The 65,485-nt window shown below is 42.1% G+C and overlaps 2 protein-coding genes across 3 annotated transcripts; one reads left to right on the plus strand and one right to left on the minus strand.

The window, feature by feature from the left end:
- Positions 1–6,858: 6,858 nt before the first annotated feature.
- On the minus strand, positions 6,859–31,226 carry wnt9a (wingless-type MMTV integration site family, member 9A). Of its 2 annotated transcripts, none has more exons than XM_037082744.1 (4): positions 31,039–31,226; positions 15,892–16,151; positions 15,125–15,387; positions 6,859–11,979 (listed from the first exon to the last, which is right to left on the minus strand). In XM_037082744.1, exons 1-4 carry the CDS (start codon positions 31,128–31,130, stop codon positions 11,491–11,493), a joined length of 1,104 nt encoding a protein of 367 aa, XP_036938639.1. In that variant the 5' UTR covers positions 31,131–31,226; the 3' UTR covers positions 6,859–11,490. The 2 variants fall into 2 exon arrangements, with proteins under 2 accessions (XP_036938639.1, XP_036938641.1); XM_037082746.1 differs by lacking the exon at positions 31,039–31,226 and adding an exon at positions 30,446–30,540.
- Positions 31,227–43,056: 11,830 nt separating this feature from the next.
- Positions 43,057–58,872, plus strand: wnt3a (wingless-type MMTV integration site family, member 3A). The gene is made up of 4 exons (XM_037082748.1): positions 43,057–43,485; positions 48,368–48,609; positions 55,257–55,522; positions 55,617–58,872. Exons 1-4 carry the CDS (start codon positions 43,415–43,417, stop codon positions 56,094–56,096), a joined length of 1,059 nt encoding a protein of 352 aa, XP_036938643.1. The 5' UTR covers positions 43,057–43,414; the 3' UTR covers positions 56,097–58,872.
- Positions 58,873–65,485: the final 6,613 nt, after the last annotated feature.

Genomic DNA, 65,485 nt, shown 5'->3' on the forward strand with positions numbered 1-65,485 from the left:
TAGGAGCTGTATTCATATCCATGTGACATAGCCTCTACAACATCTTGTTATCTTGCCACTTTGTACAGTTTTATTTTTAGTTCCCTGGAGGATTTTTTAATAATTCAGAAGGCACACCTGGACTTGTCTAAGGGCACACCAGTGTGCCTCACCACACCATTTGGGATCCACTGGGTTGTAGAATGCAAGATTACAGAGTACCTACAGAGGTTACAAGTGTTGGTACATCACAGCTCACATGTGTCTTCTCAAAAATCAAGCTACATCAAGGCTACAAAGTGCACAGAGAAACTTCTTGGAGACATTAATCCCATTTATCTGTAATTTCCTAATCGTTTCCTCGAAAGAGTAAATGTAATTTAGTAATAATGGCTGGGAAAAACTGACTTAAGTCTGATTTGTTATTGGAAACTTAAGTCTCTGTGCAGTACATGTTGAATTATATGCGTCCCTTTGGACAAATCAGCTGCTGTTAAAAAATCACGCTAGCAGTTCATTGTAATAAATGAATCTGAAGTTTACAAATTGAGCACTGTCGAGGATTACTCTGTAATTTTCCAGTCCCAAATTGCAGCGTTCTTTCCAAACTCCGCTTGAAAATGATCAGGAAATTACAGACCCCTAAAAAGAAGTGGCGTCGTGTTCTTCCTGCATGTTTCTGATGATGGTTGTCAATGGAGAAGGAAGCATCAAGTATGTCAAAGTAATTCTCTTGTTTTCATTAACTCGAGACGCATTCTGTGATCCAGCAGAGTGATTTTCATTAAAAGTGATACTCGCTGCAAATTGAATGAAAAGTTATTAACAGGATTACTTCTGCTATTATTAAAGGCCATAGTCTCCTGTTTGGCAAGGCAGACTTGTGCTGAAAGAATGAAAACACAGCACCTTTGTGACCTTGGTGACCTGAAAATTTAAAACATAAACGTCTTGTTTTGCAGCAGTGCTATCAGTGAGCTGAATTCGACACTGAGCAACTGATACATTGACTCAAGGGTATAAATCCAGCTTTAGAAATAAATAATAAAAACACAAAGTTCTGTTTTTCATGTCCCTTATGTCACAAACATTCTACCTTCTGTGAGCAACAGGTTTATTTTCTCTCCTGACCAAACCCGGGTCTCACATCGGGTGTGTCGTGTTTGGCGGTGGTTTGTTGCAGCATCACCCGTCCATCCTTTTCCCCCCATCTCCTCTCATTCGACATTCTCCGGGTCAGAGGCGCCTGGTCTAGCCGCGGTGCCATGTATCCTAATCACATAAGCACACGGGCTAATCCTGAGGACAGCTGGGGAATCTTTACTGCACAATTGAAGCATGAGCTGGACAGCAGCTTCATAGCCCATCTCTGTGAACCCCCTCGCTTTCATCAGCCTGCCATTGTAACCCCCACTCCCACACACAGTCACCGCAACTACAACTAATTTCCCCGCCGTCACCCCACACACAGACACAAACGAGTGGTCGTAGGTCAGCGCAGCTGCTGATAGAAACTTCCAGGTCCTCCTCCATTCACAGTTGTACAACTTTCCCTTATGCGCTTATATAACATCAACATTTCGGGAGAAAACAAAACCCACAATTTGTCCCAGTAGTTAATATTTCATACATCCCTGATGCACAAAACAGGTGGTGACCTGGTTGAAGCAAATTTCTCTTTCACAATTGTAAAAGGCTGTCCTGCTCTGACATTTTAAGCTGTGTAGTTATGGTATTGAATATCCATTCAGTGATCTCTAAAGTACTTACTGTCCAGGTGAATTGATGGACTGAGGGGTATATGTCCATCGCATACATCCTACTGGTGATACATCATAACACTCTCTTGTCTAGGATATCTACCATGATGAACTGTTTTCCTCCAAACAGTCTCTGCTAGAGCAGTTAGAGCATCCATCTCCTCAGAGATTCTGATGAATAATGGAGTAATAGGAGGAATTTCCTTAAGAATAAAATGTTTCTAACCCTGCACCTCTCCTGGCGAGCGCTCCAATTCTCCTGGTGCGATCGCAAGTGCGGCAGGCTTGCCAAAAAAGTCAGGCGTCTACACAGATCTATGTTTATCCCATCCCTCTAGAAACCCCGCTATGGGGTCTCGGGGGCTTTCCCCCCTTCTCCGAGTATGTTTGTCAATGGAAGAAACACATGCTCCATTATTATTTATAGAATAATTTGTTTGTTTATTATTCTATTTTTCCAGAAGGAGAACGTCGACTTTTTGTACAATTTATAGGCTGTATTGAATTCTTCATTTGGACCCGGGCAGGAGTGCAGCATATAATAACAGGAGGGGGGGGGTGTTTGAAAAATGAGCTTTGTCATGCGAAGCTGACATTTTTATGATTGTGAGTAAGTGTTGAAAACCTCCTGAGCCAGTTATCATCATTATCCATCGCATCTTGTGCGGAGGCCTCGGACGTGGTCAATGAGCTGTCTCCCTGGTCGATGGGGAAAAAAGCTGCGGAGACCTCCAGTACGGAGCAGTTGGCTTCCAATGAAAAAAGAAAAAAAACGTTGATAGTTTTCACAGTGCATGTATCGTGAGACATATTCAAGATTTATTACACTTGAATGCTCTTCCTGGTGTTTAATCATTTGAGCAGCCTGTCCTGTAATCCTACCCAAAGTGATTATTGAGTTAATATTGCTGTTACCCGAGGAGTATATAAATGAAAAGTGTCTCTGTGTCACTAACAGCACTATAAACCTCTTCACTCAACTTGACTGACAGTCCGCATGCTGATTCAGACAAAGTCATCCCTATTCTCACCACCAGATATATACAGGGCTCTAAGTGTTTTTCCTTAATGCACTGCATTTTCTTAATTTGCTCCTGTTTTGGGAGATGCTGAGTGACCTCACATGTTTTTCCAGGCACGAGGGACAAGCGGGAGCTTTGACAGGTACTTAACAACAATCAAAAACAGTTATAAACAGGGTAAGCTATTGGGCAGGGTGCAGGAAGGAGGCGAGGAAGGCACATACCCTTCAGACCCCTATCACACTTTCCAGAGAGGAACTCGCTTTTTCCCAACACTCTGAAGAAAAAAAAAAAAAGAAAATCATAAATCTGTGAGTTTCACAGACCTGTGGCATGAGCTAAGGTGTTTTTGTAGCGCTCGGCACATATGTTTCACCCAGTGACTCTTTCTGTCTTTGAGCAGCTGATGCTTGGATTCTGATTATTTGCATCCATGACTTACGTTTCTGTTGAAAACTGTCAAATTCATTGTTTTTTACCAACGCTGAATTAAAGTGAGACTATCTCACTATCAAGTTTTGAAAGAAAAAAAGGACACATTCGTCTTCACGAAAATCTAAATTTACTTTCACAACCAATCATGTCGGCAGCACAGGACTGTGAGGGGAAAAGATGATTTAGGATACATGTCCTCAAGTTAGGACGGCTCACAAAGATACTTCATGCTGCGTCTTCTTACTGGTTTAATGACCATCACAGTAACTTCTTGTGTCTCATTGTCACTTTGTGGTTGCCAGGCTCGCCGATTTCTCCTGGTTGCCATGTCTTTGTGCTAAGCTAAGCTAACCAACTGCTTTTGATAGCTTGATATTTACCATACAGACTTGAAAGTGGTATCAGTCTTCCCAGTCGATTCTACGTGTGTACAAAAAACATGAACTGAAGTTCAGTGGAAAACAGATGGGTCTGAATACCACACCTAAAACTGTCAGGTGATGTTTTATAAAGAGCAGGAAAACCCAAGTAAGATGGAGGATGGGTCAAACAAACACAGGACTTTCACCTAACCAAGTAGGTTTCATATTAACTGTTTCATATTTGTTTTCTTTGCGAAACAACAAGGGTCAACAATATATGGATCTGCTCCCCACGTGTAAAAGTAGACTTTGCCATACGTTTTGCCCCAGTAGGTCATGTTATTCACACATCGATTGTTGAGAACAGGTTGTCTCATCGGACTATAACTAAATGTTGAATTGTTCCGTCATCTGCCAGTTCAGTTTTTGCTGGGTAAGGGTTAGGCTATGCATTTGATGCAGCGACGTCTCCGCAACCACTTACACGACCAAACACAGCTGAGACCACAATCGACACTCCTCAGCAAATCCTCCACAAGGCAGCACATAGACATCCCTGTGCAGCGGGGTGATGCTGGAGTAACAAATCCTCCGCAACTTTCAGCAGTTCTTCAGTGAGAATTATCTCACTGTCCGCTCCGTCTGCTCGGCAGCCCTGCTTACACATGATCGAGCAGACCAGGAGGATGAGAGCAGGAATGGAAGGTAGTCGGGAGGAGGTGGAGGGGCAAAGCTTGCTTGATTTTCTTTTTTTTTTTTTTTTTAACCTTTTTTTCAGTATGTGCTTTAGTTGCACCCACTTCCTTCATGGTAACAGCTGTCAAAACATGGTCGGATTACAGCACACCGCAAAGTTAGAGCTCATATTAGAGCCTGGTACAGGAAGTTAGGAGGAGTCCAACAAGCGGGGTACATTAAAGCCTCTCAGTTTCTCAGAGCAAAGAAGCTAGGACCCCAGGGGAGGAATAGCTAACACCAGGAGGGGGCTGCTCCTGCACTGCTAATTTAGGTACACGTGTCAGGGATATCATGGGCTTTTCCACTGATGTTTTAGGTATTAGAACAGATACACTCCGAAATTGCGTATTGTTTTCCCACCCGGATGTAAAGTTCCTATTCACAGCGCGGGATCACAAAGGTTCTTTTCTCTCGGATTAGTCGAGCTTCAGGGCTTGTATGATGAGGCCCAAAGATATTCGCAAGCTTTGTTGGGAGAGAAAACTCCCTGAAATCTCCACTCATCTGCTGAGGGAATAGTGCTTGTTGAAACAACATCAGTTCAGCAGGGGGATTCTCCTGCACCTATGTACGTCTGAACGCTGTAAACCCAAAACAGAAATGTTTATATCCTCCACTGATGAGACTCAACGTAACGTTGTTTGACATTGAGGGTGAAAACATCACTTCCACGGTACTACGCCACGTAATATGACGGAGGATTCGATAATCAGTTTACACTAAATCAATATGAAATGTCATAGCAAAGGGAGGGTGATCCTGCGTGAAACTGTGAAAATCCAACAACGGCCGTATCAGATTCCCATAAACACTTAACCTCAACAATGACGTCCGACCGCACAGAAGAAAGGCTTTTTGCTGCAATCACTGTTCTTCCGTCAAAAGGTGGACCTCAGAGATGTGAACAGGAAACATTCAGGTTGCTTCTCATCACATCTGCTGCTGTAGCAAAGGGGAGAAACCCTAAAGTGACTGTTTCTCTTGCTGATCTCTTTTAATGTGGAGGCAGAAAATAAATATTGAATTCCACAAATTTCATATTATGCACAATTTAGTGTCTCTTTTATCAAGTTTTCAATGAAACAATTTCAAGTTAAGGTAAGCATAGGGCATCACCTCATGTTGAAGTCGTGGGGACATAAGGGTCAGATGAAAAAGAGGTCTTCACTATATGCAATTTATCAGTCTAACTTATGTGTCGGAGTAAATGATTACAGTATGGGAAAAATAGCGTAATAGCATATCAAATTTCATTTCGTCTTATTTGTTGCATAACATTTCTTGGTGTCAGCATATGTTTAACAAATCGCGCTTTTAGAGGCACACTGTGCTACTTTTTTGACGGGCCTAGAAATGGAGACAGAGCTCTTGATGTAAGTGAAGCAGTTTGCCAAAGAACATGAGTTTTCAATGTACTTTGACGCCATATGTTAACATTCGTATTCATAGACATCAGAGCAAATCTTGTGTGGGCTTGTGTTTTGAATTATGGTGGGGTGACAACAACAAAAAAAAAACATATTGCGCATCCATCAGTCCATCAGTTCAAGAATATAGGACTATGTAACCAAAACTGTACCTAGGAAACTTACACAGTGTATGTTTTGAAAATGAATTGGGAAGTTATCAGTCATTTAAAAGTGTCTCAGGTGTAAATGACACCACACAGCACTTATGTGCCTGTTCTGGTTAGTTTACGACTATTACTTTTAAGTCTCAAATCACAATGCAAATAAAAGAATCTTTATTGTTTAAAATACTATGCTCCACACAAGTGTAACACTATACAGAAACAAAAACTTAGGCAAGCCAATCCATTCTAATAAATTGAAATCCCTTCTGAGAAACTTATTGCAGTGTAAAGAGTGGACAGGAGGTCATGTGGCTCGGGCACCACTTGGTGATGCCTCATCCTCCTGGATCCATTCACTTTACAAATAATTTGTATCAGATTATTCTGTTAATGTAACTTGTAAACTGTGATTCTTTGCAACCCAGTAAGTATTGTCAACTTCTGTATCCGGTTTAAGGAATGAAACTTCCAAAATCAATATTTTAAGTTTGATTCGCTTCCACTGGCAGAAAAACCACTGCCTTCAATGAGATGACAACCGAATATAATCAGCTTCATGTTACTTGTTTTTGCAGCTACTCTGCCAAAGGCTGCTTGGATCATGTAGTCGATCCCCCAGTGTGATGCTGTGAAAATGTTCGTTAAAACCTGAGAGTTGTTGTCAGCGCCGTTCGCTTGTGCAGATATCTGCGTGACTTGAAAACGTGCATCACAAGAATTAATGATGATTTGATCCTTAATCTATCAGCAAGTTTGGGAAAAGGAGAAAGGAAAAGGATTTTGTAGTGTTTAATTGGTCTGATTAACATTTCACAGCTTCATGAAGATATAAAACTGACTGAATATGTTGTGCATAGATTTTCTAATCAATTAATCAACAGCACCACGTGTCTGCGCTCTGTTCCAAGGATTATCGCATCATATTGAATTATTCAGGTTAATCGACTGATGAACAAATTGCTCAACAAAGAATGAAACCAAACATTAAGTAATTTAAAAATTCATTTATTATTTCAGATTTTTTTCGCCTTTGTTATACAAAGATGTTAAATAACTTAAATACATTCTTACCAGTCATTTGTGATCTGTTTATACCTACAAGCTATACACATGAGGTAGAGGAAAATAATTTAGGGTTCCCATAAGACATGAATAAGTGAACATGGACAAAGCTCTGTTGGTGTAGTATCATCACAAAGGGCAATACACGGCTGGTGTGTTTTATCTTTGCTTTACAAGCACAGCACAAATCCTAACAAAAAGTACATGTCCATGTAAAGTGATCCAAATGAATGAATTAGTCCAAACTGATGCAATCGGGAGTTTATACCGCGTCGATATGGTGATAACCAACATTACAAAGTCTTTTCACAAAAGTCGATTATATAAACAGATCAAATCCTATAAAAACAATAATGGTGATGAGTGTGATTTGGTTTGAATACTCTCAAAGATGTGATCATGATCGTGCGCATGAATAAAAGACAGCTAAAGGTGAGTTGATTCTAAATTTGTTAGGATTTGTTAGTGCTTAGATAACAGCAAACGATGAGATATGAAATGAAATATGTTTTAAAGTATACACTGCTTCTCGAAGCCTCCACCCCAAAAGAAGGAACAAAAAAAACACCCAAAAGAAAAAAAAATAACAGAGTAAAAAATACAGGATATAAAATCAATTTAGACTTTGACGTTATTTACACTAAACACATGCTCATAATATATTTAAAAATAATTTATCTTTTATTTTTTTCTACAAAACAGAATTTTGTACATGATCCACTGACAACTAAACAGTGCAGAGTTTTTTTGGATTTTGAGAATATGGACGGCTTTGACATAAAAAAAAAACAAAAATTAAAAAACGACTGGCTGCTGCATCATGCTCCTCTTTCTCAGGGAGACATTTTTAGGCCTATGTACAATCTATAAACAAACAAAAAAATGCACTCGGTGTGCATTTGGTATTCCTGTCATGCCTGTTTTGAATCAATAGTCGAGAACCTCAGTGTGTTTGGGGCCGAGGTGTGTGTGTGTGTGTGTGTGTCTGTGTGTGTGGAGAACACACACACACGCCGAAAGCTGTGGGAAGCAGGCATTTATGCTTTGAGTCTCAGCATAGCTATTATGGTTTCCATGTAGCGTGCAAAGTTCTATGTATATGTTTTGACCAGTCTTTATTTGGCATGCCTTCTCATATCAAAATGCTTGGAATTCATCTCCTCGGGACAAATAACCCGTGCAAAGCTCGCTTCCTAAAGCATGATATTGCTGTCAAGGATGGTGGTTAAGTATCTAATACATTGTGATAATCAACTTTAAAAACTAAACCATCCGTTAAATGTAGAAGCTAGTTTTTTTAAGGATGTTTGGCATGGTGCTGTATCAACTGATTACAATCTGTAACGGTATTGTTACAGCAGCTGTTTCCTCAAGTTTCTTATTGCCATCAATTTCTGTTTCAGGTGCTTGTGAGAGTTGAACATGTGCCTCACTTTTTTGTCTCTATACCACAGGAGAAGAAACCTTTGCTATTTACAATTTATTTAAAAAAAAAAAAAAAAAAAAAAAGATTCTGCACTGCACTGTATCCATAAATACAGATTTTTAAAATACTTTAAAGGGTTTTTGGGCTTCAGTGCGTGAATGGCGCTATAATACAAAGCTGGGTCCCTCACTCAGTAGTTAATTCACACCCATCTAAAACAAGGCATATCTTCTAGTATATAACATAATGGTCTAAGAGTGCTGAGAATACAATTATTAAATATTATTGTCTGCATTGTTTGTGTGTACAGAGGCATTTCTCATAAAATTAAATCTTTGACTCCAAGGTTATGTTTTAAAGCCATAGTCCAACATTTTTGGGAATAAATTTGCTTTCTTTCCAAGTGTTAGATGAGGACACTGATACCACTGTCATACCTGGCCGGTAAATATGGAGCCATCAGCTTAGCTTAGCAAAAAGGTTGAAAACAGCAGAAAAAACACTGGCTAAATGTAGCAAAATTCCACCAACTAGCACCTTTGAAGCTCAGTAATACCTATGTTGTATCTCATGTCGCTATGCTCCTTGCGTTTTCTTACACCTGGGTTTGGATCTATTAAACAAGACATAACATGCTAATGAGTGAGCTTTAGCGGTGGGCAATGCCAGGCTAGCTGTTTTGTGCTTTTTCCAGACTTAATGCTAAACTATGTATCAAACACGTTTAATCCACTCAAAAACTGATGTGCAAAAAGAAGCAAGACAACGTGAGATATAGCATAGATATAGCATAATCAGTAAGCTTTATACATGCTGAAAAGCTGATTTTATTGACTTTGGGCAGAGCCCAAAGCTGTTTGCTTGTTGCCTGTCTTTAAGCTAAAGTAAGCTAACTGGCTGCTGGCTGTGGCCTTATATTAACCAGACAACACGACCTATAACAGCCTAATCAGCTAGCTTTAGATATGCTGATATGCTGAGGCTATAGTAAGTTAACTGTCTGCTGGCTGTGACATTATGTTTACCATACTAAACAAGATATATCATGCCACTATTTGAGCATTTCCAGGCTTTACGCTAAATCTGAGCTTAACAGGCTGCTAGCTGTGGCCTAGAATTCTCCTGGAAAACATGATATGCACAATTCTAATAATTAGTAAATAGGCTAAGCTAACTGGCTGTCGACTGTGGTGTTGTAGTTTATTTATTGGACAACATGGATATAACATTGGAATTAATTAGCTTTAGAAGTGCTAATAGCCTGATGTTGTTGCCCTGAGACAGAGCTAGGCTAGCTGTTTCCCCTGTTTCCCATCTTTATGCTAAACTAAGTATATGATTACCAGACAAACATGAGAGTAGTATCAATCATCTAACTCTGGGCTGGAAAGTGAACAATGGTATTCCCCCAACATGTCAGACTACTCCTTTAAACTGTCACTATAGTTGCATGGCAGGGTTCAGTATGCGGCATCATGTTAACTGTGTCACTTTGTGCCAAGCAACAATATAAAAAGAAGCAAATTAAATCATGTATAATAACAAACCTCACTGACTCCTGAATGAAGACAGCAGATTTGCTGAACACTACACAAATATTAGTCTTATAAAATACATTTATATTAGCTACGAGACTTGCGCATTCATCTTCACTTGAGCAACTCTGCAGACACGTCAGGTTAGATTACCACTTCCGTTGCCCCATACTGTTTGGACCGACTGACGCAGCTCCCTCTGCACATGCTGCATGTCTACATGTGTTGAATATGGCTCAATCAAAATCGTGGAAGCTGAAGAGGAAAGAAGGATGTGAAATGGTAGGGGGCTACATTCCTCCAGTTCTCCACAGTTTTCTTTACAACTTCAAAGTATTAAAAGTTAAACAAAAAGAGAAGAAAAAAAAAATAGTAAGTAGATTTAAGCTCTACAGAGCTCAACAATTTTCTGATCTGAGTCACACGTGGACCTTTTTGCTGGTCAAGTGATCACCTGTTGCACTGATGTCGGCTGTAATAACAAGGCCACTGTCATCTCCAACTTTGATATTATTTGTATTTGCACAACGTCTTTCCTATTTTGTCCAAATGGTCATAGTGGTTTAAGTTATTCCCTGAACACTGGTTCGCTCAAGGCTGAGAATAGCCTAAACTGACTGGTTTACTTATTTCCTGTTAATGCATTTAGTAACAGCTTCATATTATATTATTACAAAAAAAAAGAGAAAAAATGTGATCTTTTTTTTCTCCCTGTGAAGGAGAAGTCCCAAAGGATCTATAAATTATCCACAGCAAGACGACGGACGCAAGTGTGCTGCTTTCCAAAGGGCCTTGTCGACATGAATCAAGAAGAAAAACAAGAAAAACGAGAGCACACAAACAACAAAACATTTGTGTGGTTAGTGGTTTGTTTTAACATAGTTAGATAAGTGGCTTGTATAATATCATTACAATATAACTGAATTTATGTACATACATATGCAAACACACAATGTGTGTGAGTGTAAATATGTGCGTGTAGAGTAAATCATACACCCTGTCTTTTTTTTCTTTTTAGCAGTCTCTGAATATGGATTTCATTGCCATAAAAAGTCGTCATTCGAAACCCCTACCCCCTCATTATGCCCTCATTACACACTCACAAACAAGCACACACATTTAAAAAGATTGACAAACACACACACACACACACACACACACACACACACCATTCTTCTTTGGGCAAGGCCCCAGAAACCAGTCTGTTGGTGTTGTCCTCGTGTTGGATCTGGACCCTAATCTCTGTTTTCTTGTGGATTGGTTTTAATAGGAAAATAAAAGCTTCTCTCTTCAAGGCAAAGTTGTGATAAAAAAAAAAAAAAAGCTTGAGATGTTGACCCAGTTGTCTGAGAAGGTTTTTTTTTTTTTTTTTTCATCTGCATGCCCCAGACACGGGGGCCACAGGAGCTCTGAAACCCAACCCACAGAAATCCCTCAAAGTGCTTATTGCTTCTCCATTGGCTCGCTCCTCTTTTGTTTGCAGAACACTGTTCCGACAGCGGAGGAAAACCTTGTTTGAGAACAAAACAACCACTCCTCTTCAACACAACTATCTTTCACTTGCTCCACTGATCGTAGGGGCTGACAGGTGACTGATTTTACCCTTTGCAGGTATAGACCTCTTCTCTCTGCGTGCACTGCTTGCATTCGACGTAGCAGCACCAGCGCACCTGGCACTGGCAGGGCCGGGTCACCTCCCTACTTTGAGTGTTATGGCCTCGCCCACAGCAGATAGCGTCACAGTTCTTGTCCTTGTAGCACTTGCGGGCTGCCGTGCCCGACGAGTACTTGCTGGGTCTGCAAAAACTGGGTGAGTCCTCGATGTGGAGCAGGTCCATAGTGCGAGGGATCTGATCGTTCAGGCCAGGCAGGGGCTGCTGCTGTGGCTGGCTCCGGCCTGTGGAGATCTCTGCCTCCCCCGTGGCCTCGTTGGTGGAGCTCCCCACCTTGACGGAGGTCTCGTAGCGCTGCTTCAGCTGCTTGCCTATCTCGTGGAAGGGCTGAAGCTGCCTCCAGCAGGTCTGGACAGTGCAGGAGCCCGAGACTCCGTGGCATTTGCAAGTGGTCTCCACTCCAGCCTTGATCACCTTCAGAGATAAAAAAAAAGTGCTATTAAAAGGTGATATATGATCATTTTCAAGTTCATAACTATATTTTGGGGATACTACTAGAATAGGTTTACGTTCATTAATGCTCAAATTGAAATGCTCGGTTTCAGCTCCTGTCTCGTAAAGTCCTGAATATCCAGTCTGATCTGATTGGTCAGCTCACACGTGCCTGAGCCAGCACAACGTATGTGCATTGGTAAGTGTCAAACTAGCTGCTAGGCATTAAATTATGCACACGTGTGATATAGTGTGATGTCACAATGTCACATAATTAAAGGCAGGACTACTGAGAAGGCGTTTCAGGAGCAGTGTTTTCTTTGGGAGAGAGGGGCTTCTGTTGGAGCTGACTTTGACCTTTTACATGCACCTACCTACACGAACCTACAGTATAAAAAAGAGTGAAGGAAAGGGGAAAAGAAACAGTGAAGCACAATAGGTCTTCTTTAACTGCCATGAAACAATAAAGGAATGTGAGGATGAAAGCTACATGATTTAATGAGCCTTTGTTTAGTAAACAGAATTTCAAACAGCCAAATTACCTAAAATATGCTCACAACTAGACAATTAGGGCGGAGTTCAGTGGTTTGGGAAGGAATGTAAAGAAAATGATTACATTCGCTGCTCTTTCTTGATATTATAATAAAAGGGGAAAGAAGAGGCTTCACTTATTAAATGTGAACTAACATCAAAGTTACTCTGATGGTGAAGAAGAGAGCACTTTGCCTTTTTATAACAAAGCAAATGAATATATGCCGGTGGGAGGATCGATTTGTTATGACCATAGCTGACAATTTGATTAAACTCAACGACTATTATTATGATGAGTGAGGGGAGGGTTTTGCAAAGTGCTCCATCAAGACAGTCATGGGAAAGAGACCTTCATATGTTAGAAGCCGGGCACTACTGTGTCATAACACACAAAGAACATGTCATGCAAATAGCAAAGAAAGCCTTGTCTTATATAAATCAGACATAATTGCAGGTGAAACATAGAGATCATCAGCAAAAAACCACACAAGACCACAACGCGTTATTTTAACGCAGCTTGACCTCTTCGCAGTCAGCCAAAGTTCACTCCAGCATCGACCGCAGTGTCAAAAGCAGTGTGTGTGTGCGAAAATCAATGACAATAACACATTGTCTTCGACAGGGCTTGGATAGCATCTACAGCTCCTTTCTCAGACTGTGAAACAGATCGGGGAACAGGAAGTGCATATTCATCACACCAGCAGGTCAAGAAAATTTGATAGGTCAGCTTTTAAATGTCGGGGGGATGCAGAGGCTAGCACATTCCAGTTTCGTCCTCCGTGTGGGAATTCATCCTGAACGAATGCGGTCTACCTCACTGCATGTGCAAATCCCCCCCAAAAAAGAAAGAAGGGAGCACAAACAGCGCTGTAAATCTTTTATCACAAACGAAATCTCCCAAGAGATTGGATGTTGGAGAGCTGAGCTGAAAAGGAAGAGTCTGCAGTGGTCTTTTGGGAGAGTTTTATATCTGCTAACATTTGGGAAGTGTGTCTCTGCTATAATTCATTTTGAAACCGAACTGAAAATGGCTACAATATGAGAAAAGCCGAGGAAAAGCAACAGGTTCCAGACCTTCAGTTTGCTTTGGCTCGACAGATTAAGACCATTCCTTCTTTTTTATTCTACTATTAAAAACACTTCCAAGATGAAAAACCCATATTTGCTCACCACAAACAATTGCTGCATTGTGCCAGAGCACAAATGAGAGTGGTTGCCTATCTAATCTGGGAGAGAAAAACAAATATTGACTAATGAGCACTTTCAGATTTCACCAAATTTACAGTGGCAATTACTTTAATCAGATTAGCTTTCTTTTTTTCTCAGAGATACATGAAACCCAACGCTGTTTTTTTCACTCCCCCGGGATGCCCTCGTGTATAACTCTATCAATTTTATTCTCCTGTGGTCATATTAAATTCCTCTTTGGTCACTTTCGACCATATATTTGGCCCCTGCGCTTTGTCTTGGACGACATTCATTGACCAGCGGTGTAATGTTTAAACCATGGATACAGTAGCAGAGTATATCCGGGATAGGGCGCACAATGAATTGGCACTTCGCGTTACTGTTTGTCTACATAATTGCACCAGACTGGGTTATATTATCAAAGTTTTCCCACCGTTTAACTGATTCATGTGAGCAATTAACCAACATTTCTGTTTAAATAGTGTCCCTGAGTCCAAGTGAACTCTGACCCAATTCAAACTGTTTTCTTAATGAGTGTGTCCTGGTTTGCCTCATGTGAGTGTTATAACTCAAAGTAACTATTTTGCTTTGAAACAGCTGAATTATTACTTTAATAAAAGGCTTATTAATTTGACAGTTGTGATACGTGGCTTCTTTATTCTTTTCCATCAAGTACCTCCCTACATTTTTCTGAAACTGTTGAGGTTTAAACGAATAATTCTCTACCACAACAAAAACAAGTCATATTTCAATGTTTTGTACAAATTGTGAGTCAATAAAAGTCACATGCAAGCTTTGATCATCAGTGGAAGAGTAAATGGGGAATAAAGGCAACCTTAAAGAAACAAATCGAGGATGAGATTTTCTGATTTATATTCTCCATAACAGAAACACTGGATCCTTAACTTCCCATAATGCAACTCAAAAGCATCTTGTGCTTCCTGCATGGTCAACCCTCCATATTGTTCAAACTCCACCACGCAGTTTGAAACAAAGCTTTTTAGTCTCCAAACTGAGATTATGTTTATGGCTGGAAACAGTGTTGATGAGAAAAACACTGTCCAGTCGAGGTGCCAGAAAAACCAAAAGAGGAAACTAAAAGGTGCTAAAATGCATAATTTAGCTTAGGGGCTTCAATAATTCCCCTGACTTTCCATCTGCATGTGAGGGAGTAGATGACGGAAATTTCATACTTGGTTGAACTTATCCTTTAATTATCTATTTCCATTATCTGTTTTAGGGGAGTTAAATGCCTTGATGTTCCAGTTACCTTTCTTCTTGTTAATGTTGTTCACCTGGTTTCTCTTTAAAAGAGGGAGGTTAGGGTTGTAAACAGCGTTGGTGAACGGTGAGATGAAAAACAAGCCAAAACAACTGGCTAAAAGGTTCTAAAACACTCCACGCTTACCTTCATGCCCACATTTGTGTTGTGCATGTCCACGCGTGCGCGCAGGTCCTTGTTGGAACGTTTGCCCAGGAAGTCCTTGACAAACTTGTTGGCGTATTTGAGGTTGTCTCCGCAGCCGCCCCACTGCCACGCTTTGCGGTTCTCCAGGTCGGGGGCCTCGTCGCACGTGCAGCGCTCCATGCGTCCTGCGCTGCACGCTTTGGCCATCGCGTGGGTCAGGCCCGCCGAGGAGATGGCATACAAGAAGGCTGTCTCTTTAAATCCTGGAAAAGCAGATTGGAGAGCGACGAATGAGATGATGGGAAACAGTTTTGCCTAGCACAATCTATCAAGGACTAGCTGTAATAACCCACTTCAGAAGAAGTGCCAGCTAACGCTGTTGGCTCAGCAGCTACAGTGAATATTTAGGTCTAAAAACGCTGTCAGTATTTTATCCTTACAAATCAATTTGGGATCTCGGGCTACACTGGATGAGCTATACAGAGCCACCTTATTGAGGTTTTTGCCAGTTTAAAACCAGTCCCCATGTACTTCAGTTGTTAAAGAGGACGCTGTTTTGCTGTGAAATGTTTTGTGGACTACAAAACTTCATCCGACTGTACGTTGGCATGGGCGTGAATATATAATGACTGAAATTTAACCAACTGAACTGGTTACTGAATTTTGACCAAATTTATCCTTTATTCAGCTTCTTAGAAGAGGGGAGTTAAATGCTAAGATGTTTCAGTTGCCTTCCTCTATGTGAATATTAAAGGAAAGCTCGTTACCTCTCTTTAGTATGTTGGCTCTGTGGCGCCCCTCTAAGGTGCAGTTCCATCTCTCAAAGCGGAATTGATACTGGCATTCTAGGGCGCTCATGGTGATGGCCTCTCTCAGGGTCTCCGCCACGCCCGGGTCTCGTCTGCACATCCTGCGCTGCTTCTTTTCCAGTTTGAGCCGGTCGCACAGCTTGTAGTGGGCCCTGCCCACGTTCTCCTCTGGTAGAGAGTTCAGTGGCAGGATAGACAAGGGTTCATTACCTGTCAACCTAGAGGCAAAGATCACAGAACCACTCAGGTCAGTTAAAACACAGAGCACGGAGAGCATATAATCTTGATAAGAGGTTCCAATAAAGCACAGGATGCTGACCTTCCTGGATAAACAATGAGAGTTGCAAAGATATGCTACATAAACAGCTCAGGGAGCACAGCTGGGGCATATAATGCTCAAAAGTTTGGTTAATGTTCAAATGAATTCAGCTGTTCAGTGGTTAATGTTCAGGGGAATTCAACATTTGCTGGAGATTGAGATCAACCTCCAGCACAGGCGTGTCTGTGTGTAGAGCGAATTCTCTGCAGAGGTGGAAGAGTTCTTTTCTTTTCATAAGAAGTTTCTTGACACCGTTTTGTCCTTTTGTTTCAGACCTCACACACCAAACCGAGTCACGGAAATATTGAAAACTGAGACGGGGAAAGTCTTCAGTCATGTTGCTGGGACGGCGACATACTTTAGACAATGAACTTGACAGACCACACGCATGTGAAACAGTAGCCACTTGGTTTGATATTTATGTCGTGTCCTGTGAGGGAGGGGGTGGGGGTGTCACTCTATAGATTTAAACACGATCACACTGCAGGATTTACACTCTCGCTGTAGAATCCCCATAACAAAAGTCAGCCCCAGTCATCAGGAAGCCATTTGAAAACTAACAAGCAGAAGTATCAGTTCTAAACATGGTATGGAGAACATGTGGTAGACTTTCACTCCTCTCGTCAGTTTATTTAAGGGAAGCGTATATAAAACACACAAAGCGGGGACTGCCACATAGCTGGCGAAACCGACGACCAGCGTTCTGAGGTTGTGATGGGGAAAGCAGAGCATTACTTTCACAAACACACACAGGGGACATGACTGTCAGCCTGTGACCATTTTGGTCACACCAACTGACAGGATTGGCACCGTAGTTGTTCATTATGTGGAATTTCTGGCCTCCTTTACACCCTTAAAGTGAAACTGAAGAATAAATGGATTTACAGAAGTCACAAAAGCACAAGTCAACGTGCCTTTTGCAGACGGACTGGGGACGTTTAGAGGCCACTTTTGTGCATGGATTAACACCTAACTAATACTGCAGTGGAAAATTGCAGGACTTAGAATGAAAAGTGTCTTGACAGATAGTTAGTGCAGAATTATGTTTGTTTATTGTAAACAAGGACTGCTCAATGTACTGTACTTCAATAACATTACTAAGAATTATTCAATTTATTTTGACATACAGAGCTGAACAGTTAATTATTAAACTATTGAATTAATCACCAACTATTTTGATAATTTATTCATTTTTCAGCAATTTTTTAAGACAATAAAGCAGTCAATATTAAGTGAACAAGACGCTTGATTTGTGACATATTGGGCTTTACGAAAAACTGATTAACATCACACTTAATCTTCTACATTGGACTTCATGGTAATCTGGACATTTAGATGTTAAATCAAACTCATTTAAAGTTGTTCAAAATTAAATTTTTGCAGCCAAACTGTCTCTAATCTTGCTGTTTGGACAAACAAATTGTGATTAACTCGGCAATTATGAATTTTTTGTTTGTTTGTTTGTAAAAAAAAAAAAGTGTAGAGCTGCAATGATTTCTAGATAAATCATTCAGATGACAGAGAAAATTAACTGGCAACTATTTGTAGATTTGATTAATCATGTAATTTTTAAGAAAAATTGTCAAACATTTGCTGTTTCCAGCTTATTAAATTTGAACATTTGCTGCTTTTTACTCTTATGTTTGTAAATGAAGAGTCCTAAGATGGCACTTGTCACATTTTCTTTACATTTAGACTGATGAACTGATTAATTATGAACGTAATCAGCAGATTAATCAGTAATGAAAATAATCTCTACCTGCTGCTGTCAAATAAACTGTAAATATAGCCATTTAGAATTTGGGAGAAGAAGCTGGGACGAGACTTGGGAAAGCGTGCAGCAAAGGGGCGACGGGCTGGAATCAAACCCAGACTCAGCCCTGTGCGGGTCGACCCCTCTACCAGGTGAGCTATCAGGGCGCTCAGCCAAATAAATGAAAAGAAGTCCAACTGTAAGACTGTGAAGAGTAACCACAGCCAGGCAGCGTAACAGAAATGATTCCACAATATTTTTGTAAAGCTGCCGAGCACCTGCTGGATGTCCACACTGGCTAAGTTAATGCACCAGAAGTGTTGATCGATGATCTCCATTACTTACATTTTTGACTTCATTACTGTTATTCAGAGACGATTCTGTCACCACTCATATTTGCTTCAGCCTCTCGCAGAAGGTCACAGTAGTTCTCCAACAAGAGATTTGTTTTGTTAAGTCCAATAACTGACTGAAACGTTTTCCCTTGAGTCCCCAGTTTCATACCGTTGGACTTAATAGCTCACATATGCTACGCAAAATTGTCTTTACGGTGCATTCACAGCCTGGTTAAAAAGTCAGAGCAGTCAATTCAAAAAGGGAGGCATCAGGATTTGCTTTCAGATTGGGTCAAATGGTCTCCTTTTTACAAAGCCTGTTTGCCTTTCCTTAACTTCTCTGACAGGTATGAATTTTCAAATGGAAACCTGGCGAGCTGTGTCTTGACAGAGATCGCTCTCCCAACACACTTAGCGAGGAAAAAAATGTACGGTTTGAGGCGTGCAGGGCAAGGAGGCGAGCACAATGCGCAAGAGCCGTGTCTCCCTGTGAATAACTAACATTTTCCCCTTTTTTTTGTATCAAGCACTGTGCTAACAATGCCAAGGAAACATGTTCAAAGTGCCAAAACAAACAACCCCAGCCGACCCGGCGTGTTACATGTGACTTACAACCGTTCCACAACATTTCTATGGCAAGCAAGCAGTCAGGGATTGAATGATGGCGCCATGTGGAGTACCTGCCCCAAAACACCAGCAGGGAATTAAATAACGTGTAAAATTCAGCATGTATTTCAACTTCACACCACCCCTGGAAGCCGTTTACTACCACATACGTCCGCAGACTAAACATAGCTCAGCAGTGAGGTCCGACTCACAAGTGGGGGTCTTAATTTACTCAATACCACCAACGTGACGCACACATTCCTCAGAGGAGACATGCACAGTGACACGTATCAGCGTCAAATCTTCCAAAAGTCCTCAGGTCTGCCAAAACAAGAGGCCGCGAGAGTGACAGGCCTCAACTGACTGTGTGACGTCTGCCTGTCTGAGACAAAAAAGACGGTCTGAGTGGAGCTGGAGGGAGGCCAAAGATGACACGACACTGATCTTAATGCTACTGTCTCTGCGGCTTCTTTTTTTTTTTGTTTTTTTTTTTTCACACAAACGCATATTTCTAGCTAGTTATAAAGACGGCCCGGGGGGGCAAAATGTAGGGGGGAGAGATTCGAGAGCGGAGAAACACTTGACGTCTCCAGAGAAGAAACTACTGGCTCACTCCCGTGCGTGTTTCCACTCTGTGGCAGAGCAGAAAGAGAGAGTCAAATAGTATCGCAGATGTACACTGATCCCATCTCTTCTGTCTTTGTGAAATAATAAAAATCTTTTAGTGGGGTCATTTTTTTTTTTTATATGTATATGTATTTACGAGACTAAAAACTAGAGTCGATGTCAATCATGTGTCTTCAATTCAGGTTTGCTGGAAATCGGAGATAATATTTTCACGGGTTGCAGAGCCGTGACCCCGGTTGTCACACATTCCAATATGGTGATCTGCAAAAAAAAAAGACAAAAACACACACACACACACACAAAAAAAAAAAAAACTCTCACTCTGCTTGTTTGCTGAGGAACGAACTCATTCAACTCACTAAGAGGAAAGGAGAACTGGAAAGCAGTGCAGGGGTTGAATCACAAAAATCATTACAGATCAGAGCTTGAAATCTTCAGCCAAACGGAAATCATCATCGCTATCCCCATAACGACGACCACTTTTATAAGGACAAATGGAAAAAGCAGTTGGATGTCCTCTCTGACAACTCAGTGAGGCTCAGTTATTCTACAACATATATCACTTTGTAAAGAGCATTATTAGGGATTAATATACCATCTGATAAATCCTTATGAATCGGATATGAGGTAATGATAATGGGCTTCTTCAGTGGTCGAATCAGCCGAACTAGCACCAAAGACATTTATCAACAATGTATTTGCCATTAATAAATAGATAATGTACATTTTAGGGCTGCACTGATTCATCTGCAGATCATTTTCTCCATTAATCAATTAATTGTTTGGTTTCTGAAATGTCAGGAAAGTTGTAAAAAAAAAAAAAAAAAAAAAAGTAGTTTAATTGGTATTGTTTTGTCCCAAAATTAGGACCCAAAACTAAGAGTTATGCAACACGAAGGAAAATTACTAATTTTGATTGATTTGAAAACATTTCTGCATTACTGCGCGAAAAATGGTTCCAACGATTTATTACATTTTCAAAATTTCACGTACATTTTCTGTCAATTGGCTTTTTGATCAATCAACTAATCATTCAAACATTTAGAACACCATTAGTACCAAACAGAATTGTAACCCAAAATCTAATCCAATATGATAACTGATCAATAAAGCCTTAATGAATTCTATTTCTATTCTATTCTATTCTATAATTCTATTAACCATCAAAAGTTCACTTTCTGAGCTGTTTTTTCTGTTTCTTTCCTGTTTTCTGTTGCTGTTCTGTCAGGATTCAGCAACAAAAACTTTGTTAACTTTAGTAAACCATGTCTAAAGTTAAATTAGACACTTACAACATGAAATACGAGTTTGTGGGAATAACTCAACACGTGTGTGTAGCGCAGGCCTTTTTTCCCTGAGTGGCAAAGCTATGACCCTGCTCTGATGTTCTCAACAATAACGACGATGTTCCAGGAACAACACCAACATGGCGACATCCGATCGCGCCCTTGTTAAAGAGTAAGTGAGGCTCCTACACGGTATTTCCGACACGCTGATTTAGAGCGTAAGAACATGTGACTGGGCTGTTTTCACGTCGTTGACATTTCTCTGTGGGTGTTTTTGTTTGAGGTGTTGTTTGAGGTGTTGGCACAGCAACACAAATTACACGTGGAATACAACACCAGCATATAAAAGTCATTATTATCCTACGCGAGGTGGGATTCTCGCTGATATTTGCTCAGCTTTTTTTTTTTTTTTTTTGCTCTTTTTCCATTCACACGCTTGCCTCTCCGCACTCCCCGCAGACACCACTGACCCACTCTCCTCCACTGTCTTTCATTTTGGGAGCGCCGCCGTGTGTTTAGTCCTTTCTCTCTACCTGTCAGCACCTCCCATTGCCCGTGACGTTTTACTTTACATACATATTCCAATGCAGCGGGTTCGGTCGAAGACGGTTCGTTTCACACCTTGGAGCCTCGCAGTCGATCCCTCGAGGGAATCATTTACTAGTGCTAAACCTCGGCATCATCTCTCCCTCTCTGGCGTTACATGACAGTCCTGGAAGCGCCTCTCAGCTGGTAATTCAGCTCGTTCTTCACTTGTTCGGTATGTAAATAGTTAGAGGAGTGTAATAATACCTAAACTCTTAGATAGTGGAAAACATTTCATCTCTGCTCCTTTAACTTTCTTGGCCCAACTGAACTGCCCGCCATGTGTATAGGGTACAGACACATATAGCTGCTGGTGTTATTCATATGCTCACACAAAGAAACATAAACAAAGGCAGCTCCGTCCATGTGGTACGGATTAATCTTTGGAGGCTAAAGCAGAGCAAACTGTAAACTTTACAAAAATCAGATCGAGGACTGAAAGAATTTGTCAAACAATTGATTAATCACTGATTACAGCATTTAGAAATGTGAGGACTTGCTTCACTGTCACCTTTGGCAAAGGGTCATTTTTTCTACCATTTTCTGACATCTTATAAACATCACCTAACGTAAAATAGAACCAACAGATTAAAAGGAGAAGGTTCACCCAAAACGATGAAAAGTCCAATGAAGTTTTATAGTCCATGAAACATTTCTGGAGCCTCACAGCAAAACATCGTTGTTGAATCCAAACTCATTCGAAAAGACGTCAAACTCGTGCACCCACTTTGGACGGGGTGCGCGCTAATGCTTCGCTCAGCATGGCGTTGAGTCGATAATGACTACATTTTATGTTTTGGGGCAAGTAACATTTGGTGTGTTTGGTCACAGCTGGAGCAGGGTGATACATCAGCCAATTTCAGCTCATCACAGTTATCTTAGTACAATAAATCGAAGTGCAGAAATGCCAAAGATACGTCTTAGGTGATTTAGAAACAGTGTTCCCTTCACAGAGTTTGTCCAACAGAGTGCTGAATTTATTTTTCAACAGTCCACCTAAACATATCAGGTCATTATCTGCCCTCATGCTGACGGGAAGTCATGTGAAGTTTCGTAGTCCACGAAGCATTTTCTGCAGTTTCACACGAACGCAGTGTGAAACACTTTCTTAAACAACTGGAATACGAGGGGACTCGTCTGGCATGATCCTAGTCTCTTGTACATTTTAAAACTAGTCCCGGCTACTTTGTTAGCAACTTTGTACAGTTGTTAAGAAGAAGGCTGCAGCGCTGTTTTGCCGTGAAGCTCAAGAAATGTTTTGTGGACTACAAAACATAGCTATCAGAGTAGATAATGAGTTTTGAGTGAATTGTTCCTTTTAAAAAAAACATTTATTGAATCCTTAACAATAATGTTGCCTCATGTTACGCCTTAAAAATTCACTTCTGGGGCATCTATCATCTTCTTTTTTTTATAACACTCAACTTTTGAGTTTGCAACTTCTGCAGGTGACACAGGAGAATGAAACTATCGTGTTTCCAAAGAAAAGGCTCGCTTAGATTTTACAACTAAACGAAAACGCTAATCAAAACCAACATATTTCTGTGTTATACACATAAAAATTGAAAGATCAGCAAAGCAGTGACGTGTTTTGTTTTTTTCAGCCACTGTCTGCTCATCATCTCCCCTCCACCAGGCTAACAGGTGCTGGCTATGCTTTTGTGTGTGTGTGTGTGTGTGTGTGTAGCTACTATATACGTGAGTGTGTGTGTGCATGTGTGTGCATATGGGCTCTTACTACCTTAAGTCAACACCTACAACAGTCAGTCGTGGCTGAACGCGCCCGGGCAGAAAAAGCACAAAAGCCACAGTTCCTCCATCAGCCTGAACTTGCAGGTTGTGTGGTCTGGTGTCTCCTGGATCACAACTACCCCCCCCCCCTGCTTCTCCTCTTTTTCCCTTTTTCTGCGAACTTCCCCTATTCCCACTGGTCAATTACTCTAAACGAATGCCAATCATTCCGCCCAGCTGTTGGCTCAAAACAAAGGCCCCCTCTAGACAAAACCACCGCCGTCTACCAAACGTAACCTACACAGCGGCACTGACAGACGCGAGCGTGTAGTCCTGGGACAGCTCAACTGTCGGGAAGACAAACTGCCGCGCTCACCTGAGATTAATCCGTACATATTTTAAAACATTTAACGTTGAAGATTTTTTTTTTCGTGGTGCTGATCTCCTTTTTCTCCCTTTCACTTTTTTCCTCCTGCCTGCCTTCGCTGTGTTTAAAAATGCTCCTTTTTGGGGGGGAAAAAAGTGTGTGCTTTTCTCAGAAATGTTGGATGAACTTCAGACCACCCTGCCCAAGTCCCATCTGGTGTATCACAGCCCGGGCCATGCCAGAGGTTGTAGGAATGCGAGTGTGTGTGGTGTTTTCCCGCTGGCCCGCTCCAACCCACGGCTGACAATGTGCTCCACAGCTTAAACGTGAATAATTGAAGAAACCATGAATCAGTGTCGAATGACTCTCCGGTACAGGGAGTCTCCAGGCTGTTGTCCACCTCCAGAGGAAAGAAAACCCCGAGCTTAAACCCTTTTTTTCGCGTTTTCTCCCCGGCAGCAGCCACGAGTGACACCGCTCATTCCCCGAGTCGTTAAAACCAGAAAATGGGGGAAAGAGTAAACGATTATGTATGAGGCTAAGATAAGATTAGTCACCGGTCGAAAGCACTGGGTGTTGTGACTACTTCTAACAAGCTGTGACTGACACAGTACAGTAACATGACAAAACGACTTTGGAAACAAAGCAGCAGTGGCCCGAGACTTAGTAAGTCATTATTAGTTGAGTAATGAGCCTTTCTGCGTAGTGTGAATGTCATGCAACGTCTGGAGGCACCAGTGCGCGGGGGGAAAGTCTGCTATCTTGAATGACTTAACAGGATATGACCCAATGTTATATCATCCGCTGTCACTTTCTGCTCATTTACAGCCCACAACAGGCCGCGTCGGGCTACTCCCTCTAACTTTACTGATCGGGTGAAGTTCTCGTACGCGCGAGTGCGACACAAGAAGGCGCACCAGAAACATAGCTCTCTTTTTCAATTCCTAAAAAAAAAAAAAAAAAAAAATGGGGGGGGGGGAGTTACTGCTCGGCCTAATTTTTTAATCCACAGCCGTGAATGCGAGCGCTGGTAGCTGCTGAGCGGTAGGGCTGCAGGACCCGGGTTTGGGAATGGGAGTGTGGGGCATGGTAAGAGGTTTAACTGCTATGTGAGAACTCAAGGCTTCTAAGGTCAGCAGCTCAGTTATAGTCACTGTGTGACTGGCACAGATTGGGCGCGCAGCAGTGTGTCCACATGACTCCCCTGTTCTAGCCTACACCATGGCACAGAGCAGCCCTGTACCAGCCCACCGACGCACCAAACACGTTCAGGCACACATACTGTACTCGGCTCGCACCGATTCGCACATGCTGACACAAGACCCAGACTGACGGCTGTTTGGTGAGAGAGCAAAACCCGCTGGTGCAATTCGACAAAGCAGATCTTTTAATTGTGCAGGGACTGGAAATGTCAGGTTGGTTCTTTTCCTGCCGCAGCACCTCTGTGAATAAACCCGAGCATGCAAAGTCAAACCGCAAAATCCGAAACAAAACAGTAGCTGTTTTTAATCACTCATGCCTCAGTAACTACAAGAGTTCATTAACAATTATTTGCCCTTACTCCTGAAAGATTATTATTTTCCTGGAACGCATAAGAGGTGGGGAGATAACGAGGCGCAGATACTTTGTAAATGTACTGTATTTTTTCAAGTATCTGTACTTTTCTTGAACGGGCTCGCTACTGTAGTTTTTGAACACATCTGAGGGGAATTTTCATTTCTTATTATTAATTGTGTGTCATTGCACACCGCCTTCCATACATGACAAGACTGATTTCACAGAAAACAGACATAGAGGAAGATTAGAATGGGGAGAAAAGACCAGAATCTTCAAATTTTCTCAGTTTGTTGCTGCTCGAGACGCTTTACCAACACAGAAAATTGGCACTGACGTTCTGGGAGTCCATGAGACTCAACAATCGACTACCTTTCGGATGATGTTTCTAAAATACGACTGATTCCACCATTAAGTTTAATAGACTTCAGTTAGCTTTGCACAGAAACGGCCCTAGAAATGTCCTGCAGAGGGATACTTTTAACTCTGAGTACACAAGTATCCGTACATCTACTTGGAGAAAGAATGTGTGCACTTTTGCCAAGAAACAAGTTTTGATCTCCTCTGAAATATCAAAGCACAAACACTTGTTATGACAGTAATTTCAAAGGTAGAGACATTGCTTCTTGGCCCTCGCCTGACAAATACTTCTCAGTAGCATGAGTTTCTGTGCAGCTTAACTCGCCTGGGGTGAGAATGTTCGGCTCCTGACAACTAGCTGCTGATTGAAGTCATGCAAATGAGCCATTTTCAACGAGAAACAAAAACTCCTGCAGGGTTAATCAGAGCTCGGAAGGTCTGCCGCGCCTGGGGCCCATTCATGTCGGTGTACGTCTGACTGTGTCCACACTCAAACTAATGCTCAGGCTTTATGGATAAATATGCCTTTTGAGGCAAACCTTAGTCTATGTAATAACACCCATTTGGCAAACAGACATATTTTGAGTGGAGATTCGGAGTGCATGTCAGGTCAGGCTTCTATAGGCTCGTGTTTATGCAAGATGATCGCCTTGATAAAGTGCAATAAAAGACGTACCCTGCCGTTTTGTAAAGGTACGGTCGACTTTCTTTTCATCCTTTTCATTTGAAGCCTTTGCAAACAGGTGCATGAGATTAAAAACCAAGATTAAACGTCGGCAGCTGCAGAAAAAACACGTTTTAAATTTCGAAAACGGACCCCAAAAAACAAAGTCGCACATGAGAAATTCACTGATGTTCTCTTGAATACCAAAGCCTTAAGTGAGGGTTTGTCGATCCGCTAATCTTGGCACATGTTAAGTGCCATGTCTCTTCCATCCCCGCAAACCAGGCAGAGAAAAAAAAAAAAACGCCTGTGGTCAAGGATGGAAAACACAGAGCATAGTGGTCGCACTAACAAGCATCATCTCATCAATGCACCGACCACTAAAAGTATCTCAAGTCTATATTCGTTTTCCTGTTTTGCAAATTGCCCATGTCTCCAGCTCCATCTGCAAAGATCATCATGCGTGTACAGCTTCACCAACAACACAAGAGTTTCCCTTCAAAGGGAGTTTCCTTTCCCAGTATCTTCGGACTGTCCACCAATGGCTTGCGCGGGACAGCGCACTTAAAATCGAATATGTCTTCGCTGCGGTCTCGTCGGCCCGCTGATGACACCATAACTGTAAGTCCTGAGGATGTGAGCAGGCCAAACACATTTTAAAAGCCCTACCAAACCATGTAATCTTCGAAAATATTCAGAAAAACCATGTTATTATACAGCAGGAGCCCTATAACAAACCGCTACAGACACCACTGAAACCTTCATAACAAAGGTGTGTGCCACTTTGCAATTTCTGATGAGTCAACCTGCAAAATAAACAGAAACACTGTGCGTGACTCAGTTGTAGAGAAGCCGCTGCGCGCAGAGAGGTGAGTTTTTGCTCTGTAAGCTGAAGCTGAGAGACACTTCGTACATGTCATGCAGGTTGACCACAGCTGTGCATGTGCAGAGCCATTTTCCTCGCCCCAAATTATTTTTACACGGACTTGGCCGCCTTTGCATTTGATGTTTTTCAAAATTTCATTTCCCACTCTCCTTGTGTTACACAAAAAAGGTTACAAAGTGCTGATTGAGGACCGTCCTGCACTCTCAGAAGTTCGCTGCACCACCCTGTGGCATCCATGGGCCATAGCCGGCCCTCACACAGGGATGTTCTACAGGAGGGCACTCAAAGCAAAGCACGGCTTAGCTCAAAATCCGGATGTATCAAACAGAAATATAAAGAAAACAAAGCTCTCTCTTCACAGGCTGTGCGGTCTGTTATCTAAGCCTCCAGGTTTGTGTGATCTCACCAAGCTACACGGTCACAGCGCGGCTGCTGAGAGAATCCTATCTCCTTGGCTCGCAGTAAAGTGATACCCTTTGAGGTGTGGCTATAGCCACAGGATATCCTATGAAGTTGGGAAATCCCTCTATCAACGGTGCTCCCCGCCCTGCTTCACGTCAGGGCTAATCAGTCCTTAAGGCCTGGTAATGAGACGCCCGCCACCACTGTCTGCCAGGCAACGCCAGCCTGAGCCCACACTAAACTCTGCTGCTCCTAATGAGTGGTAATCACCCAGCAGCTCCCCACAAACCACTGCAGGGATGCCGGCACGCACATGAGGCAGGCAAAAACCAGCAGACGGGAGGGGAGAAAGAGGAGGAAAATGTTTACACGGAGCGGCTTAAAAAACAACTTATGACATTTTCTGTGCCGCTGGAGGAATGAGGCTCCTTTAAAGCTCCGAAACACGCACTGACGCTTGATACGCACCAGGAACTAATTCAGCAGAGTGATAAAAAAGCTTTTACAGCTGCAAACTGAAAAATCACTCCTCCTCAGTAAATTTACACACATCCCATTTGTTATCCTGTTTTTTTTGGCGTGCTGCCTCACTTAATGGAGCGCTGAAAACAATGATACCATCTGAAAAGGCATCAGCTCTGCTCCAGGAACACGCCGATGACGGAGTGTTTGAAGATACTGCAGTGATTAAACAGTGACCGCTGCATTCGCTTCTTCCGGATGCTGCGGTGCCTCTGCGATCGGTAAATCCCAGTCGCATGACTGTGGGCAGCCTTCCTGTATATGTCGCACATGAACTAAATAAAAACAAACTCTTGACTCAGTGTTAGGACTCGCATTCAGCACAGTTTACAAGACCACAGAATGACATGCCTTTTACCGAAAAACTCAAATTGAAACCAACAGAGTCGTCTCGAGGAGCACTCCGAGCCTCGACGGGGTCAACTGGGCAAACAAATACCCTCCCTCCCGCGACGGTTTACACAATATCCCATCAAGGTGCCGTAACCTATTAAGTCAGGTGAGCTGAGCGAACGTCTCCCGGTGCGAGCCCTAATGATAAGGGATTCAGCAGAACCAGCACCTGCCACAACAGGCTGAAGGGAGAGAAAATGAGCGTTCACATTCTTGTGGCAAAGGATGACAATTTAAGCGGGTGCCTGACTACGCCAGGAATCCCACCCCACCCTCGGCTGCGCAGACTATGGGCAGGAGAGATTGTGTTTATGTTACACTTACGCTCCACCGCACTCTGGAAATTGGGTATGCAACATTGACCCTCTATTTTGAGTAAATCAGTACTCAAGAGGCCCTAGGATGCCTTCGTGCTCGTGGAATATTTATTTGGACAGGTTTGTGTGAGACTGTCCCGCGCGGTCGAAGCCGAGCAGGAGTCCGTGCCGGAGCGTCACCGGTGTCGAGTTTCCGGGAAGTTCACATTTTGTATCTGTGTCACCTGCGCAGGCTCTTTTTCAGTCATGCTTCATGCTCCTCAGCTGCAGGGCTAAATCATTCACTGACACTCATTCATATTCCCACCTCACCATGGGCCGCGGAATAATAAATCTGGAGTATCGTAATACCACATGTCTCTCGGCGCTGCTAAGGCCCACAGATAGAGAACAGACCGACGAAGGGAATTGAAAACAAGTGCTAACTGAATGAGTAAATATGCATTACCATTAGGACCATTAGGGCCGACGCGAGTGCCAGTTTGGCACGTCAGCCTCGGTACAGCGCCGCCTGCCAAGGGCGACACTGCAACAGGGAGGGAGGCAGAAACAGAGAGCCGGGGGTTACATTTGTCCCTTCCAGCGCAACTTTAGAGCTGAAACCGAAGACAGGGACGGGGGAAAGTGCTCGATCCGTGCATGAGCATTACACACGATGACGTTCCACCGAGAACGGCTGAGATATTTCCATCATACGGAGCTATTACAGGAGCGGGCTTGCATCATTCAGATGAGTGAAAGGAACAACATTTACCCAGAGACATGAAACGCTGTGAGTCAAATACAACAATCGGCTAGAAAATGATTCACTTCTCCCACAGTCGCTGTCGCTTCTTGCACTCTCAAAAGATTTTCACAGATACCGGCCTCTGTCTTCAGGGGGAAAAAGGTGAAACCTGCTTCAACACCAGCCTAACGGGGGCCCTGAGGGGACACTTCCTGTGCTCTCTTGCAGATCCACAACAGTTCCCAGATCACCTAACACTCCTGGACCGGGCACAACACCCATACCTACCATAAATTCGACTCTGCTGGAAAGGCTTCAAGTGTCATCACTCCACAGTCTACACGGCCATTTGTCTCCGCGCTTGCAGCCAAGCAAAGGGGAGCACTAACGACACCCATCAACGCAGATATTTGTGGATACTACGTGGAAAAGCGCCGAGATCCCGTTTCAGCTCTAAAGGCTACCATTTCACTCTGTCCGACTCCAAAGACTGGGGGCATCACTTTTTGGGGGGAGTTTATCCAGGTGAAAACCCAGACCTGCTCTCTCACCTGACATGCTGACCTCATTTGAATGACCTTGCGGGGGGGGGGGGGGGGCAAATGTTACTCTGTAACCAAGACAGAGAGGGAAAAGTAAGAGCTCTGAAAAAGTGGAGGTCATTGTGGGCTACACCTTAAAAAATCCAAGGCGTTCCCTGGGAAATGACTTTGAAATATACACCCTCGCTCTCTTTTTCTAAATTAAACATTATTGTGAACATGACATGATTCATGAAACGCTTAATTTCTCAGATTGATTTCCTCACACGTGTTTCCAAGTGGTTATTTAAAGTTGATGGAGGCAGCAGAGAGAGAGAGTGTGTGTGTGTGTGTGTGTGTGTGAGAGAGAGAGAGAGAGAGAGAGAGAGAGAGAGAGAGAGAGAGAGAGAGAAAACGCTGCCAGCAGAGTTGTGTGATGTTTATGCTGGATGGGGGAATTTTTCTGTGCAAGCTGAGCAGACGTTTCGGCCACCAGTTCAGTCAGTCAGATTGCTTTTATTGTTACCAGCTGTTGGGTCTGAGGCACATGCACTCACCTTTCGCTCCGCGGCTGTTTTCAGAGTCGAGTGAGGATATGATTTTACAAGTGTTTCAGCAAAATAATCAGCCGACCGCTACCTGCCATTCAAACGTGCCAGGGGAGGGGAGAGGTTACTTTACAGTGGGCGCTGGCTCGATTGTCAGGGAGAGAATGGGTGGGTGGGTGGGGGTCTGGTGAGCTCTCCTAGTCAAACACTACTCCTAGAAGCTCCCGTGTGTGAGATGCTGCTTGTTACAAACATGCGTAACTGTCAGCGGCTCCCAGTGAGGCCGGTCAACCTGCTGCAGCCACCAGCTGTGAGGCGGCGCTGCGCTGCGCAACCGCCGGCCAAGTGACACCTCACTGACCCGCACACATGAACGCAAAATCAAAAACAACTTTTAAACAGAATTCGTCTGGTTTTCTTTTTCTTTTTTTAAACAGACTCTCAGATACACGTCTGTACAAGAGATATCAGCAGAAGGAACTAAAAAAAAAGAAGAAGAAAAAAAGAAAAGAAAAAAAAAAGTTGATACCTGGTTTGTAATTCAGGAACCAATCAAATCAATGAAAGCTGCATCACGGACTCAGTGCTGTCAGTCTGCTTACCCGAAATACGCCGCGGTCGGTCCAGGCAAGTTGAGAAGATAGACTATAACTGTGAACGATAACCATCCCAGGAGTAGGTGTCCATCCAGCATTTTGCTGCGGCTCCAGGGCAGATCATTTCGTTTCTCCTGAGTAGCTGTGTAAAATCCCTTGTTGAACGTTCAACACTTCTTATACAGAGAGGAGCTGCGCTGCGCTCCTCCCATCAGAAGAGAGAGAGAGAAACAGAGAGGGGGAGGAGAGAGAGAGAGAGTAATATGGCAATATATGCACACACACACACACACACACAGAGCTGATTCTCAGACCACTCAGAGGGAAGTCTTCTCACTTGTCTTCGTTTATGACTGGCATGAGAGTTTCTCCTCTGCGGCTGCAGTCAGTCTGAGCTGGCCTGCATCTGATGAAATACCTGCTTACCTCCAGTCAGTGAGAGTTTATTTCCAGGATGGCAAATGTTTGAATTTGTATAACACGAAAAGAAGGATAACAGAGTTATACTAGTCCTTGTGCTGACATACCAACCTCTCTATTTCCCTAGAGCAGTGCGTGGATTTCAAACTTATTTGTGCCCGAGGGACAGCGAAGGTAAGCCAGAATCTCAAGGCTCACCTGTTTCCACTCTACAACACGTCATCTCATCACTCTGAATGTGTTTATTTATCCACTGGTGCCAAATAAAATTTGAAGAACAGCTATATTACTCATGGAGGTTTTATTAAAGGGGCACTATGTAGTTCTGGAGAGGAAATTCAAACTCAGGATTTTGATATTTACTACATTAATGAGGTAATAATATTTAAACACAAATATTTGTATTTCTCAGCTGTTCTCAGGGGAAAACACTGTTTGGAGCTACGAAGGTGGCAGGGTCCGCCAAATGTAAACAAAGTGAATCAGTATGAGATTGTATTGTGCTTTAAGAAAAAAAACACTTGGTGAATTTAGTTTTCTTTTGATTAAAATGTCTTCCCCAAAACTACATGGTGCACAAAGCTGCTGAATGATATTTTCTTTATCGAAATAAGTGTTAAGGATGCAATACGTACGACTGTTAGTTGAAAACATTCAAAAACGACCTTAACAAACAACAAAATGTGAAGATTTTTTTTGTGTTATGTGGTCTATGTTTTATGTTAAACACATATCTACTGAAGTTAGCACACTAACCAGCTAGCTCCGGCCCAGTTGCACCAGCACACCCCAGGTTCCCCGAGCTCTCCGTCTGGAGAAGCTGCAATGCTAACTGAGCTAACTAGCTAGCAGCAGCTACAATAAGCAGTAAATTAATGATTACAGGTGGCATATTCTCACATATTGCACCTTTAAACAGCAAACAATTTCAACACATCAGTGTTATCGAGTGTTTGTTCAGTAACCCATGTCTCTCGCATGCAGTAAAACAGAAATTAATTTCTGTGGTATCCCTGTCCACTTTATCCAATCAAGACAGAGAACTCCAGAAAGAGGTGGTCCCATCTGCAGGATACTCCTGTTTGCTGCTGTGTTTAGTCTGCCTGACTCATCGGTCCTTTACCTGACTGTGGTTTGTACAAGGTAAAATCTACAGCCCCAACCAAGGCTCTGACACCAGAAACTGAGCCAGATTCAAGATTGTCAGTTCGTCACACGTAGATGAAGTGAACCGTGTCCGTCCGCTCTGTTAACAATTAACAAATTGCAGACAGTTTAGACGTCCATATTGGCTGAAATAGACGGTTCATTTTTGTGCTGTGGTCTAGAGTGATAAATGTGTATCTTAAGTTAACATTGTTTTGTCAGCGTCTGTTCTGAAGTCATGTTGTGACATATTTTCTCTGGTTAAAAATAGCACAATAGTACTTTTTACTTTTCAAAATATGTTTTTGTAGTTTGTAGTACTTATTTTCCTCAGTTTAAGTAATTTCTATTGTTTGTCTTCTCATTGGCAGTGATGTCAGCATTTGCTCCTTGACGCTCTTTTGTTATTAGTTTATTTTTAAGTGTTTTATTCTTATGTTGTTTATTTATGTATATTTGGGCATTCTTTGGCATTAGAATTGCCTTTTAGATTTTAAAAGTTCTCATCTTCACAGTTGATGTGTATTCACCCACAAGGGCCATTTTGCAGCATTTCGATTATTTAAGGGCATTTTCTCAAATAGCTGCTTCTCTATCACTGCTGACTTGAGTCCCACTCAGTGTTTCACAACACTTTTCTAGACTTCTAGACACTGATATGGTGATATATGAGGCATATGAGTGATCATACGGTGATATATGATGATATACGAGGCATATGACCACTCATACGCCTCGTATATCATCATATCAGTGTCAGTTTTATCAGTCAATAAGACATCATATACAGCAGAAAAAGGCTTCCTGTGTGGAAGGTTTTTTGGTTAAAGATTGTCTGTTGAAGTTAAATATCAGTCTGGTCTTGCCTCTTGCGAGACACAGCCATCAGGTCTCCTCAGCCACGCACATGCACTGAGGTGAGTTCATCGGCAGTTCACACTGAGAAAAGCAAATTTGTCCGCGAGAATGACCGTAGGCGGTTTCACAAGAGCTGAAGAAGAAACCTTTAATCACTTTGCAAAATATCATATTGAGTACGGTAAATCAATTGGCAAACTATCAATCATTCTGGCGAGTAATCTGAGCCCTTTGGCAGGCCTGCTCTTGAAAAATATTTACTCTTCCTACGCATTTGATTGCATAAGATTTGGAGATTACCGAAACATTTAGTTATTGTTACAGAAAGCCTCCCCTAACATGCGAACACTATTGACACTCTTGCGTTAGAAAGTCATGAAAAATACATAAAAGCACATGACATGGTTTGTTTTCCTATTTGAATGCATCACTTCAAATTGTAAAAGATGGTTGAATGGCAGTGGCTCCCGGCATTTCACCAGCATGATAGCAATAATGAGTAAGAAGCAGTACGATAGATTTGTTGACTAAGTTGACCTCTTGATTCGTAAATAATACCTGCAGGTTGTTTGCCAGCGGAGAATGTCTTTAGTCAGAGACAACCCTATTTAAATCCTGTGTAAACACCTTTCAATGGCTCAGCTACCACCTGACATCTTTTGTGTCTTCACACACCTTGATATCTGGCATGTCAAGAGAGAGGTATCTGAACTTGGGAAGAGTCCAGGTTTGCTCAGCTACACCTGGGGAGCGCCTCTGCCAGGATTTGGGATGAAGTCTATTCATTCCCGATCTCAAACAATATTCAGCCCCTTCACCGCAGATGACGAACAGCCGCAGATGGGCCAAGTTGGCTCCGCTGGGCCAAGTTTCCACTTAACTGTGTGTAAATAAAATAGAGCCTGAAATTAGAGATCAAAAGACAGTAAATTTGATAATTTGGTTGTGTGTCTCATATGATACTAGATCTCTTGTGATCCCTGCTGTAAACTGATCACCAGTTATTCGGCTTTTGCATTGTGTGTTATTTGAGTAGGAGTGTATGTGAGAGGTTGATCTGCTGCACTGTGAAAGGCTGTTTTGACATTTTGGGAAATGTGTTTACTCTCTCTGGCGGACAGTAAGATGAGAAGACTGACAGCACTGTCATAGCTGTCCATTGAATCTTAGGCAGTTAGCTTAGCTTAGCATACATGCTGGAAACGGATGGAAATGGCTAGCCTGACTGTCAAATTACCAGCACCTTAAAGTGTCACTTATTTAACACATTAAATCTCATTTGTTGCTCCATACAAAAGTGCAACTTCCAAGCTGCATGATTCAAACTATATCTTAGACAGAGGCAGCGATAGCCATAAGTTATGTTATGTTATGTTATGTTATGTTATGTTATGTTATGTTATGTTATGTTATGTTATGTTATGTTATGTTATATAGTGTTATTGATATCTTGTTTCATGTTATGTTATGTTATGTTATGTAGTGTTATTGATATCTTGTTTCATGTTATGTTATGTTATGTTATGTAGTGTTATTGATATCTTGTTTCATGTTATGTTATGTTATGTTGATGAGTGGAATCTATCTTATCATCCATCTCTCCAGCAAAAAAGCAAATCAGTGCATTTTTCTAAATGTTGAAGCATTCCTTAAAAAAAAGAAAAGAAAATTCAAACCGAATACTGCTTTGCCGTTTTCATGCAAGATAAGAGATACATACTTGTATAACAGAATTAGTCAAGGCAGTCAGAGCCAAGGCTGTAAGTCTTATGAATTTGCTATGCGCATGATTTAAGTTTGTGCTCAATATCATTGAGAAATTCACACAGGTTAAGGAGAAAGCACAGGAATGCACCATTTTCAGCATTATCAGCTTGTCAGTCATTCCTAAAGGGCAGTTTTTCAAAATAGGCCCCCAGTAAGAGCCCTGCTTCTCCATAACACCTGGTTTTAAGAAGATCAGCCAGAGGGTTTGTCAGTACATGACAAGAATGGACACTAATCCCAAGCAATACCCACTGGTCCTGCATGTCTCTTTAGTGGGATAATTGATTCCCACACCCTTCTTAAAACACAGTCGCCCCCTCTACTCGGGCCCAGCTACCAAGAAAACAGAGCTTGTTTCATTCTGGCGTCGAGGGAACATGACCATGGGGACAAAAGCGTGTTGGGTTTTTTTTTTTTTTGCAGGGCTCCTATGAGGGTTGAGCTGAAGGCTGTCATAAGTGTTGTAGGTGGTAGCAGAAATTTGTTTGGTAATGGACACTAATCTCTTTAGGCTGTCAGGACATTTTTCCCTTCCTGCTGTCGGAGAAACCCTCCTCTGTCTCAGAAGCTAACGTGCATATACAAGTGAACAAAATGCATTATAGATGTGAATATTATAGATCCTTTGAATCGGATATCCATGGGAGAGTTGCCCCTGAAGTACCAGCGTAGAAAAGTCAACTTTGTTTCAGCTCCAAGTGTGACTAGAATACTCAGTTCAGATTAGAGTGTTACATTTCTTTGCAATTACAATGAGGTTCCTCTGGGCACTGAGGTTAGTCTGTGCACCGGCTATTCAAATGAGATGGAATGTGCTATGGGATGATGGAGTTTGAGGTATTTCCTTGGGAGGCACAATCTCCAAAAATGCATTGAAAACATCTCAATGTGCAGTATAGATTTTTGATAAACCACGTGCAAGGCCTCCGGAGCATGACCATGTACATAAATTAGACAAACAGATCGAGAAATACGAGGGTGATATGATATGATATGATTGATATGACGTGAGACCGACTGTATCGTGTCAAAAAAGTTAATGGTGTTGTATTCAACATAAAAAAAGTCATTTTGAGTGAAGAGCAAAGATTAGATTCCTCCTCCCTCTCTTCAGAGTCTTATGTATTAGCCTTGGTCTGACCTTGTCTTGATATCACATCCCTGGAGAGGAATGTAAATCGTATCCGTCCAATCCCAACCCAGTTACCACCAAACTCCTCATTCTCACCACCCCTACTCCACTGCAGGGCCACATGATCTTTTCCATGTACCAGACATAATTTGTGGCTTAGGTTTGGAGGCTGACGGTGCGTCTGCGCCACTCTGCTGTTTCAGGCGTCGGGTGCACCGTGTGCAGCAGTTCTCAGGATTCATTAAAAGCCCATTCTCAGGGGCTGGAGTGGAGAGGTAGCTGTTGTTTCTGAAACCTCAAGTCAGAGCACTCTCAGCCTCTTGCATTGGTTTGATTGCGTCACAGGGAGCAACCGAATCAGATAATGTGATTAAATGTAACAAGGAGCAAAAGGAAAAGTTTCAAATTTTAAGAACAAAAGGTGTCATCACGAGCTTAGAAAAGTTACGGAGCTCTCGCTCAATACCGTCCCCCGGATTTACTTCATGTGCAGGAACCAAAACAGTAGCCACAGTTTAAAGAAAGAGCAGCTTACTATCAGAAAACATCGGAGTGGAACTTAATCCCGGTGCTTCATTTGTGGCATGTAACCTATGGTCCATGCGCATTTTCTAGTGAAGTGTTATGACACACTTGAGCCAAATTGTATGTGAGCATGTGGCGGCTTGTCCCTTCTTGAAAGTGTTAAAGCAGGCTCATGTAAGCTGCTCCGGCTGCCGTGTGACTGTGGGAGGAATACCTTTAATGCAAGGTGAAATGGTTGTAGTAAACTCTTCCAGAAAGCGAAGTTTGGCGTGACACCAGCTATACCATCTTTTACGATGGAATCTTTTGGTTTATGTATCATATATTTTTTTTCCTGATACAACCCACTCTTTGGTTCCTGAGCAACCTGTGAAACACCCTGCGCAATCGGTGTTTACAGAATCGCTATTTTTTTTTTATTTTCCCTTGACCACACAGCCCTTCATCCAGATGTACCTCATCTCACTACAATGACACAGCAGTCTCAACAGTCAAAGTAGTCGCATATGATGACCCGGAGCCAGGAAAGTACAGGTTGCTGTAAGACAGACATGGCAGATGTAGAATGGTGAATGGGTCGTGCTCTTGACCGGCAGGTGGTGTTGATGGAATGGTACGATCTGCTTTACTTAGCGTTAATGAAACAAGACAGAGTCCAGCTGAGCAGCTGCAGTCGGCGCAGCCTCCCTCTCAGCTGATTGTGACCTGGGATGACCCGGAGGAAAGTGTCATTGTGTGGACCGTGTGGTGTGGAGACCGGAGAGGAAGAAGAAGAGACGTGGCTTCACACTCTGTCTCCCCGTCTCTCTCCCTCACCCTGATATGACACGCAGGGCTGTTCCCCTAATTAAAGCTGCGTTGTCTCTTCTTGTTGTCTGGCTTCATCCCGCTGGCTTAATGTGTGACCTCAGCGCTAACAAAACTATCTCTCAGTCCCTCTGAGGGAAAAAAATCTTTTGAGCAAAACGTTCCCACCACAAGACTGTTTACGACAGACAGAATGACTTTAGGTATTTAGGAACATCCATTTGCTTTTCATGACTCCTCTCGATTAAAGGATTAAAACAAAACCAGACCATCTGTTTTACTGCTGTTTTTGATACAGTTGACTACATGATGTTAACTGTTGAAGTATTGAGTAGGTATATTGTTTACCAATTTTAGAAGTGTATTAGCTCTAGCTCTCTGAAAGGACATTAGTCATGTGTATCGCAGGGATCAGTTGTCGGTCTTTCACTCTTTACTGCATCTACATGGTAATCATATCCATTTTTGGCGCAGATATTTATCAGATCAGTTTCACTTTTTTTGTTTGAATTAACTTATAACTTCTGTCAGTACAGCTCTGATAAATGCTCAGATTCAGAGATCCTCAAATTTATGCTCCTTTAAACATCAAGCCTTGTTGCCAAAATCTCAGAGTGACATTTGAAAAAAGAATTTATTTTGAGCATCATGAAAGTTTTAATTTCTAAAATTCAGTTGTTTTTATCTGCAAAGAGATTATGTTTTCATATTTATTGTTGGTTGTCTGGTCGGTCAGTCGGTCTGTCGAGCAGGATCCCACAAAAAACATTTAACGTATTTCTGTGAAAAAAAATAGGTTTTAATGGTGGTGAAAAGAGCGACTGAGCAGCTATATCTGAACCTAATATCAACCCCTCGCACTCTGCTAACATTCAGAACAATGAATGACGTGTGTAGGTGTGTTCCGAGCTCAGAAGCAACACATCTGACCTCAGAGGCTACAGCGGCAGTTTACATTAAGATTTCAAAGCTGTCTCCCATGATTCCTCTTATCAGAATCCTTTTTACACCCTGTATTGCCAAGAGGCGAGCAGGCAAGAAGGGGACGTCAACGCCTGTGGTAATGCCCATCCTGAAGATAAAGCCAGAACAGAGGCAGACCCTTTGCTCTGGTTCCCATGTCTGGAGACCAGCGGGGGACGAACAGGGGAAAGTGATGGGTTATTTCCAGGTGTGAGCTCGTGGGGTGTGTCAGAACTCTCCTCCCTTCCCCTTGGAAGGGTTGTAAACTCAGGAGAAAAAGTCTCGGTCTGCTCTTGGACACCTTTCTCTATGTTTTCTTATACTGAACATGTGATTTTTTTTTAACAATGGTGGGGTTGTTATGATGCTGTATTTTTATTAATTTTATTTTTTGTGCATGTGCTTGAACTAAAGAGCATCAAACACTGATCAGAGTTAAACATTTCATTCACCAGGTCCTTTTCTAGATAATCCACCACAGAACAAGTCTGACTTCTTGAGATCTACCTACCTTCCTAAACTGAAAAAAATATAAGCACATTTCCAAAGGAAAGGAGGAAAACAGGGAAACAGATTGAACTGGACTGTAGTACGTGTATTACAGCGTTTTACTTTTATTCCTTTGTTTTGCTACAATCTACATATCTTATACTGTACTGTATGTTTAGCTTACTATTCTTTTTTTTCTCTTTTTTAAATGTATTTCTTTCCATTTTTATTGTTTGTAAATGTTGCTCCGATGCATCGCTTCATTAGGGTGATTTGAATTGCCTCTGTGTTTGAAAGGTGCTATGCAAATATATGTGTTTTTTTCTGTAAAGCTATAAACCTACAGAATACATAAAAATGTAGGGACCTCCACTGCGCTTCCACTTGTAACTTCAGCAGTGACAATAGATATTGTAACCCCATTACAATGCTGACATCTAGTGGCGCTGTCATATTTGTGCACATCAAAAACCATCATGCCTACAGAAGCCGGGCTTGATTTGATTTGATTTGTGTGCTACATCTTATTAGACACTTGAAGGCACAAATGAACGTTAGCAGCTTCGTGGCACATCACGAGAGCGTTCATGGAAAACTCGGTGAAGTAATGAAAGAGTGATTAGTTCAATATTTGTGTATTGCATGATGTTAGTGTAGCTGCGTTGTGTCAAACAGAGGGAGTCTGACTGAGGCCCACGATGCAGTGCTGTGACAAGACTCACTTGTGGGACGCTCTGCGAAATGACATCACCATCGCAGTGAGGTCACCACGGGCATGTGGAGGTGCCATGATCTCCTTCTATTTGCTCGGGGGGGGAACCAGAATGGATGGAGACGGAGTCGGTGTTGATTACGCTGTAAAAGGTTTATTTACTGTGTGGCCACTTTATATAAAACACCTTGATTGATTTTTATTGCACGCACAAGTTCCACACATTTTACACACATTTTGGCACTTAGTGAACTATGTGATCTATGTTCAGTTGCCCTAAGCCGAACAGGCATCACATTTTTCTCATGCGTTTAACACCCTTCGCCGACTTGGCCTCCGTGCCAGTGCTGACAGCTACTGTGGAGAGAAAAATTCCCAGTTCAGAGCTGCTGCAACTCCCAGATTTCCCCCTCCGCAGCTGCCCAAACCCTCCACCTCCTCTGCGTATCTGTCCAGTCATCTAACTGTGTATGTGTGGAGGTTTGGTAATTTAGTGACAACATCAGTACATGAACACACAGCAAAAATGCAATAAAAAAAATGTAAAAGCACCAATCAGAGTTTTATTATTAAATCTTAACTCAAACTGGATTATCAGTATTGATGCCTGGACCTGGAAGAACCATTTTTAATGTCATAGCTGAGCTGGACGGCCTCATTTTAACCACTTTATATGATGTCTGGCTGTTCAGTCTGCAGCAATGCAACATACCATATATTTTCACATATGCTTTTCATGTCACTGCAACAAGTAACTATAGCTGTCAAATAGATTTAATAGTATGATATCTTGTTTGAACAGAGGGATTCTAATGGAATAACAATATGTTACAATAAGTAATTGGGAACTGGAGGCCAACATGATAACTGAGGAGTGTGGAGTCTTGGACTTGTAAATGATTGTAGTCCAGCCTGGTAAAGATCTGGCTAGCAGTTAAGAACAAGATTTTTTGCTTAGGACACCTATAATAAGTTCCAATCTCTTTAATCACACCAGCTGATTCAAGGCAATATATCACTAAGGAGGGTATACTTAAATATGTTCCAAGTTCTTGTGTTAGTTGCACATAAACTTAGCATAATTAGCTGGTTTAAAACTTAAACACATACCCAGGACCAGTGGTACAATGATGGAAAGCATCACTACAATATCACAACTCTAGAGGGCCATTTACTCACAAGGATTGTCTTCTGTTATAACCTGACAAAGTGAACACACTGTAAACATTCAGTTCCACTTGTTCTTCTAAACAAACATTGTTCATATATGTAAAGTCATGTGAGACTTGTTGTCAAGGAACTTGTTGCAACAAATCTTCCGCCGTGGCTTAGGGGCAGAGCCAGTGTTTTGTTTTCAGAAGGTTGCTGGTTCACTTCCCCTCATCTGCATATTGAAGTGTCCTCGGGCAAAATACTGATCCCCAAACTGCTCCTGATGTGCTGGTCGGAACCTTGCATAGCAGCCATCAGTGTACGATGTATGTTTGAATTTATACAAGTTGCTTTGGACAAAAGTGTCTGCTAAATGCCCTACATGTAAAAAATAAATAAATAAATAAAATAAAATAAAATAAAAAATAGTGTTGTAATGTGGAAATATTTCCCAATAAAATGAAGTGAAGCGAGAGGCAGAAATTGAAAAATAAAATAAAAAATAAGATAAAGTTCAATTAGCTCAAAAATGCACAACAGTACAGTAGTTGAGCAGATTCCACAGTGGATGTGAACAGCAGTGACAGGCTGCAGGTGTCGTGCCTCAGTCTGAGTCATGACATGACGTGTTTTAATTGAGTGTTTTTCAGGGCTGCAGTACAGAGGAGTCACCACTAGATGGCGCTAACATATAGTCTTAGTGCCGCCTCCAGAGGCTTCAGGATGTCTGGATCAGGTGTTGCCTCCTCCAGAGTCATTAAACTTTGGTAAGGCTGGATGAACACTTGATGGAAATTTAAAAAAAAAAAAAAAAAAAAGAAGCAGTGGATGAATACGGTCTGACTGAACAGCGAAGTCTCAGGAAAGAATCAGGAATGACTGTTGCTGCACTACAAATCCCACAGAGGTGATGAGTTTCTCTGAGGTAGTTGTTATATCGTGACATCTGCCTTTTATCTGACCACTCATAAACAGAAATATGAGAAAAGTCAGTCATATGTACGCATATTTTTAGATTCTACATGTTTTTTGCTGCTATTTGGTCAAACGTCCACTAACGCACCACCCTCCACTCTTTGCTGCATGTTTTATTTTTCACTCCCCTAAGGACACAAAAGTGCGCTAAAGCTGCCTGAGAGATATGAGATATGATTTGATACGTTTGAAATATGATCAAATAATCACCAGGATCATTGTATTATTATACAGAACATGTTGTAAAAGATAAAGTGGTGAAACACTGATTTAACTTGCTGTGTTAAATTTAGAAATAATCTCCTTGTTCTCCGTGTGCAGCCCTGTTAGTCACTGGTGTTGCACAACACTTGTCTTTTAATCATCAGCAAAGCATCAGTGCCTTTAAAAGGAGAGACGGGTCGGCTATCAACAGCCACTTGACATTGAGAAGACGAAACGGCGTTTTAAACTCAGTGGTGCGGCCGGTTTGATCGACTACCAGGGCCGTGAACACAACACAGTGAGCGCAGAGCAATCTAAAGATAACAAGAAAAAAAAAAAACTTCCTTCATGTCTAATTCGTGATGACAGGAGCATTCAAGTCGCTGTTTTAAATTTCATGACGGAAAGCCTAAAAAAAATAGTTGTTGTTTTTTTTTATCTTTAAAATGTAAATACTAAATACATGCAATACGTTATCAGATTATTAGGAGAAAAACAAATCTAATCGTTTTCTTCTTTTTTCAGTTCGTTGTGGATCCAAAAAAAAAAAAAAAAAAAAAAACTCAGCCCTCTAATTTTACATTCATGGCAAACAGGCACAAATAAAAGGAGCGCGGACCTTAATAATGGTCTCAAGCAATTCACACATATTTATTTCTGCATTTTAGAAGCTTCAAGCCAGGGAGTGAAATCCGGACAGGTTGTTATAGCTACGCGATCCACAGGGGTTCCGATGTCTATTTAAAACCCCTCGGACCCTCCCTCTCTCCTTTAAACAACATTATATATCACACACACTGCATGCTAATGCGAACCAATTCTCAATGAGCACTAAAACACATCTTAAAATTAGGCTCATTCTGGCTGTCTGAGTTCAAACTGCCTGACTAGGCAACAGAGGGAACATATCATCAGAAATTCCCCCTTTGGCGATACCTGCTGATTGGGTCCTCAAAAAAAAAAAAAAAAAAAAAAAAGGCAGCAAGCAGCTTTTAACTTTTAATATTTGGCTCCCGAGTTCTGCCGCGAGCAGTCGCGACAGATAGATCCTCCCTCAGTTTATGTGGAGGATCGAACAAATATACATACATATAAATCCATTAAGGCAGATTTTCTCTTTTTTTCTTTTTCTTTTTTTTTTTCTCCTTTCTTCAGTTAAAATCTCAGTGCGCGTCTGAGCGCGCATGTAGGCTTTTCCACTGGAGAGGGGTTTTTTTGCGAAACTTTTAAGGATGATATACCTTGGATGTTTCCTGCTGCTCTGTGGGCTCACGCATGTCATGGCAAGTTATCCCATCTGGTGGTAAGTTTGGTTTTTTTTCTTCTTAATTTTCATTTCATTTCCCAAAACGAAAGCAGACATTGGTTTAGTTAGTTTGTTTTTCACATGTTGAGGCAGTGTGGTGAGCAGGTCACTGCGCCGACTTCAGCGGAACGTTTTCAAAGCGCACTGATGGTAAAAGTCGTCCCAGCTTGATTTATTTATTTATTTATTCATTCATTTATTTTTGGACACGAGTGTTTATTATCTGCGAGTCTGAGATGGCTTTATAACAAGTCCAGTATTGATAAGAGAGGGAGAAAAAAACCACACGTGAGTGAAGAACGACTTTTAATTTTCAAAACTGAAGCAGGGAGCCAAGTCGTGGAGAACGAAAATAGATGTTTTTAAATCAGGATGGTGTGTGTGTGTGTGTGTGTGTGTGTGTGTGTGTGTGTGTGTGTGTGTGTGTGTGTGTGTGTGTGTGTGTTTTATGTCCTCGACATTTGCAGCACGAAACGAGAGCGTTTTTAATATTCAGAGTGCAGCAGGTGCAAAGTTTGTGTGCCTGCAAGTGTGTGTGTGTGTGTGTGTGTGTGTGTGTGTGTGTGTGTGTGTGTGTGTGTGTGTGTGCGTGTGCTCGTGTGCTTGTGTGTGTGTTATGTGTGTATCAGGGGTAAGAGTGACACAGAACATGTATGAAGATTCAGCTTTAATGCTTTGGACAAACTGGTGTATTAGTAATTTTTATTTCATTTGTATCTATTTTTTTATATTAATTGTGGTAATGCCATGAGAATAACACATTTCAACGTACAATTAAAATGTGACTCGTTATTATCTTTACATAAATAAACTTGCCACACTTCTTTTACTGAGGGCCTACTAAACAACACCACAGTGTGATGCGTGATAACACTCAGGTTGCCGCCATGAATATCGTGAACATGGATGGCTTTTACATTTCATCACTTTCCATCGTGACACAAAAATCAGAGACCGAGGACATTCTCCACACTGTCTGTATCGGATGCCTTTCGCTGCAGAGCGCGCACTCATATGACTGCAAATTGATCCTGATTATTCCTCATATTTAAGAAACTGAGGCCTGAAGTTTTTAAGCTTCCTGTTTTCTTTTTTTACATTTAATCTTCTGGAGAAGCTCTGTGTCAGGTCACAATGTGTTTTTTTCACACAAAACGAACAAGTGATGCCTGTTTTTTTTTTACCGTAAGTCCTTCGATATTTGGGGTTGCTTGGATATTAGCTGTACCCTAATCTACTTCCCTTAATGGGTCCCCTGGTGGTAATACTGATGAGAAACTAATTACACGCACAGCTGGAAGGAAATCCTGATATAACAGTGGGCCCTCTGCAGAGGTGGGAAAAAGAAAAGACTCAAGACACCCAAATCTGAGGACTAAAAAGTTTGTGCATCCTTTACCAACTCTGTAGACTATATTTTTGGATGTTTCATCACCCGATGAGTTTGTTTTTCAACCGTTTCAGTTTGATGCCAGCGTGTGCAGTGCCATGATTTATCTCTGCTGACTGACACACTCGTGCACACTGAACAAGAGCTCTCTCTCTATCTCTATCTCTTTTTTTTTTCCATTACTTTTTTGTGGCGCCGATTATGAATGACACAATGGAAAGCAGGTTTCCACTCTGTCATAACAAAAGCAAACTTGTGTGTCGACGGTTTGATGCTGGAGGGTTGGTCAGGTCTGTCATTGACTGCAGGAGGTAAAAAGAGAGGCAGGCAAACATAACGGGAGCAGATCTGCTGTATCACTCCTATCAGCGCGAACAATCTTCGGCTGCACATGAAGGCACGCTCTCGACGGCGAGGTTTTTTCTCTTTCTTTGCAAGGCCACTGATGTTATTTTCTGTTTCATGGCAACTCATCCCAAGTCAAATAACATGGCTCCCTCTGGATTGCACTCACTAGCGCCTGCATTGTCTCCATGTTCTTTTCAAGCAGCATGTCGGCTATCTGAGGGCTGAATCGCTTCTTTTTTTTTCACCTACAAATTCTGCTGAACTTGGTTTCGAGTGGCCGTCAGAGCCACATCACGCGCTGTAGTGGTAGCAGGATAGGGATATGCACCAGGACAGGTTCATGTCTGTCTCTTCTATTCCGACCTGCCATGACATAGCCTGGCTGCACCCGCCACACCGCCACCCCCTTCCCTTCCCTAGTCCACCCCACCTTAGAAGATAAATACCTGGAGGTGAAAGCTTGCCGCACATTCCTTTTCCCAAACATATTCTCTTGATGTCAAAGTCGGCTCCAAGGCCCCAGGGCCCACGAGTAAAGTGGTAATTCTAAGGTACCCTGCTTGGGCTTGCTGAAATATGCATTAAACCTGTGCTGGATACACTTAGACGAGAGGGGGAAAGTCTGTACTAAGACAAAAATTGAATGTGATATATGTTTTGCTTAAGTATTTATTTGTTACAGCTCCGACTAAACTGTTCATTTGACAAAATAAACCTAAACAGCGCGAGCAAAGCTGCTTCTCTGTCAATTAAACCAAATGCCAGTGTCTTTTGGCAGCTGGCGCTCGGACAATAAATGGATTTCTAAGTGGGAATTGGAAAAAAAGAAAGAAAGAAATGAAGGCAAGAGCACTAAATAGATGCTTCAAATATTTGTTTGGGCCTCTTTAGACAATAGCTCCTTGAAAAAAAAAATCATAAATCATCCCTGGTGGAACATGCCCTGCCTCCTTTCTCGGGCCATTTCCTAACACAGGAAGAAGTGGCATGGATTACTCAGCCCCACTGAGACAGACACAGAGACGCGTGCGAGTGAAGCAAACTAAGCACATTGACTCATGATGGGTTTTTTTCAGGGAGATGACCTGGCAGGGATGCATGCAAAAATACCCTCACTGATGTAGTCCTGAAGGCTTGTTACAGACCCTGGCCAAGAGGAAACTGCTGTATATATATATATATATATATATGAGAACATTTTCCAGCTAATATTCCTGCATTGATTAGAGCTGATTCCACCTCGCTTCTGCACTGTTTCCTGTCATTTAGGCACATTTGGTGCTCATTCACCGATGCACAAATCGGTGTCAATGATTGAGCTGATGGAGACCCTCCACATTCTTCATCTGTAGAGGAAAAGGAAGCAGAGGAGGCTCGGCAGGCCTGCAGTGAATGGTTGTATGTGGTTCTCTAAGCTCTGTTTGTTGTGCAAAAGTCTGCACCAGCTTTCTGCTGGGAACGATTTGCTTCAGGGTGCGTGGACTGACAAGGGCCAAAGAGAGGTCAGCTTGTGATGGGAGCGCCTATGTTTACTGATGGATGTTGCAGACAAACTGCAGACAAATATGATTTCCTCTGAAGTCATTTTCAACTTGCCATTGCTCGCTTACTGGATGCCTCATTTGTGATTAACCACAGCAGTCTAGGCAGTTCAAAGTAGGCGAGAAACTCTGTTTAAGACTGGGTGACACATAACTCTGACATTTGCTTTGGGGGAAAAAAGCAGTGGTTCAACCACTAGGTCATCTGATGGCTTAGGCACTCCTTAACTGACAACATTTTTGTGTAATATTGAAAAAGAAAGCAGGCAGGGTTCAGGTAATCAAGGACGGCATGCTTGCTACCGTCAGAAGTTGTCAACAAGGGGTCAGCTGGCTGAGGAGAGCTCTTAAAGAAAGCAGCCTGAGGCCAGTGTCAGGAGTCTTGGTAATCTTGTTGTGATCAGCGATTAGTCCTTGAACAACAGTAAGCAGGTCAACGGGTAGTGAGCTAAGTGAAGAAGGCAGAAGACTGCACACCTGCTCTGGCTACAGTAACTGTTATCGAGCCCATATCACTCGGGGGAGGATCGGCTGATGACTGCTGCCAGTGTTCAGTCTCTAATTGACAGCTGATGTGAGATGAAGCCTTGTCTCGATTGCCAACAAGCTACTTTGTAGCTACTCTGCAGAGCATGTGCCAAAGATAATAAGAACTCTGCTATTAAATAATCAAGCAGTCAAAATATTGATTTTTGTGACACTTCAATAAAAACTCAGGTCAGCAGGTCATGCAGTTACAGAAGAAGTGGTGTTTGTTTATTTCAATTTTATCAACTCTCATCCAGCCTTTTTAATCAAGAGCTTCACATTCAAATCACCCCCATTATCCACCTTCATATTTAGCCAATAAAGTGTACTGTGATGCGGAAACACCTCCAGATAAACTGACAAAAGGTCATGTAGAAGTACAGTGAAACAAAATGTTTCCAAAATTGGCTAAATTACACGCTACACAGTGACACAAAGGATATCCCATTTCTATGATTACTAGTTACTAAAAGTCCTAATTGAGAGGACACAAAAAATGAAGACAGAAAGACAGAGAGAAAGCAATAAAGGCAGCGAGACGGAGAGATGTAATCAGTGAACCAAGTTTGCACTTGTTGTATCCCAGAATACCTTCCTCAAAGGAAAAGAGGGGGGGTTGGGTTCTGTGTCACACTTAATACACTCTCTGAAGTTTCAATGTCGGGTTTGCACTCTTATTACCCTAAGCTGAAGGCCTGTTAAGTGTGCGGACAGTTAATAACAAGGTGTAGTTTTCCAAGTTGTCAGCTTAAGGTCTATGAAGACCTCGAGATGCATCGTGGACTTTCATCTCAGACAGAAGCAGTGGCTGATTCTGTGGCAGCAGGGCTGCAATTTCAATGCACACAAAGGCCAGGTGTCTGCAGAGAGGGTAGTTGAGGGGATAAAGGATGGACGCCTAATGGTAGCATCTGATACAGCAAATAAACACAGACAATCAAAACACGCTCAGACGTAAAATTACACCGCACCTGGAGAGGGAAATTAGTCTCCCGCTTGAGTGGTGTTAAATCAGTAAATAAAGACACAGGCAGGCGTGCACTGACAATGTCGACTTCCCCTCTCCTTGTAGGTCGCTAGCAGTGGGCCACCAGTACTCCTCACTGGGAACTCAGCCGATCCTCTGCGGAAGCATCCCGGGTCTGGTGCCCAAGCAGCTGCGCTTCTGCCGGAACTACGTGGAGATCATGCCCAGCGTGGCCGAGGGGGTGAAGATTGGCATCCAGGAGTGCCAGCACCAGTTTAGAGGAAGACGCTGGAACTGCACCACGGTCAACGACAATCTGGCCATTTTCGGACCAGTGTTGGACAAAGGTATTAAAAGCAAACCCAGCATGCTCTCTTCAGGGTCTCCACAGTGCACGTTAGACTTGTCTTTGCTACTATTCTGTCATGCAAAGAACCTGTCAGTTTACCTCAAGCACAGGATGGCACTATTTGTGCTCTAAATCCCATGAAGGTTCCCTGGCATTTTAATTTGGTACCATTTTTGTTTCCTTGGTCACTTGTGATGAGGAGAAGCAGTTTGCCAGATGGCCAGAGGCTGAAAATGATCATATGTGAGTCATAACCACAAAAAACAAAGGTGTGAATGTGTAACATCACAGGTCACATTTTTGAATAAATTATGATCAAAGTCTATACCAAACATCATATTTTGCTATAATAATTCATAAAATAATATTCCAGCACTTAACAATCCTCTTTCCTTTCCTATTGGTATTCAGTGCTCTGTCTTTCACTCGCAAAACTAGGCTTTATCCCATGAATACTGCTAACACTTTGATTATTGCTTGGCCCACTTAGCTAATGCTTCTAGAGCCTTGGAAATGCCACCAGTGCATCAGTTGTTATGATTTGTATTACTTACGCCAGTTTCGCTGAGGGCCTGAAGTATTACCCACAATTGTTTCCCCGGGAACTTCCTCTATCACCTCCACAGAAAACCTGCAGATTACTGTCAAAAGATGGTCGAATTCTCGTTCATTATGCCTTCTTTGACATCATACAGGATGCAAAATGATTGTGCAAATGCGATAAATATCATACACCTGGCAACCCTGAGCAGAGGTCAGGGCTATAAACTGAAATTACCTTTACCAAATATGTCAGTGGCTTGAAAACCAGACAAAAGCTGTGGTTCAGGAGCATTTCCAAAGGCTGCTCAGTTCAATTATAGATTCGAGGGGCTGTCAGAAGTCTACAAAAAGTATGACAAACACAAAAGAGCCACACATATTCTACAAAAATCAACAAGTAATAGCCCAAGTCTTAAGTAAAGATTGTCTTTGCAAGGAAAGAATAATGCTTCAAGTGACTTGTTTACACCTATGCCACTGTTCCTCTGGTAATGCTGTCTGACTCTCATGACCCCAAAAAGATGTTTCTATGTTTCTGCTCTTCAGACCCCCTTAGAAGGTCTTAGTTCTTCAAACCAACTGCAAAAAAGACTGCAAGTCCATCCAATGAAAGTGACTTACTTGTACCTCTGTGCTGATTAACTCCTCCATTATCAATTCTGTATTCTCTCTGTCTTATATTTGCATTAGAAAAGCCGCACTCCCCTGCATGCATCATCCATTATGCACGTTCAAATCCTTGTTTAAATAGACCCCAGACTGAACAAGCTCCGAGCGGCCTGAATGCATGAAATGATGTACACAATTAGGACGAGTGAGTTCTGTCTTGTTGGAGTTTTCTTTAGGAGGGAATTCCCTGTGATTGTTCTTCTGCGCAATCCTCTGAAGGGCCTTAAGCGTGATTGTGATTTGAGTTATGGAGTTTTTCCAAAAATACATTTTGTCCCATTAGCTTCTGTGCATGTATGACAATTCAGGTCTGATCATGGGCTCAGACTGTAGAAATCCCCACTGTGCCATGCACAATTTAAGAAGAAAGAAACCCCCACAACCACGACAGAAAATCTGTTACACATCCATGTTTGACTGTGTTCAGGGGTTGTTGACTTTGTATAAAAGGACATACGCTTAAATGTAATGCACCTCAGATACAATAGTCTGACATTTTGTGGAGTTCTAGATGGGAAGATTGATATTCGTGTCTGTCCGTTAGCTAAATATGAGGCTACAGGTAGCAGTTGTAGGTTAGCTTGAGCTTCATGAGTTTGTTTTTTGAGCAGATTGAAACATATAATGTTAAGGCGCTTTAGAGGTGCTAGTAGGCAGATTTGGTTCCCTCCAGACGACGCCAAACACTCTTTCCCTTTGATTTCAGTCTCTATGCTTGGTTAAACTACCTAGCTGCTAGCAGTCATTTCATGTTTAACGGACAGATGGGAGAGTGGTATTGAACCTTTCACCTAACTTTTGGCTAGAATGTGAATAAGTGCATTTCTCAAAATGTCCAAATATTGTTTTGAGGCCTGTGAGTACAGAGGATGCCTTTTACGATAGGCTTTTTTAGTGTTCCTCATTCCTTGCTAACTCTAAAATGAGTTAAAGGCTTCAAAATTAAGAATGAGTGGAAGGGGAGGGTCAAGGATCTAAACCTGTCACCTAGTTTAGGGAAGATTGATGCGGACACAGGGGGGGTCGGAGGTTAGCCGGGGCAATTGCTTTTAATAAACTCCTGAGCCAGTTGATAGAAGGGGCTTGAGCTCAAGTAGGTGGCTAACGATAGGGGTTCTCAATCCGGGCCCCATTGTGGTGCAAAATGCCACCACATCTCTCCCGTTGCATCCCCTCCCAGGCGTAAATTGCAGGGGTACTGAGTGGAAAGAGGAGGCTGCTACTGGGCTTTAGTGAATCATTTTGATTGGATTAAGGTCACTGAGGCCCTTAATAATGTGAGAGGTCAAAGTGGCTGGATTAAGTGCCTTTGTCAGAGGCCAAGGAGAGTGACTCAGGGGCTCACAGGCCTTTGATAGGGCTTAGTAGGAGAGGGCTTCCATTTCATTGGATTTGATTGATGCTGGTGTTTGTCTGTGCAACAGGCCCATTGTCCTCACTGGTGTCTGTTTGTCTGCGATTCAGACTGTTGTGTGTCGGTTTCCTCCTGCCTTTTTTGGGGTGCGAAAGCTGAAAGGAAGGGTAGGCGCCTTTACGGGCTTCAGAGGCTTAGTTCCTATCAGTTAGCCCATCACTGCCCATGTCCTCCTCACCTTCAGAGAGGACATTAGAAGTTTGTTTTACAGAGGCGGATTAGGCCGAGTGCTAGAAGAATGAAAGACACGGACCATTGCGGAGAGAGGGCAGGTTCCGTGAACTGAGCAAGGACCGAATGGAAAACAGTTTTCTGCTCGTACGAAAATGCGAGCAAGAAATACGCTCAGGCCACATGTGATCGCACACTGGCATGACCACACACAAACATTCATCCGTCTAAATGCACGCTGTCACGCACGCTGTTACGTCATGCGCCGGCACATAAAACAGTCACTCCCGCCTTTTGATGGGACACATGACTCTTCTGTGTGCATGTTCTTGCTCCCTCACACATGGCTCGATCCTCCCTCTGTGTTTCTCTCTCGCTCCACACCCCAGATCACAAGCCCTGCCTCCAGGCTATGTCTGCGTCAGCACTCATTAATTTACATTAACTAAAGTGTCAAAACATGCACTGCTGGAATCTGCCCGTGATGAAAGGTAATAGAAAGCTGCGCAGGTGTTCTTAGTCCGCGGAGCCGATCCCAGAGCCGTTTCGGCATTCGTGGTATTTACAGAACACCTACCTACTATATGGGTACAATCAGGCTCCAGTTTATGAGTCATATGATAGAATTAGGGAGGGCACCTTGGCTTCAAAGAGTGGACAGTCACAGTTTCACAGGTGTTACCACGCAGACAGGTAGCGACATGCACCATCACTTTTCTACTTGAAACCATTAAATTCAAATGAGGCTCACAGGAAATTCCTATTACGTAACACGTAAAGTGTGTGGAAGGGACGTGTGTAGCTCTGACTTATCTAACCTTCATTTCCTGTAGGTATCCCTCCCTTGCCCAAACCCTGCATGCCAGGAAATCCACCTAATGAATTAACCTAAATCATTAAGTCCCATCCAAACTAACTGGGAAAAGGTCAGGGGATGTGGGTTACGACCTGTGACCTGAGGATGAGAAAGTGTAACTATTTAGGATGAGCTAAGAGGTCTCTGCTTTTCATGAGACGTATGTCTCTCCATGCTGGGGGAGGGAAGCTGGCGCGCCAGTATATCATTAACTCTGGGCAAGAAAGAAAGAAGGGGCGTGGTAAATGGAGTTGATGGGGGGACCTTAGCCCCACTCCCTGCTGGGCACTGCTCCGAGCACAATATCTTCGCAACCATGAGATTAAGCAGGAGAAAAAGTGCTTTTCCCCATTCACACGCCCTTTAGATTGTTTTATTAAACCATTTGAATAGGGATTTCCCCGTCTGCCGACAAGCGGGGTCCGGCCAATGCATAGTTCTCTGTTGCTATGACTTAACTTGGTCCCCACTAATCACTGGCCAGGGCAAATTTCATATAAAATATCTGGGGCCATTGTGGGACTAACACAGCGTGACAGTGGCAGCACAATAGGGGATTCAACCCCCCAGCAGGTTGTAGGGACCACTTGGCCTGCCAGGGTCTGGCAAAGTTTGGTGGAGGAGCATTGTCAGAGTAAAAGTATCCTGAAATACCATAAATTGGTCATAAAACCAAGAATAACTGAGCGACTGATGTAAGAGCTGGTGTCTCCAGGTGAAGCAAACACTAATGCAGGTGTATAAAGCCCCTGGAAGTTATGTGAAACACAGAGTACGACACATAAGTAGAAGTTTGAGAGGACATTTTATTAACCCTCTTAAAAATAATTTTAAAAATGTTTAAGATGTGAATGTGAACATTTTTTATAAGGTTAGGTCTTTTGATGGCTTTTTGAAGTGTCAGTTGTCTCAAGCACATACCAAGTCAAGAATACCCTGATATTGGCACCATGTTCACAGTCTGGTACTGAGCTGTATGTATACACTCATACTCTCCTCATATGTGATTTAATGCACTGAACATTGTTTGGGACAACCCATAGTATTTTTGGGAATAGAAGGTATGTTACTAAAGAGGATGGGCCTGTTACAAGAACTCTGCGACCTTAGAGACCTACTTAACTTTTTTTCTGGGGTAGCCTGTCTACTCACGCTCAAAGACACCAGGACATATTTAATTTGCCCCGATCCTTCGCCTTTGCTCATTTCATCCCAAGATAATCCTCTTTTCCTCTCCCATTTTAACTCCTCCTCCCCCTTATGCTATGCAGCATCAGTTCCAGTCATCCATAAGGTCACGTTTGTAAAGGAGATCCCCAGGGTTCCATTTTCGGCCCACTTTTTTTGAATAAATCAAGCTCAAACTTCTGTGATGCATTAAATTAAATTCTATGTCTATGCCAATGATGTAGTCCCGTAAGGTAGAGACAAATATAATCAAAGTGCCGACAACAACATTTGCCTCCAAAATAATGTAGCAGGAGATTGAGGGGACAGTAAAACCACCTCAAATTGTGATTAAGTACAGTACTTGAGTAAAAGTATTCAGTTACATTCCATCAGTGATTGTAAATGCAGGGAGGTTTTAGTTTTTCATCGAGTACACAATTTAGTTGTAGAGTCCCTTAACACACATTAAATAGAAACCATATTATGAACACCTTAACAATCTTGAAAGAAGTAGAGATCACACCTCAACTCATTCTGAACTCATGTAAACATTAGCATTTAACTGGAGGCAGTTTCCTCAAACTGTGATCTACATCTTAACAGCCTTCAGGTACCACGAGAAACGAAGTAAAATGATAGTAAAGTGAAATGATCTGTGATGGATGTAAGTGAGCGTGCAGTAAGCAGGACTTGAGGAAGGAGAGCAGAGGTTCAGATGTATCCTGAACATTAGTAAGTAAGTATGCAGTGGGTGGTGGAGGATGCCAGCAGACCTTTTCTCTTGCATCATTGTTTCTAATGCCCTTTAGTCCTCGAACTGGTTGGAACCTGCTGTAAGGGAGGAGCTCCTATTCCCTTCAGCTTTATACTCCTCCTTTTCGTTTCTTTCTTCCCCTCCGTCGTTCTTGTTCTGTAGACAGAAGCCTGTGCTGCCTCTTTATCTGTCTCACACACACACACACGCACACAATCCCAAATTTCACTATTGATCTTTAACCCCCTCTGTGCATTTCTTTACTCTGTTTACTCATGTCATATCACCACCTGGTGTTCCCCACTTTCTTTAACTTTGTTCTCTCCGTCTCTTTTCTTGTGATTGTGCAAGACCATACAAGTACATTATTATTTAAGGCGATCTCCCGGTCGCAGTGAGCTCAGTTTGAGCGGGGAAGCAAAATAATGACTTGCCTTTTGCTCAAAGTGTTGTTCAGGCTCTGGACACTAGAGTCCCATTTCAGTGTTGTGCCTATGCTTTGTCCCCACAGTGTGAGGCAGTTTCCTAACCTTTCAAAAGCTTAATTGAGTCTCTTAATTATAGGCCTGTCAGACCCGTCTCTTCCTCTCATCTCTCTGGAAGATCCTGATCCCTCTGAGTCATCAGTTAGCTATGTCAGACGGAGGCATAGAGACCTCGCTGGCCTTACTCAGAGACATGGACGATTGATGTGTGGGCTAAATGAACCCACACGCTGCTTGGTACAACTTTGGTAGATACCTTAACACATGTAATCAACAATAGCAATGAACTCAACCGTATGTATAGTGTATTTGATGTTGTCTTCTTGACTTAGATTGCGGAATATTTGCTTATGCAATCACATAAGACCCAACACAAGCAGATATCCATCTAAACAGGTGGTGACCTACATTCTCTGTAATTATAGCTACAGCTTTCTTATAAATGTAATCCTGAAAATAATCAGCAGCAGCAGAAACTCATTACTCACGTGACTGCTGGGATGTTTCATTGCGGGATGTTGCCTGCAGCTATTTCTTTCCCCAATGTTCCACGTCTTACAGATATCCGAATTTCTCTTTACAGCCACTCGAGAGTCAGCATTTGTTCACGCCATCGCCTCGGCGGGAGTGGCGTTCGCAGTGACGCGTGCCTGCGCCGAGGGTCCGGCCACCATCTGCGGGTGTGACACACCTCACAAGGGCCCCCCCGGCGAGGGATGGAAGTGGGGTGGCTGCAGCGAGGATGTGGAGTTTGGGAGCATGGTGTCCCGGGAGTTTGCTGATGCGAGGGAAAATCGGCCTGATGCGCGCTCAGCCATGAACCGTCATAACAATGAGGCAGGAAGAATGGTGGGTTTTCTAATAAGCTCTTTTTTGGTGATTGTGTTGCAGCATTTTTCTAGTATGAAAACGTTTGATTAACACATTTTCTTTTCTTCTTTAGTCCCTCAATGACAACATGTTCCTGAAGTGTAAGTGCCACGGGCTCTCGGGCAGCTGCGAGGTCAAGACGTGCTGGTGGTCTCAGCCTGACTTCCGAGTCATTGGTGACTACATGAAGGATAAGTACGACAGTGCGTCAGAGATGGTAGTGGAGAAACACAAGGAGTCCCGCGGGTGGGTGGAGACCCTGAGACCCAAGTACAACTATTTCAAACCCCCCACAGAACGTGACCTGGTTTACTACGAGAGCTCCCCCAATTTCTGCGACCCAAACCCCGAGACCGGCTCCTTCGGCACCCGCGATCGCATCTGCAACCTGACGTCCCACGGCATAGACGGCTGTGACCTCCTCTGCTGCGGCAGGGGTCACAACACCAGGACTGAGAAGAGAAAGGAGAAGTGCCACTGCATTTTCCACTGGTGCTGCTACGTCAGCTGTCAGGAGTGCGTGAGAGTCTACGACGTGCACACCTGCAAATGAAGACACCTGGTTCTCATCTTTGCTCACCAAAATTGAAAGATTTCAGTAGGCAGGAGAACAAATACAGCAACTTTGAGAGGCTGTAAGGCTGCCTGAGTTATCAAGGACTCCAGCAGCAGGCATAACAGTCTTGTGTTTTTGTGGCGTGATTGCTAGAAAGAGCCCGTCTCTGCCTCGATCAGCTGAAAAGTAGGTGTTGACATCGTCCATATGAACTGCAACAATGATTGCTGATGATGACAACAATGTTGATATCTCTAGCGATGAGTTTTCATGTACTGACGTAGGAAAGGAGAACTGTCGGCTAATTGACGAACACCATATTGGTGATTTTTTTTGTCTCTGTGTTCCACGTAGTTCCTTTTGTTGAGAATAGTCCAGCACTGCCAATGGTTTCAAGTCTGTATGGCAAACAATGAAAGTGTCACATTTTCTTCAGTGTTTAATCATCCTTCGTTTTTTGCCACAACAAGATTTATGAGCTATTTACATGATCAGACACTCAACAGCATGCATTCTCCTCCTCAACATTATAAGTATGTATCTAAAAACTAACATTATCGTGTGAATGGGTTGTGTTTTTTTTTTTTTTTTTTATAGTGTTAATATGTTACTGATGTTTGGGTAAGAATGCACTTGCACCTGAGTGAATGTAATTGTTACGCTGCAATGTGTTTACATGTTCTCCAATCCTTAAGCTAACGAGCTAATATCTGCTACAACTAACTTTATCCAGAGAGTAGACATGAGCCACATTCGCTGAACAAGAACGTGTGCGGTCTGCACATTTCCCAGAAACACCCAAGAACGCCAGAAGCTTTTTTTCTTCAGAGTAACAATGCTTCGGATGACATCGAGAGTTATGACCAAAGACGAGAACAGAAAAGATGCTGTAAGTCCCTGGAGGTCAGACAACCCACAATTGCCAGAATAAATTTTAGCTAAGTACGTTTCTGCACAACCACAGACAAGTTGAACCCGAACGTTTCTTTCTGTTGCAACGTAACTTTTTGTGTAGGTTCAATTTTCTATTTCTCTCCTGTCACAATGCTACACTTCTGGGTAGGTTCAGGTGCATGGTGAGGGTGAGGGAAACATCAAGGTTTGGTTTATGTTCCAGTTCGGGGTCACCGACAAGGCATCCAGTAGCCTTGTTGGCTGTAATGACGTCACTTCCATCCCCTCTTCCTCCTGTTGCAAAAGTCAGCTAATAATGTGAACATGATATGTCGCGTTTGCTACGCACGTCAACCTCGCTGGTATCTGTGGTTTGCAGAAACGTTAAATGCCTACATTTTATCCTGGCAACAGGGCTGGGTCAGAGAACTGTAAAGGAATCTAGAAAGGTCAGCACTTGTGTCCCGTTGAGAAATATGAAGCATGTCCTCCTTGTTTTTATCAGTATTAGCAACGTCGCATGTGACCGGGTGTGTGTGTGTGTGGGGGGGGGACTGTTATTTATAAAAAAAAGGGATGTTTCCATTATATTTTCATTTTAAACATATAACATTCTTTTATTTTGAAATTAGACGAAATGTAAGTCAACTGAATCACAAATGGCAAACAAACCGCAAACTAAGCTGTATATAAGCTCTGTAAAATGCAGTATGATTGGCAGTTGTAGTAGAATTATGTGCATGTGATGACTCTCAGCTGTGGCTTCTTGTTCCCCGAACTTTACAACAAGCAGCATCACTGAAACTATCAATACTTCCCTTACTTTAATGCTGCTAAGTAAAGTTATATTTTTGTATGTGTGTGAGTACGAGTCTGTGATTGTGTGTGAGTGTTTAGGTCCTTACATTACAGTATGTCTTTGTTTTGTGTGTATTCTTGCCTGTATTGATTCTTTCTGTGAAAGAAATCTATTATCTATAGTTTGGAGAGAAAAAATGTGAAGTTTTGACTAATATTTGCATACAGTAATATCCATGTTAACCAAAGTAGACCAAAGTAGAGCTTATGTTATTTTAGTTGCCTGTGGGTTTCGTAGTCATGCTAAACATCAGGGCGAAAATTACTCATGTTGCTCTCCCTCAATTTGAGATGAAATATGACACAGTGTTTATTTATTTGGAAAGTGAAAAACTACTGAAAGCTGAGACGAGACGTCGAAACAAGGTACACAATTGTGATGAAACAGTGCGCGTGCCATTTAAATGATAGCGTCAACTATGGACAGATGTGTGCCAACACTGTTAAATTATTGTTTACAGCTAATGTGATGCTACTGTATGTCTCAGGCATGTATAGTTCTCAGATTTTTAATCAAATTTGCCCACCCATGATTACTTTTCATCCTGACTGAAAAAATTGTAATGAGCAGCCATAACCGAATACACATCTTAAGTCGTCTTTAATAAAACTACACAGCAACCACTATCAATACAAGAGCTGTTATCTTGCATTTATTACTGTACACTTTATATGTGATCGATTGCTCGTGTGGGCCACTTGCTGTATGTTCTAATTTTTTTTGTTAAGTCTTAAAAATCCAAAGTTTTGTACAAAGTAGTTCTTGTGTTTTTATGGATTCCTAAAATGTTGATGTTTTTTTATAATTATTTATTTCATGCTATGTACATATTAGTAAGTAAAAGTATATATTTGCAGAAATATTACGTTTTTTTGAAGCAGTGTTGTGACTCGTAACACTGTAGCTTTTTTTTTTTTTTTTTTACCTCATCTCTGTTTTTTTCACTGACTGCACACAGGTATCGTTTGTCCTGCTGCCTGTAGTAGATTTCTAAAGTTAACTCTGTAACACCAAAATAAAGCAACATAAACAAATCAAACCGTTGTTCTCTTATCAATGACTGAAATGTACATGTTATTATTTCATTCATTTTTCATTCACATTTTCATGTGTATAAACTCGAATCTGAAGATGAGAACACAATGTGAAATAAATATGTAATTTTATAATGTGTCTTCAACCCCCAGATGCTTTGGACAATTTAAAAAAACTTCTTTAAAACAGCACAAACCCAAAGAAAGTCGTGACTTTTGTGAGATAACTAGCTCTGGTCTTGAATAGGGGGAAAAAAACGTACCTTTCAGCATCAGTCAGCTTAAAGTTTTGTTCACATTTTTAGAAATAGTTGTATAAGAGTATAAAGCAAAAAGATACTGTTGGCATTTTTTAAACACAGCCCTCATAGAAAAGTCGCACCAACCTACACTTTCCCACAGCGGACACGAATATGTGCAATCACGCCCAATTAGCTATTTTTATACCGAGAAGATTATGTGTTGGAACAGAATTATAAATGATAGTGTCGGTCAAATTCAGCTTTGGAAGGGTGTGAAGCTTAACAGAATGTGGTGTACATGTATGGTGACCATGAGAGTTCAACGCAAGCTTATTAAGAAAACATCGGAACATCTTCACCAGTTTGACAGCAAGCACAGCATTTAGCCAAAAGAGAAAACACAACCAAAGTAACAGAGGGACCCTGCAGGGGACAATAAAAAGTGATGCACATAGCTGGGATGTGCTTGTTGCTGTGGTTGTGTGGTTAAGTCATTGAAGTGGGCTATCCAAATGTGATACTGGAACATCTGTTAAATTCTTCGATTTTAAAGTGAGACTACAAGCACGTCCTTGCAGCTTCTGGACGTGTGCATCACTTTGTAGTGTTCCCCCGGAAATGGTCTCTGCTGTAGTCTGTGCTACTTGCTGCGTCTTTGTACTTGTTTGTTTTCTCATTCGCAGATTTTTCTTTCTAAGTGTTGTGCACTTAGAAAATTGGTGTTAAATAACTGCATCCATGTGTATCTCAATCCCGATACAGTTGACAGTGCAACAGATAAACATCTTGAGAGAAAGAGGTCCAAAAAAATATATGTAAATGAATAAAATTAAAAGTTATTCAGAATGCTCACCCCCCTTAACCTTTGACCTTTGACCCTAAAATTATTAAAAATCATCTATTTTGCATTTAAACCTGTATGTATGATGGCATTGTCTAAAACATAATCTTGCATCAACAATTATGGGTGGCCTATTACTGGTCCATCTGAGTCCTACATTTTCCCTGGGCAGTAAATGTTAGTATATTAAACAGCCTTCTTTGATGGGAACCAATGATGGGAACTGAAAAGCAAACTTGAAGTTCAGCCCCCAGCTTGATACCAAAAATTCCATCAAGCCTGCTTACCAGTTTTACTCCTCAACGTGGATCCATGTGCACATATGATCCTGATAACTTCCCTCTTGACATTTGGAGTACATTTTAGTCAAACTGTGGTTGATCCTGTGTCTCAGCTGGGAGGGTAATCTGTAAAAATGTTTTCTTAATTTGCATTGTGTTGAGATCTCAGGTCCACTATGGTACAAGATGACATGTCTAAAAGAACCTGAACTGTAACGGTCCAATAGTAATACCGATAAGTTATCATAGCATTAGTATAACTGTCTGATCTGCAGACGGTGTCTCATCCTGACAACACAATTGCAACCTACCACAGATCTTTCTGACATTGTCCATTGATTTTCTTCAGCACAAAATGAAAAATCTGATCACAGTCACACACTTAGAATACGGACAAGCTGTCAGTCATGAAGACTAATAGATTTAGCCCATAATACCCAAACACGGGCGATGGATTGGTCCAGAGGACGAAAGAAGAAGAAAATAAAGCTGCACTAATAATTTGATTCCTTTGACAGGCTGCAGGAGCCAGCTGTGCTTTTTGGAGAGACAATAATAACAGAGAAAAAAATCTTAGTGATGAGAGTTTAGAAAAAGATGGAGCTTTGTCGAAGAGAAAGACCTGATCTCAAGATAGATTAGGGGTTGGATGTGAATAGAGCCCACCGGTGCTCCGGCTCAGCCGCTGGACCCCTGATAGTCTTTGAGCCCTGCAACAATGTCACCACCAGAGGCCAGGTCTCACTGCTATCTAACCCCATTATCTCACAGAAAGATTGATACACACCCCCTCCAGAGTGGAAGCACCACAAAAAGTGATACCCTTCCGTTCTCATTCATGGGGATTCATTAGTCTTGCCCACCCCCACATCAAACTATATTTTAAGCCGTCTTTCAGAGTTTGTCCTACGACTAAACCTCATTACTTGGGCGGACTTATTTTCCCAGACATATATAAAAATGTTATGGCATTTAGACCCTTTCCTCACGTTGGGAAATTAATAAGGACTTGTTGAAGTGTATGAGCTCCTGGGAGCCAGCCAGGTTCAGGTTTGGTTTAGTGACTGGGAGGCTGTCATTCCACACCTCGACCTTTGACACTTTTCACACCATCTGAATGGGAGAAAACAAGTACAGAACATGAAACAGATCACAGGATGGACAGAAACTCCGGCCCTGCAGCAACGCTGTCTTTGGGGCTGAAGGAAATGGGCCCTTCCCTTCAGCCAGACCCACCTCGCAGCTTTGTCACCCAAGTGAGATGTACATTGTTAGCAGATAGTTGCCAGAGGAGGCTACGGCGGCTCCAGTGAGGGAGATGGCATCCTGACTGTGAGAACTTCGACACGACCAGACTGCAAGAGGCACCACCCAATAACCATATAAATGGGAGACAATGGGACTGATTGCAATCGGTGTCTTCTTCTTATTTTATGTCCCGAGTTTCACCCTGACATTCACAACAGACCACTGCATGCATTTCAATAAAGCCGGGGCAGAGCAGAGCGACATATATACAGTGGAGTGGTGCAAAGGCCCACACTCAAAGGACACCATGCAAATACTCCCACAGAAGTCACACTTCGGCTACAGCCAGCTCCTGTCTCGCTCTTAGTTTGGCTTTTTGATGTTCGGCTCAATTCAATTCAGCTTTATTTACATTAAAGTGATACTCAGCTATACAGTACTGCCTCCCAGTCTTGGAACAGCATGCATGACATAGAGTATGTATAGAGAAACATAACATAGAAATCACAGTGAACAGTTGAAGGATTGCAAGTGATCTCAACTAGTATGTACCGGCTGGTGAGCCCAGAGCAACAGAGTGCAGCGTGGCAGTAGTCAGTAATAATTTTATTTGTATCAGTGGAATTTTGATGGAAATATAAACAGTGTGATAATGTGATATAAGCCATACTTGAGTGAAAGTAAAGGTATATTTGTAAAATATTAATTGGTAAAGTGAAAGTCACCCATACAAATAGTACTTGAGTGAAAGTATCTGATATTGAATGTACTTTCTGACAGTAAATTCACCAAAGTATCAAAAGCCTGTTTTTTCAGCATTTCTGAATTAATTTATTTTGTCTGCAATCAGATGAAAAAGAGAGGTTGTCGACCAATATCACAGGAGATATCATGTACTGTACATACATGTTAACATGTATATATATTACTTTCATTTGTACTTTTGATGCTTGCGCACATTCATTCGTAGAAAAATTACTTTAATTGGTTGAGTACCTTTAATATAAGACATTTTAAGACTTCTGCTCAAGTAGTATTCATATGTGATCTGATAGTCTGTTTGTTTATGCAATTGGCCACAAAATAAATGTATTTTTAAAATGTGCTACTTTGGTTCTGATGCAAGGTGCAATTTGCAAAGTACCTTCTTACTAATATTATCAAATGATTATCAATCGATATTAAGTACATTTACTTAGCCACATTCCATCACTGGTCAGTATGATAAGTGGAATTTTATTAGAATAACTGATATGTTCAATTTGATGTTTTACCTGCGTGCAAACATTTTAATAGTTTGAAAGATGAGTTTGAATGTGAAAAGATGACAGACTGAGCTGCTCTGATGCTCAACATGAAATGTGACTGACTGCAGCTTTAAAGAATGTGATTCTCAAAGCTCTTCTTGTTGATAGGTCAAACACACCAAAAGGTGATGGTCCAAAGCAGAGCTACAGAGGGGAGAGTGCAGTGTGTGGGCATTTCATTATGAAACTGACTTTGAAGCAGGTCTTTTGATGTCAGTATGTTCTTCTGTCTGAAATTAGATCACTCCCTCGGATTCGGTCTTTAACACATGTAACACATCGGGCCATCCAGATCAGAGAAACACTGAAAGTAAAAATATATTTTTTACGTGGCTATTGCAAGAAAAACAGTCATGACAGACTCCCAATCTCAAATATTACAAACTAATCTCTCTCTCACACTGTTAAATTTATGTTATTTATCCTTAATGGTCCTGTTTATATGGCCTGTAAGTGATATTTCTCACTTCTGTTTTCTAAATAAATAGATCCTGACAGCACTCACACCTTCACCCAACACTTCAGCCACTAAAATCTAACTTTAGATTGAGCCATGTGTTGTTTATCACACAATACTAATCACTAATTTGCCACATTTTGGATAAACATTAGTCACAGCAGACGGATAAAAAATAATCCCCCACAGATAACTCTTTGCGCCGACACAAAATATAAACCCTCCTCTGGCGGCTGTGTCGAAACATCGTCACGTCTGTAGCAATCATGGCAATATGTTTTCCCTTTTACAGCCAGGGAGGGGGACGTGCGAAGTATGTCACCCACCTTGAATGAGGATGATGGGTTATCTGTGAGATTTCTAAAGAGGACAGCCATCATCAGAAGAGATGTGACACCTGTAAAGCAGCCTTATCCCCTTTTGAAGTGCCTGTTTGTATTGTTGAAGCCAACAAAGGAATTTTGCCACCTCTGTACTTACAAGAGAACATTAGTCAAACTGGGGAGATAACAAGGAGGGAGCGGAGGTGGGGGTGATATGGGAGACATACTAATGCACTACACAGTCTGCAGGTGTGTGTGTGTGTGTTTGCAGGGTGCATGTGTGTGCATTTGGTTACAGCGCTGACTCTTCAATTTAAGGAAGTTTTTCATGGAGTGCTCAGGTATGCTGCCGTAAGATGTGGTCTGGTGGTGGTGGTGGTGGAAGGGTCCCATGCCTGGAGGTTGACAAGGGGTCATCATCCAGATCAGTGTGGGCTGGGGCTGTAGAGCTGGGGGGGAGGAGGCAGACATGATCGCTCATTAGTCACCTTTTCACCTCTCTTGTAGCTCAAAGCGGTTCAGCAGGTAGGATGAGGGTGTGCACACGTCCAGAAGAAGTTTCAGTCGGCTCTTTTTTTTTCACTGGTTGTATGTGCCCCTCAAAAAAGCCGGCCCCAACCTGGCCCCCCAATTAAAACTGGTCTACAACTGCGTGTGTCTCATTTCATACAGTTAATAACTCAAAAGTTTCAGATGCCTGTTATAGACAGGGCTGGTCCAAAATGATCTGGGGCCTTAGGTGAGATTTTTCTGTGACGGCCCCCTCCATAATTTTAAAGGGCAGCTTTACCCAAAATGGAAATTTTGATAATGGTCAACTCACTCTCACTCTGATGGAAAGTCGAGTAAAGTTTTGTAGCCCACTAAACATTTCCGGAGCTTAAACAACTCCTAAACGACTGAAGAACTTGTTTATCACAGAAAGAAACAACCAGCGCAACCCGAGTCTCCAGCAGCTCTGAGAGGCCAGTTTGATTTGAAAAGGGTTAGAAACCTTTAGCTTAGCAGCCAAAAAAATGGCATAAAAATTGCGTCTTTTTTTCAAATTGATCGGCCACAGCAGCAACACGGGAAACATATGATGATCTTAGCTTGACCTTCTACATCATCACAGTGGCAAAATGCAACATGCAACATAAATGTAGCAACAGATAATGATCTAATGGTAAAACACTAGCAGTTATGATTCTGCTGGTAATAATTATATACCCTTACTTACGGAAGGTTTTGAATGCAGATGATTTTCAGTGTAGTTTAGTACTTTTAATCATGAAATGCTAAAATGGCGACGGAAAGAAGCCCTTATTTTATGCATCAGGTATCGCCCTGACCAGTGATGTACAGTAAATAACTATCTCAATACAGCCAGGACATCATCTGTATCAGGCAGGGGGCAACATTTAGAATTTAGAACTTTATTATATATGTGTGCAGTCATCTGAATATAAAATTGATAAAGTACATGACTTTAACTGTCAGGTCATTTTTAACTGTCAAATTCATTCAAGATTTATCAGGTTAAACACTGAAAACATAAATGGCCTTTTCAGTCAGCAAGCCACTCACATGCACTCTAAATCATAAAAAAAATCCAGAGTAATTCATAAAGTTGTTACTGCAGTATAAAGATAGGATTATTTTACTTTTTATTAGTAAACCTTTTGAACAACAGATCAGACTGTCATGGCTAGGGGAGCTCAATAAAATGAACACAGCTAACACTACAAGAAATAGAAGCTGTGAGTAAATCTTTACACAAAACTAACAAACACCCCTAATTTCCCTTTTCTATTCGAGATTTTCTCCAATTCATTTCCATATAGTGGCTCGACTGACAAACAAATCATGGAAATCTGGGAGCCTGAAGTGAGAATTTGGTATAATGAGTGGGGCTCCATGA

This window comes from Acanthopagrus latus, chromosome 21, assembly GCF_904848185.1.
Source record: "Acanthopagrus latus isolate v.2019 chromosome 21, fAcaLat1.1, whole genome shotgun sequence".
Lineage (NCBI taxonomy): Eukaryota > Metazoa > Chordata > Actinopteri > Spariformes > Sparidae > Acanthopagrus > Acanthopagrus latus.

Bases quoted from the DNA above. Each gene is read 5' to 3' on its own strand.
- wnt9a (XM_037082744.1), bottom strand. From the start codon at position 31,130: ATGCTGGATGGACACCTACTCCTGGGATGGTTATCGTTCACAGTTATA. The intron at 16,152-31,038 runs GTAAGCAGACTG...CTTTGCCTCTAG, and splicing joins CCGACCGCGGCGTATTTCGG to GTTGACAGGTAATGAACCCT. The intron at 11,980-15,124 runs GTAAGCGTGGAG...TTATCTCTGAAG, and splicing joins ACACAAATGTGGGCATGAAG to GTGATCAAGGCTGGAGTGGA.
- wnt3a (XM_037082748.1), top strand. From the start codon at position 43,415: ATGATATACCTTGGATGTTTCCTGCTGCTCTGTGGGCTCACGCATGTC. The intron at 43,486-48,367 runs GTAAGTTTGGTT...CTCTCCTTGTAG, and splicing joins GCAAGTTATCCCATCTGGTG to GTCGCTAGCAGTGGGCCACC. The intron at 55,523-55,616 runs GTGGGTTTTCTA...TTTCTTCTTTAG, and splicing joins ACAATGAGGCAGGAAGAATG to TCCCTCAATGACAACATGTT.